The following is a 72089-nucleotide window of genomic DNA, read 5'->3' on the forward strand; positions in this document are numbered from 1 at the left end:
ACCCCAAAGAAGATCAACTCTTCTTCCTCTTCTTTTCTTAGCTTTTGCGTTCCTCTAGAGCTTCCAAAAGATGATTCTAGTATATGCCTAGGTGAAGAAAACGCGAAGGACCTTACCTCAGCCAGCTCTAGCTATCCTTAAAGCCAAATTCCCCTTTTGCCCCTTAAACCTATCCTTAACCCTTAAGTAATACCAAGGGCAATTTAGTCATTTACCAAATCCCGTTAAGTCCTTGAGTATTTCTATAAATCCCCATTTAATCCCAACATATCTCAGACATTACTAAATTGCTACCCGTTACTCAATAATTCCTGAGCACATAAAATATTCCCAAAATTACCCTAAGCTCCTCCCGAGCCAAGTATTTGACCCCGTTTTGACTTCTTAGCTAAACTGCTCCCTAGGTCTGTCTCGGATCGTGCATCTCAAATATATTACCACTCACACGTGGTGTCAATCATAATATACACAAATATTACATTTATGCCCTTAACAGTCTAAAATTACAAACATGCCCCTAATAACCAAATGGGGCCCACATGCATGTTTAATTCACCTAAACATGCATTTCTAATCACATACTCATCAAATTCACACATTAACATAATAAACCACTTATTGCCCTCCAGGCATGCTAATCAAGGCCCTAAGCCTTATTAGCAAATTTGGGACGCTACAACTATCCCTTCCTTACAGAAATTTCGTCCTCGAAATTACCTGAAAAACTTGGGATACCGCTCCCGCATATCTGATTCAAGTTCCCACGTCGCCTCCTTAATCTTGCTGTTCCTCCACAGCACTTTCACCAAGGCGATGGTCTTGCTCCTCAAGACTTTATCCTTCCAGTCGAGAATCTGAACTGGATTATCCTCATATGATAAATCCTAGTCTAGCTCCAAGTTCTCATAACTCAGAACTTGCATCGAATCAGATACATACTTCCGGAGCATAGACACGTGAAAAACATCATGAACCCTATTGCGGATTTTCCTAAGTGTGTGCAAGTGTACACAATCGTTGAACAAGTAATATAATGAAAGTAATTTTTATCGTCTCCTCAAGGATTGCCAAACAAAATTGTAAAAATCATCATCAACCAATTTGGGGTACAATTAACTATCCCCCCCTTTTTTTTATGACTTAATCAATTGAACTAAAGAACAAAAAAAAAAAAAAAACTAAACAAGAGAATTAAAATAGGCTTTCAACAATAAAGCTAGAAAATGACAAATTGTGATTACTATGATGATAAAAGTTAGGCATATCAAATCCCCCTAATTTGTAGTTTTGCCCCTGATGTTGCAACAAAGTTCATAGCAAAGTTCTCTTGTAACTAGGATTTCCAATTTAATTCACATGCCATTTTTCCAAATGCTCATGTTAAAGTTCCATCAATTAGATTCACATATTCCTATGCTAAATTTAATTTTCAAGAACATAATTCCAAGCACCAATCCTTCAAGTTTGCAAGGTGAATACAATATTCCTAAGTTATTCACTAATCAATAACAAAAGTATAAACATGCATCAATCAAGCATTTCCACTAATTTTTACCCTTCCGAAATTAAAACTAGCTTGTCTCTCACCTAAGTTGATCATTCTCAAGCAAGAGATTTGCACAATAAAAATAGCTCAAATGAACAAGATAAATTTTCATAAAACAGTCAACACCTTGGGGGCAATTGCAAATTAGGGTTCATCAATATCCCTAACACAAACAATTTAAGTCATAGTAAAAATACCCAAGTCACCACAATAAACATTCAACATTATCTCAAGAGTTCAAGGAAGAAAGAAAAAGAAAATAAAATTATATGAAAGTAGAGTTTAGAAAAACAAGCCAAATTGATAGAGATATTCTATTCTTTGTCTTCTAACTCTTATTCTTCTTCTTCTAGCTTCCTTCTCCTTCCTCTTCTCTTCTTGATGATTTCAGCTCAAAAAATGCAGAAAAGTCTCTTCAATGGAGCATGGGCGGCTGGTTCTCTTTTCTTTTTTTCTTGGAGAAGAAGATGATGTCTTTTTTTGGGCTCACAAAGGGTATAAAACCTCCCCTTCTCTCTCTACACGTGGGGGACCACATCCTTTGCCTTTTCATAATTTTGCAGCTCCTTTCCACCTCATCTAAGTACATGCCAAGTGTGCAGACTTTATGTTGCTGGCTGCCCACACTTTGCTGCAGCAAAGTTGACTGATGTTGCAACAATTGCCAGAATTTCAGCTCCAATATGATTTCCTTACACATGCTTCACTAAGCTTTCCAAGCACCCTCTCGCTATGCCTTCAAAATAGATACCACATTTTTTTAGAACATAATTCCATTATTTTCCACAAGAGTTATCATTAATTAAAACAAATTACACAAACAAAGTTAAGAGACAAAATGACTAAAACCACATAATAATAGCACAAACACTCTATTTCACTTAAATTTTTAAGTCCAAAAGCTCAATTAATAACATGAACTGTGGCACCACTATCTAACCACCAAGAATCAATAGGAACATCAACTAGATTAGATTCAAAACAAACACAAGCTAAAGGAGTACCTGATTGTTTTTTCTTATTTTCTAGCCAAATCTTAAATTTGTGACAATCAGTTCTTCTATGGCCCATTTTATAACAGAAGAAACACTTAACATTAACATACTTTGATTGAGCATTCTCCTTTTTCTGTCCATTGTTATGCTCCTTTTTATTATCTGTATTTTTAGAAGTGTTGTTCCTCTGATTTTTGAATCTCCCTTTTCCTTTATTTGGCTTGAGTTGAGAAACATAACGAGCTGACTCATTCTTCTCCATTTTCAGCTTGTTTTCCTCAGCCACACACTTCAAAATTAGGTCAATTATGCTCCATGTTTGATTATAAGTGTTGTAGGCTATCTTAATGAGACTAAAAGGTGTAGGAAGAGCATTGAGAGCATGATGAATAATATAGGAATCAGGTAGAGGAATCTTATGATCTTTAAGCTTTGACTGAACATTGACAATTTTCAGAATGAAGTCCCTCACTCCTTTAGTTCATCATACTTGATGGTTTGAATCTCATCCATAAGAGATCCAGTTTCAGCATTCTCACCAGTGTCATACAATTTTCCCACATTAGTTAAAAACTCTTTGGCATTAGTTGTCTCAGGCAGACCACTCAAAAGATGTTCAGGAATCGATCTTTTCATAGCTATAAGACTAGGACGATTTGACTTTTCCCATTGTGCATGGAGGGTTCTCTGGGCAGTAGTGCTCGCATCAGTAAGAGCAGAAGGTTGATCTTCACGCATGCATAGGTCCAAGTCCATGATTTCCAAACTAAAATCCACATCTCGTTTCCATTTCTTATAGTTGGACCCAGTCAGAATTTGAATTGAAGCATTGTTGTTGTTCACAGAAAAAGAAACTACAAGATAAAAGGAAAATGACAAAACTTTATTAAACTATGAGCATATTAAGAAAATATATAAATAGAGTCAAGATGGTCATTACAAACTCCCCTTTGGGGTGAGAATATAACACACATATGATCTATTTCTATGAAGTTAAATAGAAAAAATATATATAAATTAAAAATTTATTACCTTTGGGAAAATAGATTCTCAAATCATATATATTAATTCAAACTAAAAAAAAATACACATAAAAAATTATTACCTTTGGGCAAATAATTTAAACATGCATTATAACCAACACACTTCACGAGACATTAATATATATTTATATATAATTACCTCCTTTGGGTAAGTAATTATACATATCAATTATCCAAGAAAAATATTTTCTATAAACTGATGAAATTTGGCAATAAAACAATCATTGAAAGATAATATAATTAAATCACTTTGATGATAATAATTATAATATTTTCAACCAAATTCCCAAAAAAAAAAAGCTCATTAAATGAATGAATGATCAAAACAATGTGTCCCACCTTAACACATTATTTAGTTATCAAATAATTAAGTTGGTCACTTTAAAACAACAAAGAATATAGATTTTTTTTTTATGAAAATCGCATCCTATTGTAGGAGTGGAGAGTATACACAAAAAAATTGGTTGTTCCAGAGAGTGAGTATGTTCAAAGGAACAAATAAATAACCAAATAATTTTCTGTAATTTAAAGTTTTAAAAAAATATGACAAAAATATTTATTATGATTTAATAACTGCAAAAATCGTATTAATTCATCAATAATTATTTTTTGACGTCAAAAAATTAAATAAAAATAAGAAATTAAATTCTAATGAATTTGAATTTTTTTTTTGTCCAAAAACGTTGCTTGGAAGTTCCGCACTCACCCCCAATCTTTGCTGCCGAGAGTGAGCTTTGCAGCAGGAGGTTGTCTTCAACCCCCAGCTCTGTGAAACGGGTCGTGCGACCCGGTTTGTGACTCGGTCGGGTCCGAGGGGTTTCCAGCTAGAAAAAGGGTGGTTTCGAGCGATTATTTGAGGAGTTTTCATCCACGGATCATGGGCAATTGATTTATGGGGTTTATTTAGAGAAAAAACAATAAATTAAATGTAGATCTAAGAGATTATATGTGAAAAAAAAAGGTTCAAATATTAGGGTAAAATAATGGTAAATAGTCGAATATATATAAAATTAAAGCAAGACATATCTTCCACAAACAATAATAAATACATACAATAAGTGAATTTGGAAAAATAACCATTAAATTGAGATATATCAATTTTTCAATTTCGAAATTTATGAAAAAAAACCCTAAATTTCAAATACAACATTCTTCATCAATATGTAACGAAATTAATCATATAATATATGAACAAAAAGGTAATTACGAGATAAACAAAAGCCCTAATATTTTAGGATTTAACAATAAAATTTTTAACATAAAATAATAAAGAAAATTATTTAGGGTTCAACAATGATTAATCTCAATTTAGGTTAAGCAAAAAATTATAGGTCCTAAATCGTATACAATTGGCAATCTGATACCACATGTTAGATATTCATAGAACATCTCATCAATAATTTTGCATATAATTTAGAACACTATAAACAATTAAAGAATACAGAAAACATACCTGATTCAGCCATGGAGAAAACATAAATTGTTAGTGCAATACTAACCAACTAAGCATTCCTCCTTAGGACCTCTATTTTTGAAGCAGATTATCAGACTACAGAATAGCGATGAGACTATTCATATATATAGAGTTAGGGAGGTGACTTAGCTTATATTAACCTAGTTGGACGGAGCCTCCTCATCAAATGCTTCAGTTAACTAGAAAGTCCACACTTCTGCCTCAACTAAACTACTATAGATACTAAGCCCATAAACAAGAGATCACTAAAATTAAATGGGCTAGATCAGCAAAGAACTATTTATCAACCCATATTTTATAGTACATTAAAATAAATAATGTAAGCCCAAATAAAAGTCTAACAAAAGACTCAATAGGCTATAAGTCTCTAAATCCTGTACTTTTTTCAAGGGATAAGTTGAAAATTAGCCAGTTTAATGAATACTTAACTAAAATTACCCTCTAAATATATTTAGTTTAATTCTACCCAATTTTATCCCAAACTTCCAAAAATACCCTTCACCACATGGTTCTCTTCTAAAAACAATATCACCGATTACCATTCCTTCTAACCTTCTACACCACCATCCATCAACAGGTATTTATATGTTCGTTACCTTTGCTGGCTTGTTAATGAAATTACAGATTTTTCACTCTCTAAACTATTATTTCGCTCTAAAAGTTCTGTGCTTTTTTTTCTTCTTTTTCTAGATTTTTTCTCTTGTTTCTTCTTTCTCTTCTCTCTTGAATCTATAAGTATTGCTATATAAATTTGAGCTTCTGTAACTGACTGTTGATATATTGCGCAGTTAAAGTTTGATATTTGGGAATTTGGGTTCTCAGGATGGTGAAGCTAACAATGATTGCTCGGGTTACTGACGGTCTTGCACTAGCAGAGGGACTCAATGATGGCCGTGATATTAGAGATGTTGAATTTTACAAACAGCAAGTCAAAGCTTTGTTTAAGAACCTCTCAAGAGGCGAAAATGAGCCGTCAAGGATGTCACTTGAAACTGGGCCTTACATCTTCCAGTATCCTTGTGTGTTGTGTCTCTGTTGTCCCCTCTATTTGCTCGTTCATTATTTCATTAATTATTTGTTACATTGAAGTTTTCGCGAATTTATTTATTATCATACAGAATTTTCAATTAAGACACTCAAATAGTGGTGACTCTTTTGCTTACTGTCGGACTAATTTAGAGACCTCTGCCTTTTCTGAGCCTACAGATGATCAAAGCTATTCAAATGAGCCTTCTCCTTCATGTTGGCACGCCTTGAAGTCCTTAAAGTCTGGCGCCGGAGTTAATAACCATTCTGTTCTGTTGGAACTTATAATATATTATAGTATGAATTATTAAAAAAATAGAAAAGGTGCTTTAATGACTCCCTAGAGGAAGAGTCCCACATTGGTTTAGAATACTCTCTTGTAAGGGTATATAGAGTGTGGACTTTAGCCTTGGGGTTGTGCCCCAAGGGGTACCCACTTTTGTGGGAGAGGGAGGAGTCACACAAAGGCTCACCTGACCACCACACACGCGCGCGCGCCGCCGCTGTCCGACCGACCTGAGCTGAGCTGGCTGGTTGGTGTGGTGTGCACCTTATTATTTTTTCTAAAAAAATTATTTATTAAATATTTTTTTATTTAATAAAAACGTGGTTAATAAGTGGTAAACTGAAGACTTAATATCTTCAGATTTTTTAGGATTCCAACTGCCATGCCTCTCCCACGTTTTAAAAACGTCTTTATTCCCGTTAATTAAGATCAGATTTTTTCTTTAAAAAGAGCGATTACTTTTCAGAACGATCATCTCTTTTTCAGAAAAAATAACTCTCTTTACGATATTAAAAATCCGAGCAGTAGTATTATTAAGGGTGTAGTATACGACGGATTTCTATAGTGCAGTGGAGGTCCGATCACAGTTTAGACTGGGCTGTTTTATCCTGGGGACGACGGGGCTGATAGTCTGCTTGCACGAATTCTGGGCAGTGCCGCGAACGTCTTAAAGAGAGCGACCTAGTCCGCGACTCAACCCAGACAATCATTCGGTAATTTCGTTCCTTTTTTATTTCTGCAGCAACTAAGCACAACAATTTTAAGACGTTTAGTTTCTGCCATGACTACCGATGATAACTCTGGCGTTGTTGACATAAACAAACCATTTCGTTTTGAGGGTAACCACTTTAAAAGATGGAAACAGAAGATGTTATTTTTCCTTACAATCAAAAAGGTTAACACAGCTCTCACTACTGATAAGCCTACTGTATCTGAAAAGGAAGACAACGATGAAAAAGAGAAACAAACTAAGGCTTTAGATGCTTGGGTCGAAAATGATTTTTTATGCAAAAATTTCATTCTCAATGGTTTATCTGATGACTTGTATGACTATTATAATTCTGACCAAAATGCCAAGGAAATCTGGGACGCACTGCAAAAGAAGTATGACACTGAGGAGGCTGGAACCAAGAAGTATGCTGTCAGTCGCTACCTCAAATTTCAGATGATCGATGACAAGTCAGTGGAAGCCCAATCTCATGAACTTCAGAAAATCGCTCATGAAATAATTTCTGAAGGTATGTCTTTAGATGAACAATTTCAAGTTGCTGTGATTATTGACAAACTGCCCCCTGCGTGGAAAGATTTTAAAAATTTTCTCAGGCACAAAACTAAAGAATTTTCACTAGAAAGTCTGATCACTCGCCTTCGTATTGAGGAGGAAGCTCGTAAACAGGACCAGAAAGAAGAAGTGCTTGTTGTATCCAGCAACAACAACACTAACAAAAGGTCCACTGCGGTTCTGAAACCCAATGGGAAAAATTTCAAAAATCAGAATCGAAAGCAGAACTCAAATCGCAACAATCAACCTCGGAACAATACTCAGAATTGGAACCATCAAAGGAACCAAAACAGACAGCAGCAAAACCCCCCTAATAATAAGAATGAACCTGCTCCATTTCTGTGCTTTGTTTGCAACAGACCAGGTCATATTGCACGCAAGTGCAGGAACAGGCCAAGCTCTGCTCCGCAGGCTAACCTGACAACTGAAGAGCCTTTCACGGCTATGATATCTGAGATCAACCTTGTTGGTGGATCAGAAGGGTGGTGGGTAGACACTGGTGCTTCTCGCCATGTTTGCTATGATCGGAATATGTTTAAGACATATACTGCTGCTACTGAGGACAAGAAAGTGTTGCTGGGAGATTCGCACACTACGATTGTTGCTGGTATTGGTGATGTGGAATTAAAGTTTACCTCTGGAAGAACTGTGATTCTTAAGGAAGTCATGCACACTCCAGAGATGAGAAAGAATCTGGTCTCGGGCTACCTTCTCAACAAGGCGGGGTTTACACAGACTATAGGGGCTGATTTGTTTACTTTAACTAAGAATGGGATATTTGTAGGGAAAGGGTATGCAACTGAGGGAATGTTTAAATTGAATGTTAATGTCAATAAAGTGAATGCTTCTGCTTATATGTTGTGTAGTTTTAATACTTGGCATGCTAGACTCTGTCACGTTAACAAGCGAATAATCAATAATATGAGTAGTTTAGGCTTAATTCCTAAATTATCTTTAAATGATTTTGAAAAATGTGACTATTGTAGCCAAGCTAAGATCACAAAAACACCCCATAAATCTGTGACTAGAGAAACTGAGCCTCTAGATTTAATTCATTCTGATATATGTGAACTTGATGGGACGTTGACCAGAAATGGAAAACGTTATTTTATCACCTTTATAGATGACTGTTCTGATTTTACATATGTGTACTTGATGAAAAATAAAAGTGATGCTCTTGATATGTTTAAATCTTTTGTGACTGAAATTGAAAATCAATTTAATAGAAAGATAAAGAGATTTCGTAGTGATAGAGGCACTGAATATGATTTGAGCATGTTTGTTGATTTTTATAACTCACATGGAATTATACATGAAAGAACTGCACCATACTCACCTGAAATGAATGGCAAAGCCGAAAGGAAGAATAGAACATTTACTGAATCAATTGTTGCTATTTTGCTTACTTCTGGTGCTGCATCTTATTGGTGGGGAGAAATATTATTGACTGTTTGCTATGTGCTTAATAGAGTTCCAAAATCAAAAAGCAAAATTTCTCCTTATGAGATCTTGAAAAATAAACAACCAAACATCTCTTATTTTAAAACTTGGGGTTGTTTGGCATATGTTAGAATTCCTGATCCTAAAAGGATAAAACTGGCTAGTAGAGCATATGAATGTGTGTTTATTGGCTATGCTGTTAATAGTAAAGCATATCGATTTTTTGATTTGAAAGACCATGTTATTTTGGAATCAAATGACGCTGATTTTTATGAACATAGATTTCCATTTAAATTGAGAAATAGTGGGGGTGCATCATCTAGTAACATGCCTGTGATTAGGGACATTGAGCATCATGAGGAGAATGAAACTGAATCTAGAAGAAGTAAAAGAGCTAGAGTCTCTAAAGACTTTGGTTCTGATTTTTGTGCATATACTTTAGAGGAGGATCCTTCGAACCTCCAAGAAGCTATGACCTCATTAGATGTTGACTTGTGGCAAGAAGCCATTAATGATGAAATGGACTCTCTTGAGTCTAACAAAACCTGGCATTTAGTTGATTTACCTCCAGGATGTAAGACAATAGGTTGCAAATGGATTCTGAAAAAGAAATTGAAACCTGATGGTACTGTTGATAAGTACAAGGCACGTCTTGTTGCCAAAGGTTTTAGACAGAGAGAAAATGTAGATTTCTTTGACACATACTCACCTGTCACAAGGATAACATCTATTCGTGTGCTTATTGCTCTAGCTTCTTTACATGATCTTGTTGTGCACCAAATGGATGTTAAAACTGCTTTTTTAAATGGTGAATTAGAAGAAGAGATTTACATGGACCAACCTGAGGGATTTGTGATCCATGGTCAAGAACATAAAGTGTGCAAATTAGATAAATCTTTGTATGGTTTGAAACAGGCACCTAAGCAATGGCATGAAAAGTTTGACAATCTAGTTATCTCACATGGTTTTAAAGTGAATGAAAGTGACAAATGCATTTATTATAAATCTGAGAATGACATTTGCACCATCATATGTTTATATGTAGATGACTTGCTTATTTTTGGTTCGAACTTACATGTCATAAATGATGTAAAATCTGTGCTATGTGAAAACTTTGACATGAAAGATCTAGGAGAAGCGAATGTGATCCTTGGTATAAAGATCACTAGGTCTGAAAAGGGAATTTCTTTGGATCAATCTCATTACATTGAGAAGATTTTAAAGAAATACAATTACTTTAACTGTAAACCTGCGTGTACACCCTATGATCCCAGTGTAAAGCTATTTAAGAACACTGGTGATGGTGTAAGACAAACAGAGTATGCGAGCATCATTGGCAGTCTTAGGTATGCCACTGATTGTACTAGACCCGACATTGCCTATGTTGTGGGACTATTGTGCAGGTTTACTAGTAGACCTAGTGTTGAGCATTGGCATGCTATAGAAAGGGTCATGAGGTACCTTAAGAGAACTATGAACCTTGGATTGCATTATCAAAAGTTTCCCGCTGTCCTTGAAGGATATAGCGATGCTGACTGGAACACCTTGTCAGATGACTCCAAGGCAACCAGCGGCTATATTTTTAGCATAGCTGGTGGAGCTGTTTCATGGAAGTCTAAGAAACAGACTATTCTGGCTCAATCTACAATGGAGTCAGAAATGATAGCACTAGCTACTATTAGTGAAGAAGCAGGATGGTTGAGAGGCCTGCTAGCTGAGATCCCTTTATGGGAAAAACCGATACCAGCTGTGTTGATCCATTGTGATAGTACCACGGCTATTGCAAAAATTCAGAACCGTTATTACAACGGTAAAAGACGTCAAATACGACGTAAGCACAGTACTGTTAGAGAGTTCCTCTCTACTGGAGCTGTGAGAGTGGATCATATACGCACTGATGAAAATTTAGCTGATCCTTTGACGAAAGGATTAGCTAGAGAGAAAGTCCTTAAAACATCAAAAGGAATGGGACTATTGCCCTTAGAATGATGAATCACACATGATGGTAACGCGACCTATAGACTGGAGATCCCAAGAAATAGGTTCAATGGGTAATAACAAGTTATGATGTGATATGAGACAGATCATGCTATTACTTAAAGTTAACTTGAAGCATGAATTCCTGAAGCGACATAAGGATGAGTTAATCGAAACTCTTAATGAGATCTATACTCTATGTGGAGTGGAGTACCGAGCTACAGGAGTACTCTTGATAGACTCACCTACGTGAATGTGGAAGTGGGGCTGCTTCCTATGAAATTTTAGGGCAAATTTCTAGAGCGTTCACTATACTGGGATAGACGTGCATGGCCATTAAAGCACGGGCTTTTGGATTACACCCTGGAAAGATTGTGCGTGGTGCAATGTTAGAGATAGAGTTCAAGACTACGTGTCACTCTAGTATATTCTAAATTGCATTCACTATGCAAAGGTTCAAGTCGAAAGATACCTTTGTTTATGTTCAATCTTATTGTTCTTAGGCTACTGCTCGATGAAAAATATTTTTTAAATAATTCAAGTGGGGGATTGTTGGAACTTATAATATATTATAGTATGAATTATTAAAAAAATAGAAAAGGTGCTTTAATGACTCCCTAGAGGAAGAGTCCCACATTGGTTTAGAATACTCTCTTGTAAGGGTATATAGAGTGTGGACTTCAGCCTTGGGGTTGTGCCCCAAGGGGTACCCACTTTTGTGGGAGAGGGAGGAGTCACACAAAGGCTCACTTGACCACCACACACGCGCGCGCGCCGCCGCCGCCGTCTGTCCGACCGAGCCAAGCTGAGCTGGCTGGTTGGTTGGTTGGTGTGGTGTGCACCTTATTATTTTTTCTAAAAAAATTATTTATTAAATATTTTTTTATTTAATAAAAACGTGGTTAATAAGTGGTAAACTGAAGACTTAATATCTTCAGATTTTTTAGGATTCCAACTGCCATGCCTCTCCCACGTTTTAAAAACGTCTTTATTCCCGTTAATTAAGATCGAATTTTTTCTTTAAAAAGAGCGATTACTTTTCAGAACGATCATCTCTTTTTCAGAAAAAATAACTCTCTTTACGATATTAAAAATCCGAGCAGTAGTATTATTAAGGGTGTAGTATACGACGGATTTCTACAGTGCAGTGGAGGTCCGATCACAGTTTAGACTGGGCTGTTTTATCCTGGGGACGACGGGGCTGATAATCTGCTTGCACGAATTCTGGGCAGTGCCGCGAACGTCTTAAAGAGAGCGACCTAGTCCGCGACTCAACCCAGACAATCATTCGGTAATTTCGTTCCTTTTTTATTTCTGCAGCAACTTAGCACAACATGTTCTTACCAGACTAGGCATGAAGCAACACAAGTCTCTAGTTGGTGATCACAAACTCAATGATCAAGAAGTGTTGGATTCAGGTGTGTTTTGATAGCCTTTTCAAGTTATTTTTTATACTAACTAGTTTTGTCTTAAAGACATAGGAATATACTGACTTGAGTGAATGGAATTTATGGCAGAACTTGAGTTGATGAAAGAAAGATTTGCAAAACTTTTGCTCGGTGAAGACATGTCCAGTAGTGGGAAAGGAGTTTGTACTGCAATTACTATCTCAAATTCCATAACCAATCTCTATGGTAAATTAAATCTTCTATTGAGATTAAGAAAATATGACTATTTTCTCTTTCTTGTTTCAATCTCACATCTCTTTTTATATTCAGCTACTGTTTTTGGACAAAATTTGAGACTAGAGCCTCTAAATTCTGAGAAGAGAGCTAAGTGGAAGAGAGAAATGGACTGCCTTCTATCTGTATGTGATTACATAGTAGAATTCATCCCCGCCACATCACAAAATTTGAGAGATGGAACAGCCTTAGAGGTATATACATACATGAATGATTCATGGGCTGAAATTAAATTCATTTGGTTCTGCTCTACTCTTGCTTTTTATGAACCTTTTTCATATATATTTGTTTCCCTTTTATTCTCTCAAATAATGACAAGTAGACCAAGAGCTGATATTTATATAAACCTGCCAGCTTTGAGAAAGCTTGCCACAATGCTTATTGTAAGGATCTCTATCAAAGGGTCCAAGTGATATTTTGCACCATCTTTTACTGAAATACAATAGCTCGGTTTCCTATCAGAGTCTAATATATACATGAATTCTTTGGTAGGAAATATTGGACAGTTTCCAAGACAGAGAATTTCGGTATGCAGAACAAAGAATTTCAATTCTTTCTTTATTTTTTTTCAAGTGAATCTGTTTTAGTCTAATGCTACATTTTGATGTTACAGATAATAGTGTTGAGTACATGCCATTCCTTCTTTCACTTGTCTTTTTCTTGAATGGTGGAGTTTGGACTGTCTATGCTGTACTTGCAAAAGACACATTTGTTGGAGTAAGTTACATTCTAATATCATATATCTTCTCCTATAGAAACAAATTTTTTCCTCATTTTTTTGGTTATTAAGTCAAAATATTGGTCAACTAATTGGATAAATGAAATGGATATATTATCTATTGCGTGCAGATACCAAATGGGACTGGATTATTCCTTGGAAGTCTTCAGCAGGTTCTCTATGCAATATAATGGAAGCCAAAGTTTAAATTTTAAGCCATTTGGTTTAAAATTATAAAGATTTTGAATTACAATCATACATTAAATTATATATATTAAAGGAGAGTATGTTTATGATTTAAGCCTAAATGATTAAAACTTAAAAATTGTGGATAAAATTTTGATATCATTTACGATTAGTGGTTCATATTTTTAGCCATTTAAGACTTGCAGTTTAAAATTTAAGACAAGTGGTTTAAATTTCAAACCTAGGAGTTTAAAGATACTTTATTTATAATTTAAGCTTAAATTGATAAAAATTTATAAATTGGGGTTTAAATTTGATGTCATTTAAGCCTAATGGTTCAAATATATAAATAGTGGTATAAATTTTAAGCCATTTGGTTTAAAATTATAAAGATTTTGTATCAAATTAACACATTACATTATATAGATTAAAAGAGAGTATGCATATGATTTAAGCCTAAAGGATTAAAATTTAAACCTTGTGGTAAAATTTTTGATGTCATTTAAGTTTAGTGGTTCATATTTTAAGTCATTTAAGGCTTGCGGTTTAAATTTTAAGGCAAGTGGTTTAAATTTTAAGCCTTGTGGTTTACATTTAAAGCTTAGTGGTTTAAATTTCAAACCAAGGGGTTTAAAGATACTTGATTTATAATTTAAGCTTAAATGGATACAAATTTATAAATTGTGGTTTTAATTTGACGTCATTTAAGCCTTGTGGTTCAAATTTATAAATATTGATTTAAATTTTAAGTCATTTGGTTTAAAATTATAAAGATTTTGTATTAGATTCACACATTACATTATATAGATTAAAAGCGAGTATGTTTATGATTTAAGCCTAAATGATTAAAACTTAAACCTTGTGGATTAAATTTTGATACCATTTAAGTTTAGTGGTTCATATTTTAAGCCATTTAAGGCTTGCAGTTTAAATTTTAAGGCAAGTTGTTTAAATTTTAAGTCTTGTGGTTTAAATTTAAAGCTTAGTGGTTTAAAGATACTTGATTTATAATTTAAGCTTAAATGGATAAAAATTTATAAATTGTGGTTTAAATTTGATGCCATTTAAGCCTTGTGGTTCAAATTTATAAATAGTGATTTAAATTTTAAGCCATTAGGTTTAAAATTATAAAGATTTTGTATTAGATTCACACATTACATTATATAGATTAAAAGAGAGTATGTTTATGATTTAAGCATAAATGATTAAAACTTAAACCTTGTGGATTAAATTTTGATGTCATTTAAGTTTAGTGGTTCACATTTAAGTCATTTAAGGTTTGCAGTTTAAATTTTAAGGCAAGTTGTTTAAATTTTAAGCATTGTGGTTTAAATTTAAACCAAATTTAAAGCTTGGTGGTTTAAATTTCAAACCTAGGGGTTTAAAGATACTTGATTTATAATTTAAGCTTAAATGGAAATTTTTTTATAAATTGTGGATTAAATTTGATGCCATTTAAGCCTTGTGGTTCAAATTTATAAATAGTGATTTAAATTTTAAGTCATTTAGTTTAAAATTATAAATATTTTGTATTAGATTCACACATACCATTATATATATTAAAAGAGAGTATGCCTATGATTTAAGTCCAAAGGATTAAAACTTAAACCTTGTAGATTAAATTTTGATACCATTTAAGTTTAGTGGTTCATATTTTAAGCCATTTAAGGCTTGCGGTTTAATTTTTAAGGAAAGTGGTTTAAATTTTAAGCCTTGTGGTTTAAATTTAAAGCTTAGTAGTTTAAATTTCAAACCTAGGGGTTTAAAGATACTTGATTTATAATTTAAGCTTAAATGGATAAAAATTTATAAATTGTGGTTTAAATTTGATGCAATTTAAGCCTTGTGGTTCAAATATATAAATAGTGATTTAAATTTTAAACCATTTGGTTTAAATTTATAAAGATTTTGTATTAGATTTACACAAAACATTATATATATATATTAAAAGATAGTATGCATTTGATTTAAGCCTAAAGGATTAAAACTTAAACCTTGTGGATTAAATTTTAATGCCATTTAAGTTTAGTGGTTCATATTTTAAGCTATTTAAGGCTTGTGGTTTAAATTTTAAGCCTTGTGGTTTAAATATAAAGCTTAGTGGTTTAAATTTTAATCCTAGGGGTTTAAAGATACTTGATTTATAATTTACGCTTAAATGGATAAAAATTTGTAAATTGTGGTTTAAATTTGATGTCATTTAAGCCTTGTGGTATTTATAAATAGTGGTTTAATTTTTAGCCATTTGGTATAAAATTATAAAGATTTTGTATTAGATACACACATAACATTATATAGATTAAAAAAGAGTATGTTTATGATCTAAGCCTAAAGGATTAAAACTTAAATCTTGTGGATTAAATTTTGATGTCATTTAAGTTTAGTGGTTCATATTTTAAGCCATTTAAGGCTTGCGGTTTAAATTTTAAGGCAAGTGGTTTACAGTTTATGCCTTGTGGTTTAAATTTAAAGCATAGTGGTTTAAATTTCAAACCTCGGGGTTTAAATATACTTGATTTATAATTTAAGCTTAAATGGATAAACATTTATAAATTGTGGTTTAAATTCGATGTCATTTAAGCCTTGTGGTTCATAATTAGAAATAGTGATTTAAATTTTAAATTATTTGGTTTAAAATTAAAAATATTTTGTATTAGATTCTCACATAACATTATATAGATTAAAAGAGAGTATGTTTATGATTTAAGCCTAAAGGATTGAAACTTAAACCTTGTGGATTAAATTTTGATGCCATTTAAGTTTAGTGGTTCATATTTTAAGTCATTTAAGGCTTGCGGTTTAATTTGTAAGGCAAGTGGTTTAAATTTTAAGCCTTGTAGTTTAAATTTAAAGCTTAGTAGTTTAAATTTCAAACCTAGGGGTTTAAATATACTTGATTTATAATTTAAGCTTAAATGGATAAAAATTTATAAATTGTGGTTTAAATTTGATGCCATTTAAGCCTTGTGGTTCAAATTGATAAATAGTGATTTAAATTTTAAACCATTTGGTTTAAAATTATAAAGATTTTGTATTAGATTCACACATAACATTATATATATTAAAAGAGAGTATGCATATGATTTAAGCCTAAAGGATTAAAACTTAAACCTTGTGGATTAAATTTTAATGCTATTTAAGTTTAGTGGTTCATATTTTAAGCCATTTAAGGCTTGCGGTTTAAATTTTAAGGCTAATGGTTTAAATTTTAAGCCTTATGGTTTAAATTTAAAGCTTAGTGGTTTAAATTTTAATCCTAGGGGTTTAAAGATACTTGATTTATAATTTACGCTTAAATGGATAAAAATTTGTAAATTGTGGTTTAAATTTGATGTCATTTAAGCCTTGTGGTATTTATAAATAGTGGATTAATTTTTAGCCATTTGGTGTAAAATTATAAATATTTTGTATTAGATTCACACATAACATTATATAGATTAAAAGAGAGTATGATTATGATCTAAGCCTAAAGGATTAAAACTTAAATCTTGTGGATTAAATTTTGATGTCATTTAAGTTTAGTGGTTCATATTTTAAGTCATTTAAGGTTTGCGGTTTAAATTTTAAGGCAAGTGGCTTAGTGTTTTAAATTTCAAACCTAGGGGTTTAAAGATACTTGATTTATAATTTAAGCTTTAATGGATGAAAATTTATAAATTGTGGTTTAAATTTGATGCCATTTAAGCCTTGTGATTCAAAATTATAAATAGTCATTTAAATTTTAAGTTATTTGGTTTAAAATTATAAATATTTTGTATTAGATTCACATATAACATTATATAGATTAAAAGAGAGTATGTTTATGATCTAAGCCTAAAGGATTAAAACTTAAATCTTGTGGAATAAATTTTAATGTCATTTAAGTTTAGTGGTTCATATTTTAAGCTATTTAAGGCTTGCAGTTTAAATTTTAAGCCTTGTAGTTTAAATTTAAAGCTTAGTGGTTTAAATTTCAAACCTAGGGGTTTAAAGATACTTGATTTATAACTTAAGCTTAAATGGATAAAAATTTATAGATTGTGGTTTAAATTTGATGTCATTTAAGCCTTGTGATTCAAATTGATAAATAGGGATTTAAATTTTAAGTTATTTGGTTTAAAGTTATAAATATTTTGTATTAGATTAACACATAACATTATATAGATTAGAATATAGTATGTTTATGATTTAAGTCTAAATGATTAAATCTTAAACCATGTGGATTAAATTTTGATGCCATTTAAGTTTAGTGGTTCATATTTTAGGCCATTTAAGGCTTGCGGTTTAAATTTTAAGGCAATTGGTTTAAATTTTAAGCTTAGTGGTTTAAATTTCAGACCTAGGGGTTTAAAGAAACTTGATTTATAATTTAAGCTTAAATGGATAAAAAATTATAATTTGTGTTTTAAATTTGATGTCAATTAAGCCTTGTGGCTCAAATTTATAAATAATGGTTTAAATTTTAAGCCATTTGGTTTAAAATTATAAAGATTTTGTATTAGATTCACACATTACATTATATAGAATAAAAGAGAGTATGTTTATGATTTAAGCCTCTTATACCTTGTGGATTAAATTTTGATGCCATTTAAGTTTAGTGGTTCATATTTTAAGCCATTTAAGGCTTGTGGTTTAAATTTTAAGGAAAGTGATTTAAATTTTAAGCCTTGTGGTTTAAATTTAAAGCTTAGTGGTTTAAATTTCAAACCTAGGGGTTTAAAGATACTTGATTTATAATTTAAGCTTAAATGGATAAAAAATTATAAATTGTAGTTTAAATTTGATGCCATTTAAGCCTTGTGGTTCAAATTTATAAATAGTGATTTAAAATTTAAGTTATTTGGTTTAAAATTATAAAAATTTTGTATTAGATTCACACATAACATTATATAGATTAAAAGAGAGTATGTTTATGATTTTGGCCTAAATGATTAAAACTTAAACCTTGCGGATTAAATTTTGATGCTATTTAAGTTTAGTGGTTCATATTTTAAGCCATTTAAGGCTTGCGGATTAAATTTTAAGGCAAGTGGTTTAAATTTTAAGCCTTGTTGTTTAAATTTAAAGCTTAGTGGTTTAAATTTCAAACCTAGGGGTTTAAAGATACTTGATTTATAATTTAAGCTTAAATGCATAAAAATTTATAGATTGTGGTTTAAATTTGATGCCATTTAAGCCTTGTGGTTCAAATTTATAAATAGTGATTTAAATTTTAAGTTATTTGGTTTAAATTTATAAATATTTTGTATTAGATTCACACATAACATTATATAGATTAAAATAGAGTATGTTTATGATTTAAGCCTAAATGATTAAATCTTAAACCTTGTGGATTAAATTTTGATACCATTTAAGTTTAGTGGTTCATATTTTAAGCCATTTAAGGCTTGCAGTTTAAATTTTAAGGCAAGTTGTTTAAATTTTAAGTCTTGTAGTTTAAATTTAAAGCTTAGTGGTTTAAAGATACTTGATTTATAATTTAAGCTTAAATGGATAAAAATTTATAAATTGTGGTTTAAATTTGATGCCATTTAAGCCTTGTGGTTCAAATTTATAAATAGTGATTTAAATTTTAAGCCATTAGGTTTTAAATTATAAAGATTTTGTATTAGATTCACACATTACATTATATAGATTAAAAGAGAGTATGTTTATGATTTAAGCATAAATGATTAAAACTTAAACCTTGTGGATTAAATTTTGATGTCATTTAAGTTTAGTGGTTCACATTTAAGTCATTTAAGGTTTGCAGTTTAAATTTTAAGGCAAGTTGTTTAAATTTTAGACCTATGGGTTTAAAGATACTTGATTTATTATTTAAGCTTAAATGGATAAAAATTTATAATTTGTGGTTTAAATTTGATGTCAATTAAGCCTTGTGGTTCAAATTTATAAATAATGGTTTAAATTTTAAGTCATTTGGTTTAAAATTATAAAGATTTTTTATTAGATTCACACATTACATTATATAGAATAAAAGAGAGTATGTTTATGATTTAAGCCTAAAGGATTAAATCTTAAACTTTGTGGAATAAATTTTGATGCCATTTAAGTTTAGTGGTTTATATTTAAGCCATTTAAGGCTTGCGGTTTAAATTTTAAGCCATGTGGTTTAAATTTTAAGCTTAGTGGTTTAAATTTCAAACCTAGGGGTTTAAAGATACTTGATTTATAATTTAAGCTTAAATGGATAAAAATTTATAAATCATGGTTTAAATTTGATGTCATTTAAGCCTTGTGCTTCAAAATTTGATGCATTTTGGTTTATAATTATAAAGATTTTGGATTAGACTCACACATTACATTATATAGATTAAAGAGAGTATGTTTATGATTTTAGCCTAAAGGATTAAAACTTAGAGTTTGTGGTTTAAATTTTGATGTCATTTAAGTTTAGTGGTTCATAATTTAAGTCATTTAAGGCTTGCGGTTTAAATTTTAAGGCAAGTGATTTAAATTTTAAGTCTTGTTGTTTAAATTTAAAGCTTAGTGGTTTAAATTTAAAACATTGTGGTTTAAATGATCTTGATTTATATTTAAAGCTTAATGGATAAAAAATTATAAATTGTGGTTTGAATTTGATGCAATTTAGGCTTGTGGTTCAAAATTTGATGCCATTTGGTTTAAAATTATAAAGATTTTTTATTAGACTCACACATTACATTATATAGATTAAATAGAGTATCTTTATGATTTATGCGTAAATGATTAAAACTTAAACCTTGTGGATTAAGTTTTGATGCTATTTAAGTTTAGTGGTTCATAGTTTAAGTCATTTATGGCTTGCGGTTTAAATTTTAAGGCAAATGGTTTAAATTTTAAGCCTTGTGGTTTAAATTTAAAGCTTAGTGGTATAAATTTATAACTTATTGGTTTAAATTTAAAATATTGTGGTTTAAATGGGTTTGATTTATATTTATAGCTTAATGGATAAAAATTTATAAATTGTGGTTTAAATTTGATGCCATTTAGCCTTGTGATTCAAAATTTGATGCCATTTGGTTTAAATTTATAAAGATTTTGGATTAGACTCACTCATTACATTATATAGATTAAAGAGAATATGTTTATGATTTAAGCCTAAAGGTTTAAAACTTAAATCTTGTGGATTAAATTTTGATGTCATTTAAGTTTAGTGGTTCATAATTTAAGTCATTTAAGGCTTGCAGTTTAAATTTTAAGGCAAGTGGTTTACATTTTAAGCCTTGTGGTTTAAATTTAAAGATTAGTGGTTTAAATTTAAAACATTGTGGTTTAAAGAGACTTGGATTTTAAATAAAACTTAATGGGTAAAAAATTATAAATTGTGATTTAAATTTGATTCCATTTTTCCTTGTGGTTCAAAATTTGATGCCATTTAGCATTGTGGTTCAAAATTTGATGCATTTTGGTTTAAAAGTATAAAGATTTTGGATATAACTCACACATTACATTACATAGATTAAAGGGAGTATGTTTATGATTTAAGCCTAAATGATTAAAACTTAGACCTTGTGTTTTTAATTTTGATGCCATTGGTTAATCTGTTTATATGAAATAATTTGTCATTGGTTATCAGACATGACCATAAGTTTGCCAGGACGCTTTTGCGCTCTTGAAATTGATTGTGTAGGGTCCGGATGGATCCGGAACCCTAATTCCCTGCATGCTCTTGTTTTATAGTTGAACTTACTAAGTGTTTTCGCTTACCTAGTTTTTTCCTGTTGTAGGTAAGAACAAGGGCAAGGTAGACCAGTGAGCGCTGGAGTCTACCTTGCGTATGTACATGTGGACTGACATTTTGGGAAGCCGTTTATTTTTTGAAATGTTATGTTATTTTCATAAACTAGGCTCAGTCTACCTTGCGTATGTACATGTGGACTGACATTTTGGGAAGCCGTTTATTTTTTGAAATGTTATGTTAATTTCATAAACTAGGCTCACTCTACTCTTTATAAAATATGTTTGTATTAAATGTTAAGTATGTCCATACGACTTTTAATTATTTTTTTTATATGCGGGTTTTTGAGACATTTGGTTAAATGAAAACATTTATATTTCCGTATTATCGAGTCTTAAAAATATGGGTCATTACATATATCATGTGTATGCCTCACATAATCAAACCAAAACAAATAATTCCATATTTAAAATCAAATTACTATATTTAAATTATAACCTTGAAATCATCATAAGAAAGCATGCCAAATTTGTTTGGCATGCCAAATATGTGATATGTATAAACATCACACATAAACGATCTTTGAAATGGAGGGAACTATTAAATACATCATGTCATATTTGTTTGTCATAGAATTAATTCTATACACTTGGCTGCTGCAAGATTTAGTATAGAACTGCTAATTGCCTTATCATCACTATTTTCTTTTTTGACTGAAATCTTTTGTAACAAATTTTATTTTTGTTTGCAGTAGGGGAAGAATGGTCTTGTACAAGATGTTGTTTGTATAGGAAATGATGGCCATCAAAGAGAAGGTATTTTATTCACACCAATGCCTTTTCCAAAAAATAAAAAGAACAATTCTTTTAAAAAATTACAGCGTATTAAGCATCCTAAATGATTTGATTCAAAAGATGTTTTTGAACAAGGATCTATTCGAGAAAAGAGAGTTCAGAAACCAAAGTCTGTGAAGAATGTTGTGAAAAACAATTCCAAAGGAGCTGATTCAAGAGGTAATGCTGAACCTAGCAGTTCAATCTTAATTAAGACAGAGAAACATGAAAGTGAGCTAGACTCTGCTCTTAAAAGCAAAGGTCAGATGCAAAATTCTTTGAAGAATCCAAAAGAAGATCACCCCAGAAGAACTGAGTCAAGAGATACTGCTAAAGGAAAATTTTCCTTTCCAGACAAGGCAGACAAAACTGGAAGTGATCCAGACAATGCTCCCAAAAAGAGAGGCTAGAAGTTAAATTCTTTGATGGATGTAGAGGATGCCCCACTGGAAAGAGAAAATTCAATAAATACTTTAACGGAAGAGAAGACAGAAACTGATTCTTTAATGAAATCTACTATGGTAGAAAAATTTGAAAGTGAGCCATATTCTGCTACTAAAAAGCGTGGACGGAAACCAAATTCATTAATGAAATCAAAGGAAGACTATAATAATTCTTGGATGTCTAGTGGAAAGAAACTTTTAAGGTCATCTCGTCTTAGAAACACTGATGATCAGAAGAGTATCGAAAGTTTACCTTCTAAAAATTCAGTTTCAAAGGAAAGAACTTCAACAACAACTGATAATGTGAAAGAGCTGGCACCTAAACTTGATGAGAACATAAGAGAAAATATAGGCTCCTATCAAAGGGGTCGTGGAAAGAGAAAAATGAGTACATTGAATCAGGAAGCTGATACCAAGTCCCTGTTAGATATTAAATCAGAATTAGACGGTTCACAGGTCGAAGAGAAGCTTCCAGAATCTGTAAATCTCAAATTGAAAAAGGTTCTTGAGGATATTGGCTGTTAAAAAGAGAAAGATCAGGGGAACTCAACAAAGCTTGGGCTTGCTGCAAAGGAAAATAAAGAGAGTGTTGTTACTTCAGAACATGTGTTTGCAAACAAGGAAACTGAAGGTCCTCGCCAGCCCAAGGAAAACCTACAAAAGCAGTCTATTGTGAAGTCTGAGGCTGCTGATGTCAATGATAACCTGTCAGCTCTAAGGACTACTAAGAAAAGAAAAAAGGCTGGGAATTCTTCAAATAACAATAATAATGAAGAATCTAGTCTTAAGGTACCACCATATTTTTTTTACCATATTACTAGTACAAATAAATTTTTAATTCGATGGTCACTTTAACTTTTTCTTACTTGCTGATTCTACATGTCCAGCAATCCAAAGGTAAGGACTATACAATTACAATTAAAAAGAAGAAACATATATCAATTTATAATTAAAATTGACAAATGTAAGGACCCAATGTTAACTCAGATTAAAAGGACATTAATATAAAAAAAAAATTAGAAAGAGCTCAGCCTCAAATACTTAACAATCTTACTAATACTAGTAAACATCTGCATTGTTAAGCTAATCTGATGCACATATCTCAAAACTCCAATCAATCATATCTTACTTCAAAGTAGTTACTTTTACAGCAATTTAACTAGGACCCTTTCTCCATTTTTTTTTTCAATAATGAAAAAAATCAATTAGTTTAGATCACTAGATCAGTGAACTAGTTTAAACCACAAGTTTAATGCTTAGTTTTTCTATAAGGAAAGTATAAATTAGCTAATTTCAAATATATAAAAGATATATAGTCAATATCATTGTTCTGCATTTTCCTAGTATTCCATGAATGAATAATTAATAAACTAGTGATAGATCATTAACAAATGATACCAAGCATATTTAATACAAAATTAAACACATATATAAATCAATATACAACCTCTCCTCTACGGGCCTTAGAGTATGTAGAAGGTATTATTCATTAAACTATAAGGGTCTCATTTGCATACCAGATTTTATAACCAATTTGGTCTGTCTGTTGAGATTAAGAAGATTATATGTAGATCTAGGAGAGTCTGATTTCTCTCTTTCTCTCTAATATGGGTGATAACTAAACATTTTCTTATAACATATTATACATAACTTTGGTCTAACGAATTTGCTTTCATTGATTTATTAAAGTCATGGAGATATGAAAGTGGAAACAACAGATGTAAGTAAGGATAAAAGACATCAAAATTCTTTGGAGTTGATGTGGCAAACACCCTGTGACCAATAAATAAATCAATTTTGAAGAAAAAAATTACCCTGTGACCAATATACTTAGCTCTGCGAAGGCACTCCCGGTAGAGCTACAAGCAATAAAGATGGAATTCATTCTTATGCATTTTCAAGCAAAACTATTTCAATTTAAATGACTATCAAAAGCTACAACTAATTTGAAAATTGTACAACCATTTAAAGTTTTGTAAAAAAAAAAAAGTACTTTCATCAAAATAAAACAAACAATGAGAACACTATATAAGAAAATAAACAATTCGATGTTTAATGAGGACTTTCATCAAACAAATGGAGTGCAAAAATATTAAACAAAATTCTTTAACATACCTTACTATAAGAAAGAAAGCTTCTAAAATAGCTATATTGGAAATCAGAGGTCAACTCCATCCTTAGGGAAGAAAAAGAAATCGGAGGTCTGCTTCAATAGGAGGTCGGTTCCATCGATTGAGCCGCTGTCACAATCGCGGTTGTCGAATAATAGCCGGCGCCGGAGAGACGGGAAGCAGGAAGGTGGTGATGGGGAAGCTCGCCGCAGATAGGGGAAGCTCGAAGGTGCTGATGGGGAAGCTCGCCATAGACAGGGGAAGCTCAAAGGTCGAAATAGAGAGAAGGTGAGGGGAATCGTGAGAAGAATGGGAAAATACTCGGAATAACTCTAAAAGGGTATTATGGGAATACTGATTCAAAAAGTGGGTACAAATATAAAAAAATTAAAACGTGGTTAAAAATAGATATCATTTTCTAAAATTGGGTACCCAATCTAATTTCTACTTTTTTCAAATATAAAAATAAACCCAATAGAACATCAAACTCCATGGCTACTTTTGTATAAGAACTCAATAAAAAGAAAAAAAATATATGCACTTAATCTTATATTACACCGAAACAAATAAGACAGGTGTAGAAATTTGGATAAAAATGAACCTTACCCATACAGACTAAAAGTACACCCATATAGCGAAATTCTCCATTAATTATATTAGGGATATTCACCCAATTCAACTGCACAATATTTTGAAATCAATTCGACCCAATCGTTTATAGTGTAGATTAGATTAGTTATTTTAGATCAATTATTTTTTTAATGATAAATTATTTATTAATTTTGATGATTTATCTCTAAAATTCATATATATATATTTATCAACAAAATCAACAAATCACTTAATAGTTAAATTTGATTCAACAAATTTACACATAAGACATAAGCTACAACTACACCAAGCTCTCATAAATAAAAATCAATTCATAAATCGTAAACAACATTTTATTTTTGATTTAAAATGTTCTCTTTAAAAATTAATTATTTAACATATTATTTTTTCTAATTTAATTTATAATATTATATATATATTTTAAATATATATATATATATAAATATAAATAAGTGTGAATTGAATCAATTATTTTTATATTGAAAGTGTATTAAATCCACACAAGTATAGATTTTATATTTTTCAATTCATTTCAATACATAAGTGCATATATTCATACTTTACGGATTTGATTGAATTGGATCAGATAAATTTTGAATCATCCTAATTATAATACTGTCAAATATAATACCAAAAGTTGTTATGTCAAATTTCAACTTCCTAATTCAGTCACTTAGTGTTATCACACGAGAAGATGGTCGGTCTCAAAGTAGTGATTTCTAAAAGAGTTGAAATTTGAATCGCTAGTAATGCTCGGGTCCAACAAGCACAATAAGAGATCGGGCCCGTAATGCATGGACAATGCTCTGGTATCATTACATGGGACACTACTAGGAATTGTGTCTCATGCAAGATTTTTAGTTATGGAAAGAATCATTAAAGAGATGATTAACTACCATTAATGCACCATCTCGAGATATCTTATGGAAAATTGGGTTGACCACTCCAAAATATGAAAATTGTTGATATTTTCCCTTATTTATCTTATTAATTGGTTATTCGAATGTGAAGTGTATTTATTATGTAACAAATCAGGCAACTACCCTTAATTTTAATGATTTAAATTATAACAAGTCTCCTATAAATAAGGGAGTCAATGTATCATGTACACAGAGCATATCAAAACTTTACCAATTTGTACTCTCAAAAAGCTTACAAAAAGTTCAGTCGTCATAGTACAAACACACATAAGTATAGGTTTTATTGTCCTTACGATGGTTGTCAAAGACCATATCTTTGCACTTCACAACCCTATCCGAGTATATGCTTAGTGCAATGCCTCATAGAACAATAAAGTAATGTATCCATACGAGCTCCGGTCCTTAGCAGCTCAAATAAAAAATCAGCTGTTCATTTATGTTACCTGTTGTGGACCTTCAATGTTTCACCTTTAATAGATCTGGGAAAGACGGTTTTGGTTTGGGAAGTGACGTTGAGGTTGGGCACGTGCAGGTTGTAATAAAGAAAGCAAAGGGAAATCGGAGGAGTTAGAGCAGGGCTAAAAGCGCCATAGCCCTTTGCTTCTGAGAGCTTTCCTTTCAATAATATTGACTTGTGAATGTAGGATTCATTAACACCTGAATCATGCTAAAATCCTTGTGTCATTTGCACAAAAGTATTTTTTTGAAAAAAAACCTCAACTTGTATTAATAATAGAAAATTAGTACAAGTAATCATTAGGATTCCCTAATGGGAAAAAGGAAATCAAAACAAAAAACAAACAAAACATTAGAAAAAGTATTGCCAATCTCTACACAAATTGGAGAAAGGCATATCCTTAAACTCCATTACATTAATAACCAAATGGCCACCAAATGCCTAACTTTTTCCCAATTGGACTCTACAATCTTCAACATCATCAAATATCCTTTCGTTTCATTCTAGCCAAATAGCCCACCAACATAGCTGCCACTTACATTTTCTACAATTATTTTTTTGCTTTATATCTTGTAACAAAGTGCATAAATAGCCTAGTACTAGATTTTGGCATACACCACTGAAAACCAAACTCATTTAGAAATATGTACCATAGTTTCATTGTTAAAGCAATGTGTAAAAAGATGAGCAAATTTTTTCCTATTCTTCTTGCACATCACGCACCAGCCTAAAGAGAGCAAAATATAAGGTTTCCTTCTTAGTAAAACTTTATGAACATTTAGACGATCTAAGCACATCATCCACACAAAGAAATGAACCTTAGAAGGCATAGGGCTTTTCCAAACCTTGTTCATCCAAGTGAGCAAACTGTTAACATTATTACCTGCCAACATATTGAATGTTTAAAAGAGAACACTTAAGAAGAATCTCCCAACCAATTCCTTATTGTATCCTCTAACATGGGGCAAAGAATCTGATTTCGCAACCTATGAATTAACTCAATAAGTTCATAATTAGGGGTTCTCATTTTGGCCTAGCTTTCTTTGGGTCAATGCGCTAACTACTTGGTGTTTGTTTCATATGTCCGAGGAGCTTTATAAACTCTATCAACAAGGTTTATACGCATTTGACTCCGAACTACTGGCGATGGCGCGAGAAAACGAACAGTGCGCCGAGAAGAGAAAGCAAGTGGTCAACGAGAGACGAGCACTCGTGGTACGAGAGGATGCACCATCAGCCACTAAACCTCTTTGAGTTGGGCTCACGAAAAAGGAGGTCAACATGGGCCTCGTGCTTTCAGACACTCCTTATACTATCGAGGAGTTCGAAGCTACAGTTATCCCTAGTAAGCTGAGGCACCGAGGAGTGCTGGAGAAACTTACAACTCATTATGGGGTGGACACCCATAATATGTTGGTGCGCCTTACTCAGGACGATGAGAGGGCTCATGAGAGCGTCCATGACCTTGAGGCCTGGAGCGCTTCTCATCTTCAAGTTAGTGCAGCGTTGGCTCTACACAAGTACTATGTCGACTACTTGAAGTTCGTCGGCATAGCCCCTTTCCAGCTCATCCTAAACGTATATCGGGTGTTGGTGGGACTATACATTCTGTAAAAGATGCAGAACTGGCTCGTGCCATCCCCCGCGGAGATACTGTATCTCTATAGTTTCTGCCAGGTTTCGAAGAAGGACGGTCGGGACAATTATTATATTTTGATGAAGTATAAACAACCAGGGATGAGATACAAAGCCCCGTGCGGTAATGACAACCACGCTCGCGAATACAAAGACCAGTTCTATTTTGCTAGTGGTTTTCCGACGAGGACCAACCCCACCCTTCTCATGGATTTCACCAGGGTCGGTAAGTGTCTTGTCCTCGTGCCTTTGATTTGTACCCTTTCTCAGCGTTTATTAAGATTTTCACTCCTTTCAGGTCCTTACAATGACACTTCCTTCGTTGACTCCTTCAATGCGAGGTTTAAGGCAATGAGTGAGCTTCCTGACGAAGATATAAGCCCCATGTTTCTCGTCACCGACGCTCACTTAAGGAAGTATGGGTTACTACAACTGAGGAAAAGGGTCATCCTTATTCTTCTCACTGGCTTCCACGACTCGAAGGCATCACGCACGGAGGCGCTAAGGCACTCGAACTACGTGGCAGCCCAAGCTAAGATGGAATATACAAGATATCTTCGCAAATAGTGCATGGAGACTGCCCTTTCCATCTGGGCGGTTGAGGAGGTGAGAGAAGACCAGGAGCTCGAGGTAGAGCTCGAGGCAAGGATCAGGTCATCCACCATGCCTCAAGGTAAAACCCCCATCATTGTCTATCGTGCTAATTGCTTAAGGGAGGGAGATAGCCCCGACCATCTTCTCTTCTCGCCCTCGCTTCATGAGTGTGGACAAGTCTCGGGGCGACACTAGACCGATAAGGAGTACCAAGATTACCAGGACCTCATCGACGTATTCTTGGACAATCCGAAGAGAAAAAAGCATCCTCAAGGTCAAGTGCATTTGGATGTCTCGACGTCCATGCATGCGACTTGGTTTTGTCAATATGAGACAAACCTAACACAAGAGATGGATCGACTCATGCGTGAGTTTTCCCATTTTGTCCTTCATCCCGAGGAAATCGTATGTGGTGGGGCTCTTGAGGAGTTTTACTCTTTTGTGCCTTTATAAGAACTAGTTATTTTTCTTGAATTTTTTCTTCATTTCGATCATTGATTGTAACGCCCTGGATAGCCAAGACCGCTACACTGTGTATTTATAAAGGTGAAGGACTTACTAATCAAGTCATTTAGTTAAAACATGATACTAAAACCACTAATGAACTAGGGTTAAAAGGTTTTGGTCTCAAAAGTGTACATTTTATATAACAAAACATTTTACACATGGGATCCTAAAAAGGAACAGCGTTCGAAAGTCAGTTTACAAAATTTCCAACGTCTAAACAACTATTAGCCATTCTAAGGCAAAATAGACATTTCTGGTTCCCCTGTTCCTATCTTCCCCTCAACCGTGGCGGCTGAGCAACTGGTCATGTACATTCAGCTCACAGAGCTCTCCAAGTCAGGGCTGATCAAGTTTTCCCTTGCCTTTAACTGCACCACGTAGCACCCGTGAGCCAAGGCCCAGCAAGAAAACATAATATGCATCACAAACAACAATAACAGATGAATAATCCTTTAAGCATGATCAAACACTTAACATTCATATTAATCACATAACATGTATTCAGAGTCAAAGATGTAACTAAGCATTAATAACAATCAAGTTACATGATAATCAGGGCCGACAACTTAGGCAGCACCCCCTATTTACCCCACTGACTCCGACCCGCTTAAACCGAGCTCAGTGCATAATAAGCTGTCCTCGGCTACCAGTGGCCGAGCCGCGCCCTGTGCGCTAGTGTAACCTTGGCACTCTTAGGTCGTTGGTTTACTATTTATATGACATAATACCATCTTTTCAAAGCATACATATTAGGGAACCCTTAGTCCCATTGCAAATACACAACCGAGTGCAGTTTTCTTACCTTTATTTTCCACGTTCACTGACTACGAGCGATGACTCTCGAACACGATCCGCTTCCCGAGCCCTAGCTTAACACCTAGTCATAACCAAGGTAATGAATTCCATTAATATTCAAATTAAGGTTTCTGGGTACACTGCTAGCTTCTGGGACGTCGAATTCCACCAAACACGGAGGTGGAATCCAACAGAAATCCAGCTTAAAAACCCCTCAGAATCCCATTTTGATTTCTAAAACCCAATAGCTCAAAAACACAAAATCCAGTCATGCAAACTCAGATTTAACCTCTAAATTATGAATTGAAGCTTACCTTCTTTGATGAACCACCTCCTTAACAATTTCTGAGCCAAAACCCAAGCTTCTCTCCTTAAATATTCAAACAATAAACACCCTTAATATTCAGTCAAAACTCTGAATTCTAATCCTCAAACATAAAACTCAATTCTTACCTTGGCCTTGGTTGAGTGTTCCTTGGTTAGAGCTGAGCTAATTCCTTAAACTTCAGTTCAAATCCTCTGAATTCCAGCTAAAATTTCTAAGTTCTGTGTTTTTCCTTTGAGAGAGAGAAAGAGAGGAAGAGGGAAGTGTCGATCTAATTTGTTCTACTATTTTCTAAAGCCTGTTAAGTCTATCCTTAAGTGATTAAGCTAATCCCCAGGCTCGGGGTACCGGAAACGTCCCCGAGGGCAAAATGGTAAATTTCCCCAAAATTCCCGCCTAAGCTTCCTAACCTCAAATATATCTCCATATATTTATTTCCATAACTCGATAACCCAAATAATCATCTAATACCCAAATTACCCTTTGACTTACCCCAAGTCAAATATTAAGCCCCGTTGTGACTTTCCCGCTAATTGGCTCCCTAGGACCACCTCAAATCCCACGCTACAGAACTACCCACATAATAATGTGGTTCTCACAGATATAACATTTAACCACATTTACATTCATATAATCGTACAAGCATGCTTATCATATAATCATGCATTAAATCAATAAATTCACACATAAACCAATTATGCCCTCCCGGCACACTAATCAAGGCCCTTAAGCCATATTAGTGATTTTGGGTCGTTACAACTATCCCCTCCTACTGAGAATTTCGTCCTCCAAATTTACCTGAATAGCTCGGGATACTGATCCCGCATCGCTAGCTCTAACTCCCATGTCGCTTCTTCGACCTTAATATTTCTCCACAACACCTTAACTAATAGAATCGTTTTGTTCCGTAGAACTTTGTCCTTCCGATCCAAAATCTGAATCAGTCGCTCTTCATAGGACAAATCTGTCTGTAACTCTAAGTCCTCATACTTCAGCACATGCATCGTAACTGAAACATACTTCCGCAACATGGAGACATGGAATACATCATGAACTCCTGACAGCGACGGTGGCAAGGACAACCTGTAGGCCACCTATCCAATCCTTTCTAGGATCTCAAAAGGTCCAACAAACCGAGGGCTCAGCTTGCCCTTTACTCCAAACCTCCTCACCCCTCTCAGTGGTGAAACTCACAGAAACACGTGGTCTCCAACCTGGAACTCAACATCCCTACGCTTAGGATCAGCATAGCTTTTCTATCTACTCTGTGAGGCAAGCATTCTGGCTCGAATCTTCTCAATAGCTTCATTAGTCTTCTGAACCATATCTGGGCCCAAATACTTCCTCTCACCCATCTCATCCCAATGAATGGGTGATCTACACTTCCTCCCATATAACATTTCATAAGAAGCCCTTCCAATCGTGGATTGATAACTATTTTTATACGAGAACTCAATCAACGGAAGATACTAACTCCAAGATCCCTCGAAATCAATCACACACGCCCTAAGCATGTCCTCCAACACCTGAATCGTTCTCTCAGACTGTCCATCAGTCTGAGGATGAAAAGCTATGCTAAACTTCAACTGGGTCCCCATAGCTCTCTGCAGAGCTCCCCAAAACTTAGAGGTAAAGATAGGGTCTCGATCAGATACAATAGACTTTGGAACCCCATGGAGACGAACTATCTCCCTCACATACAACTCTGCATACTATTCCACCGTATAAGTCAATTTCACTGGCAGAAAATGAGCTGACTTGGTGTATCTGTCCACTATCACCCACACCGAATCACAAAGTCCCACTGTCCTGGGTAGTCCTCCCATTTCCACTCTGGGATGCTCAGAGGCTGAAGCAATCCTGCTGGTCGCTGATGCTCAGCCTTTACCTGCTGACATGTCAAACATCTGGCCACATACTCTACCACATCCTTCTTCATCCCAGGCCACCAATATAATGTCCATACATCTTGATACATCTTCGTGGTACCTGGATGAAGCGAATATGGCGTAGTGTGAGATTCATCCAGTATCTCTTGTCTGATTCCCTCATCTGCCGGAACACAAATCCGCCCCTGATATCGAAGCATACCAGCCTCAGAAACAGAATAATCCTTAGCTACCCCTGCTAAGACGTTCCGCCTAACCTCCTGAAGCTGCGCATCTACTAATTGCCCCTCCTTGATCCTCTCTAGCAAGGTCGACTGCAAGGTAATATTAGCTAACTGGCCCACCACCAATTCTATCTTTGCTTTGGCCATCTCATCAGCTAACTCTCTTGAGATCTGGGTGGAACTGTACAACTATCCTGGGCCCCTCCTACTCAACGCATCTGCCACTACATTGGCCTTCCCTGGGTGGTAAAGGATATCGCAATCATAATCCTTAACCAGCTCCAACCAACGCCTCTGTCTCATATTCAGATCCTTCTGAGTGAAGAAATATTTCAAACTCTTGTGGTCAGTGTATATCTCGCAGTTCTCCCCATACAAATAATGCCGCCAAACCTTCAGTGCGAAAACCACTGCCGCCAGCTCCAAATCATGAGTAGGATACCGCTGTTCATACTCCTTCAGCTGCCACGATGCATAAGCTATAACTTTCTCATTCTGCATCAGCACGCAGCCTAAATCCATCCTCGATGCATCACAGTAAACTACAAACTTTCCTTCCTCCGAAGGAAGACTCAACACAGGTGCAGAAATAAGCCGTTGCTTCAGCTCTTGGAAACTGTTCTCACACTTCTCTGACCAAACAAACTTCTGATTCTTTCTTGTCAATTCTGTCATCAGTGAAGAAATCTTTGAAAATCCCTCCACAAACCGCCTGTAATAACCTGCCAACCCAAGGAAACTCTGCACCTCCGAGGCGTTCCTTGGCCTCGGCCAATCTCTCATCGCTTCCACCTTGGACGGATCCACCTTAATCCCCTCTGCGCCAACTACATGTCTAAGAAAAGTCACCTCAGACAACCAAAACTCACACTTTTTAAACTTGGCATATAACTGATGCTCCCTTAATCTTTGTAAAACTTGTTGAAGATGCTGCTCATGCTCTGCCTCTGAACTGGAGTATACTAGAATGTCGTCGATGAAGACAATGGCGAATTGATCCAAGAAGTCCTTGAACACCCTGTTCATCAAATCAATAAAAGCTGCCGGGGCATTGGTCAAACCAAAAGACATGCCAAGAACTCATAGTGCCCATATCGCGTCAGGAAGGCCGTCTTTGGTATATCCTCATCTTTGATCCTCAGCTGGTGATAACCAGACCGTAGATCAATTTTTGAGAACACTATCTTTCCCTGCTGATCGAACAAGTCATCAATCCTTGGTAGAGGGTACTTATTCTTGATAGTCAACTTGTTCAATTCTCTGTAGTCTATACACATTCTCAGAGTCCCGTCCTTCTTCTTAACAAACAACACTGGAGCGCCCCATGGATTGTAACTAGGTCTGATGAATCCCAAATCCAGAAGCTCCTGCAACTGTATCTTTAGTTCATTCAACTCTGCTGGTGCCATTCTATACGGTGTCCTTGATACTGGCTCTGTCCCCGGTGCTAACTCAATAACAAACTGAATCTCCCTGCGTGGCGGAAATCCCGGTAGCTCCTCAAGGAATACGTCCAAAAACTCACAAACCACCCTGGTCTCTCCCGGCCCTGCTGGCAACACCTTGGTAGTGTCCACCACACTAGCCAGAAAACCTATACATCCACCCTATAACAAGTCTCTGGCCCTCAATGCAGAAATCATGGGTACGCGGGGTCCACACATCGCACCCACAAAGACAAAGGGATCCTCGCTCTCAGGCTTAAAAGTCACCATCTTCTTCCTGCAGTCAATAGTAGCCCCATATCTGACCAACCAGTCCATCCCTAAGATCATATCAAAATCCTCCATGTCTAACTCAATCAGATCTACCGAAAGTTCCCTACTATCAACCATCACTAGCATTGCTCTAATCCATCACCTAGAAACTACCAATTCTCCTGTAGGCAATAAAGTCCCAAACCATGCAATCCGATATTCACTAGGTCTACACAATCTATCAATCACTTTACTAGAAATAAAGGAATTTGTAGCACCATAATCAATTAATACAGTAAAAGGAGAGCTAGCGCTAGAAAGCTGACTTGTCACTACCGAGGGACTAGCCTCGGTCTCTTCCTGTGTCAAAGTGAATACTTGAGCTGGAGTCAAGCTATCCACCTTTCCTGCTTCATTTTTCTTCACTGTTGGGTAGTCTTTCTTGAGATGCCCCACTGTTCTGCACACAAAACAAGCTTTGGCCCGACATTCGCCCAGGAGACGCCTTCTACACCTTGGGCACTCTGGATAGGTCTGCCACACCTCGCCGCCACCTTGACGGCCACCCTGACCCCTCCTATCAGAACCAGCAGCGGTCGAAGTGTCAGGAGTCTTTCTCTTGAAGTCACTGGGGCCTCCGCCCCTACCTGTCCCTGAATAAGGAGGCACCACTCTGCGGCCCTCGGGCCTCACCGCACTTTCCCTCCAAATCTTATTCTCTGCTTCCTCAGCGGTAAGAGCCTTCTCAATGGCCTGGGCATGAGTTGTTTCTCCAGGTACCATTGTAATCCTAACATCCCGGGCTATCATAGCATTAAGCCCCCTGATAAATCTATCTTGCCTAGCAGCATCAGTAGGCACAAGATCTAGTGCAAACTTTGCAAGTCTGTCAAATTTTAGGGCATACTCTGTAACAGTCATATTGCCCTGCACCAAACCCACAAACTCATTAACTTTTGCTGCCCTCACGACAACATTATAATATTTTTGGCTGAACAAGTCCTTAAATCTTTCCCAACTCAAAGCAGTAACATCCCTGGTCTGCGATGCCACTTCCCACCAGATGTGGGCATCCTCTCTCAACATATATGTGGCACAATCCACTCTATCATGCCCCTCTATCCTCATAAAATCCAGAATAGTAGTAATCATAGTCAGCCATTGCTCGGCCTTCAATGGATCTGGTCCACCCTCAAAGATTGGGGGTTCTGCTTTCTGAACCACTCATATTACGGCTCCCACCTGTTCCCAATCTCTCTTGACTGTACAACTGGTACCATTGCAGGTGGTACAATAGGGGTAGCACTCCCTGATGGAGCCTGCTGTCGCAGTAGATGAATCTGTTCATCTTGGCTATGTAATCGAGCTTGCATATCTGCCATGAGTTGCTGCCAGTTCTCGGGGACTGGAGGAGGAATTGGCCCTGGTCATCACCCCCGGTCCCAAACATAGTGCCGGCTAGTCACATAAATTTTCTTGGACGCATAGTTATCCAAGTCAATCTGCAATCAACGACTCGACAATCAGACCATGATGATAGGGTAGAAGCTTCTCCAATATCTACCATTGGAATATAATCAATCACAAACAATCAAAATATGGGCATTTATCCACATGCACCAGCTGCTAGTAAGCATGCCCCAACATTACCACACCACAGCTAAGATAAAAGCATTCACCAATATACAATATGCAGTTAATCATCCAAATATTCATTTACATGCATGGCGATGCTAATAAGTGTGCCTTAATATTTTCATACAGCAGTCAAGGGCCATGCCCTATCAGTATCTCATGCTTCCTATTAATCCAACAAATAACAACATTCATAACTCATTCCAGACATACAAGCATATATACACATATTCACGTTACCAAACCCTGAATCGAGCTTGTCTCTAGCAGCGAATGTACATGTCCAACTGGTCTTCAGGAACCCTTAAACCTAGGACGCTCTGATACCAAGTTGTAATGCCTTAGATAGCCAAGACTGCTACACTGTGTATTTATAAAGGTGCAGGACTTGCTAATCAAGTCATTTAGTTAAAACATGATACTAAAACCACTAATGAACTAGGGTTAAAAGGTTTTGGTCTCAAAAGTGTACATTTTATATAACAAAACATTTTACACATGGGATCCCAAAAAGGAACAGCGTTCGAAAGTCACTTTACAAAATTTCCAAAGTTTAAACAACTATTAGCCAGTCTAAGGCAAAACAGACATTTCTGGTTCCCCTGTTCCTGTCTTCCCCTAAACCGTGGTGGCTGAGTAGCTGGTCATGTACATTAAGCTCACAGAGCTCTCCAAGTCAGGGCTGATCAAGTTTGCCCTTGCCTTTACCTGCACCATGTAGTACACGTGAGCCAAGGCCCAGCAAGAAAACATAATATGCATCACAAACAACAATAACAGATGAATAATCCTTTAAGCATGATCAAACACTTAACACTCATATTAATCACATAACATGTATTCAGAGTCAAAGATGCAACTAAACATTAATAACAATCAAGTTACATGATAATCAGGGCCGACAACTTAGGCCGCACCCCCTGTTTACCCCACTGACTCTGGCCCGCTTAAACCGAGCTTAGTGCATAATAAGTTGTCCTCGGCTACCAGTGGCCGAGCCGCGCCCTGTGCGCTAGTGTAACCTTGGCACTCTTAGGCCGTTGGTTTACTGTTTATTTGGAATAATACCATCTTTTCAAAGCACACATATTAGGGAACCCTTAGTCCCATTGCAAATACACAACCGGGTGCAGTTTTCTTACCTTTAATTTCCACGTTCACTGACTACGAGCGACGACTCTCGAACACGATTCGCTTCCCGAGCCCTAGCTTAACACCTAGTCACAACCAAGGTAATGGATTCCATTAATATTCAAATTAAGGTTTCTGGGTACACTGCTCATTTCCTGGACGTCGAATTCCACCAAGCACGGTGGTGGAATCGATTCCGAGCACCCTAGGTTAGGTTCCCGCGCTTAAAATTCCCAAAAGATCAAGAATGCACCTAAGGGCTGCGGCCCCTGAAACCTAGCCGCGGCCTGCCCCTGAAATAGAAACCAATCCCCTCTGAAGGCAGACACGCGCCGCGACCCTGCCCTGTGGCGCCTTGACCCTCCACTTCGGCAGAGCCTCCCTGGCTCCTTTGCTTCGTAGGGCCGCAACGCTCTAGAACAGAGCCACGGCCCAACCCTTCGTACCCAAAAAATCCACCATTTCTAACATCCTAACCTTATTCAAAACCACCCCAAAGCACCCTAATACCAAACCCATTAATCACAAGACTTTTAGCATGATCCTAACAACATAATCCAATAGAAATCCAGCTTAAAAACCCCTCAGAATCCCATTTTGATTTCTAAAACCCAACAGCTCAAAAACAGAAAAACCAGTCATGCAAACTCAGATTTAACCTCTAAATTACGAATTGAAGCTTACCTTCTTTGATGAACCACCTCCTTAACAATTTATGAGCCAAAACCCAAGCTTCTCACCTCCAATTCAGTCCTTAAATATTCAAACCATAAACACCCTTAATATTCAGTCAAAACTCTGAATTCAAATCCTCAAACATAAAACTCAATTCTTACCTTGGCCTTGGTTGAGTGTTCCTTGGTTAGAGCTGAGCTAATTCCTTAAACTTCAGTTCAAATCCTCTGAATTCCAGCTAAAATTTCTAAGTTCTGTGTTTTTCCTTTGAGAGAGAGAAAGATAGGAAGAGGGAAGTGTCGATCTAATTTGTTCTACTATTTTCTAAAGCCTCTTAAGTCTATCCTTAAGTGATTAAGCTAATCCCCAGGCTCGGGGTACCGGAAACGTCCCCGAGGGCAAAATGGTAAATTTCCCCAAAATTCCCACCTAAGCTTCCTAACATCAAATATATCTCCATATATTTATTTCCATAACCCGATAACCCAAATAATCATCTAATACCCAAATTACCCCTTGACTTACCCCAAGTCAAATATTAAGCCCCGTTGTGACTTTCCCGCTAACTGGCTCCCTAGGATCGCCTCAAATCGCACGTTGCAGAACTACCCACATAATAATGTGGTTCTCAGAGATATAACATTTAACCACATTTACATTCATATAATCATACAAGCATGCTTATCATATAATCATGCATTAAATCAATAAATTCACACATAAACCAATTATGCCCTCCAGGCACACTAATAAAGGCCCTTAAGCCATATTAGTGATTTTGGGTCGTTACATTGACCCTTCTTGTTTCCTTTGTGCAGACAACGTGGGTTTGGCGGACAAGATTCTGGCCAAGCACCAAAGGGTGACGAGGCCCTCTGAATCCAAAACGTCGACAAAATCATTTGCTAGGCCGACGCCCCTAGTGGTTGTCTTCCCAGCCGGGGTGACCCCAATAGCTATCCTTCCTGCTGTGGTGGTTCCAGCAGCTCCTGCAGCTGCCCCCCCAGTCCTCACTTCGAGGACTGGGGTCCCCGGCAAGGTCATTACCTCTCCGTTTCTCCCCATCAAGATAGGGGAGAGACCAGGAAGGGTAAGGAAATCCCTTCTAAGTTTCCCAGCGAGCCTTCCGCTAAGGCACCTCGACTCATCATCTTCCTCGAACACTTCGAGGGGGCTGATCTTGAGCAACACTAGAAGGTGGTGGAGTTTTACAACTCTAGGCTAGATGAGGGGACTGTGGACTTCAAAATCCTTGTTGAATTCTTCAAAGATGACCGTCCGTAGGGTCCAGCCGATCCTTCCAATCGTGAGGAGTTAGAGCCCTTACTCACGGGCAGGGTTGGAGAGAAGGTCGCTCTGCTTGTCATGGAGTTACTCCAGGGGATGGTAGGGTCCCTATGTGAAATTCCCTACCGTAGCTTCGCCCAATGTGGTAGTGACAATGAAGTGTCCCTAGTCGCTGCCAACTGCCACTCTGCTTTGAGGGTGAGTCTCCGATATATCATTTTCATCAAGTTTTCAATTTATGTGCTTGTGTATTTGTACTGATTACTTATTTTGATACATATTGCATCATTCAGTCAGCGGTTAGGAGACATCATGTTGATGTGCTCCTTTGAGCTGCGGGAAGCTTGAGATGAATTGGCCTAGCTCAAGGAGTCGTCGGTTTCTCTGGAGGCACATTCAAAGCTCCGGAAAGAGGTCGAGGACACAAAGGCCCATGTCCGAGACCTGGAAAACCAGCTGGCCACCGAGCAGTCAAAGGTGTCGACTCTCTAGGATACTTCTTCAAAACTGCTTGAGGAAGCTGCGGCCCAGACTCGGGTCGTAGAAGGGGAATTGGACGCCCGCACCATGGAACTAGCTGCTAGGACCAGGGAGCTGGCCGTGAGGACCAAGAAGCTGACTACTCAGACCAAGGAGCTGGCCAACGCCAAAAGAAAATTTGTCGTTCAGTCCAAGGAGTTGGCCCAGGCGAAGAAGGATGTTGAAGCCTTCTGTTTCCGAGTAGCCGAGGTAGAGAAAGAGCTCGACACCATATATGTTGCGTGGCAGAGCAACAAGGATATTGACCTGTTGTTCACCGAAGAGCCCAACATGCGGGCCATGCTCGAGGTGCGTCTGGAAGCAGAGTCCTACTACCTTAGAGCCGTTACTTAGTGAGTTTAAAACAGAAATCGTGCTTTTGACTGACTCTACGTGGTTTCTAAAACCAAAAGTGTGTATAAACCAGAGTTTAAGGCTGTACTCTTTGAAAATGTTTAGTTTCATTGAAAATAGTAAGTATCAAACATCTGGGATCCCAAAATAAGGTTTACAAAATATTTACAACTCAAAAATAGATTTACACCAGGTTAACTATCAAAAGAATGAGTTAATACAGCCATATACAAAATGCCCCCAACCAAAGCAGTCGGGCAGGCCGAACATGTACGCGCCGCCCCCACGCTCTCCATACTCATGGCTGGTTGACTGACTCCTTGCTTTTACCTGCCACACAGAGCACCCGTGAGCCGAAGCCCAGCAAGAAAACCCAAATAGTACATAACATATGCAAATAATATAGCTGACATAATCCACTGGTAAATAGGAAAACTATCAGACTAAACAAGCACGACCATGCCGCCCCAGAGGCCTTACCAAAGCCTGGGGTCTCGGTCCTCACCGTAAGGATAACTCATGTATCCCTTGGGTCCCACCCTGGCTATAGCATCCCATGTGCTGAGTGTTATTTCCGGCCCCAAGGCCGAACCTAGCCTTTGCCGCTCTCGGCCTTAGCCGTTCATTTCATTATAATTGCATGGATAATACAATTCGAAATAATCATTCAAACATATAATTATTCATCTAAGGTCATACATTTACAAGTAAAACATTCTAGGGCCATGCCCTGCAATAACACTGTGGGCCCATGCCCTAATCCCGGGTGTTACAGTTTTCTTACCTTTAAATTCGATGGCCTTGATCAACCTGACTCCTTGAGCACGATCCTACTCGAGCCCTAGCGCTTACCTAAGCAAAATCCATAAGTCAAAGTCATTACCAAACCTCGAGTCCAAAACCTAGCCTCGGGACCAATCCCGAGCCCCCGGGAAGTCCTAGATCCCCAAAACAAAGTGGCGGAATCGAGCCCCGAACCCTAGGTCAAAATCCCTTCACAAAAGCCCAAAAATCCCCTTTGTGAACAGTGCAGTGCTACAACGCTCTAAAGAGGGCGCTGTAGCGCTACAAGCAGAACCACCCCATCAGAAACAGGGGCTAGCGCTACAGCGCCCCCTGACTAGCGCTGTAGCGCTAGTTGCAGCTAGACCAAACCCGAAAATCGCATCTTGCGATTTCCTTCTACCATTTCAACCCCAAACTTGCCCAAACCTTTTACAAACCCAAAAACAAACATATACACACCTCACACTCATCCCAAGCATCCCAAGAACGCAAACCCCAAGCTCAAGCAACCCAAAACTCAAAATCTAACACAATGAACCCAAAAACCAGAAATTCATTCAAACAACAAGGATAAAGTCTTAGAAATCATACCGTGGGTGGAATTTCGACCTTGAGTTGAACCCTAGACCTCCTTAGCTTGCACCTTCACAACCTTGACCTGATTTCCCCAAAAATCCCATCCATTTAGCTCAAAAACACAGTTCAAACCAGTCATGCCCTAAAACAGAAATCCCCAAGAACTTACCTCAAATTTCTGATGTGATCTTGCTAATCCCTTGCCAATCCTCAAGTCTAGCTTAGGATCCTTGATGCTCAGCCTACCCTAGCTCTCCACTGAGCTTGACTCCAAGAAAAATGAAGGAAATTAGTTGGGAGAGCCACAAACCGATTCTTTGGACAAAACCCTTCAGCTTTTCTCTCTTTTCCTTTCTCTTCCTTCTTTCTTCTTTTCAGCCTATAATTCTTTTTCTACAAAATCCACTAAGTATAAAGCCCTCCTTAACTCATCTCTTCCAAGCCTAAAGACCAAAATGCCCTCCCTTAATAATTCTAAACCTTTTTTCCCTTAAAGGGGCATTTTAGTCATATTACCCAAATTCCCACTAATTCCTCAAGTGTTCCTAATAATTCCCGCTCGCTACCCAATACCTGATTAATCATCAAATATACATTCCTCATCATCAAGAATAACCTCAGTGTATTTTCCAAATTCTCATTTAAACTCCCTAGGCTTAACCCAAGCCGGGTATAGATTCCCGCTTTGACTTTTCCGCTAACCCGCTCATTCTAGGATCGTCTCGAGTCATAGATCACAGATACCAACACAGTCATGCCCAACATGGCCAAGTTACAAATATGGTCAATCAGGTCTACATGCATACTAATTCACATAGTCATGCATCTCAAATAATCAAATAGTCATATATCGTGCATTAAATCATAATCATGCATTAAATTCATTAAAGTCACACACAGAATCCCATTATGCCCTCCAGGCACACTACTCAAGGCCCTTAAGCCTTAATAGCGAATTTGGGTCGTTACACAGAGGAAGCTAAAATCGCTAAGGCAAGGGAAGCCACTACTGCGGGTTGCGCTCTTGAGGCCGACCCCATGGTCAAGCTGTTGGCTGAGGTCCCTTTTGGTCAAGGTTCTCCATAATTTGTAAATTTTTTCTTTTTACTTTGTAAGTAGGCTTACGTGCCACAATTTTGTTGGGGGAAAAACCTGTAATGCTCGAGCTCCCGAGCAGTAATGTAATGATAACCTGCACTATATTTAAACTCCTTTGACTCTTTTAGTTCATCGTAACATTGCATTCAAACGAACAAGAACACCAAGTCCTACTTTACTTGGTTTGGTTCTATAAATTCAACGTAACCTAGCTGTCACAAGAATGAGCACTCAAAATGTTTTAAATACTTGATTTGGTTCTATAAATTCAATGTAACATGACTGCCACGAGAACAAGAACTCAAGCCATTTTAAATATTTGATTTGGTTTTGTAAATTCAACGTAACATGGCTGCCATGAGAACAACAACTAAATCCGTTTTAAATATTTGATTTGGTTCTGTAAATTCAATGTAACACGATTGCAATGAGAACAAGAACTCAAACCATTTTAAATATTTGATTTGGTTCTGTAAATTCAATGTAACATGACTGCCACGAGAACAAGAACTCAAACCATTTTAAATCTTTGATTTGGTTCTATAAATTCAACGTAACATGACTGCCACGAAATCAAGAACTCAAACCGTTCTGTAGGTGATTCCACTGTTAAGTGTTTCTTGTAGGCTCGTAGTCCTAGAAGTAACTTTAACGCAAAATTTAACATTAATTTAACACAACTCAACGTCCTCGAGTTCCTACGACTCAGGATGAAGCCGACCTATTGTGCTTGAACCTTTAGACATTTGATGTTATGCCAGGTTCGATGTTCTTGGATTAACTTGTTGTCCTGCCGTGTCCCCGTAATCCAAAGACTTAGGCTTTTAGGAGTTCTTGCACATCAAACCACCTGCCCCCCACGTATGAAATACCCAGAAGGTTAGTTAGGGCTTCCCCCGAGTGTATATCTTGGGGCTTTCGTTCTCCTTTCAAGATCATCTCACAACTCCTCGGGCTCGATGTCCTCGGGAGGTGATGTTAATCCATACTAGCGCTACTAGGGGTTACGTTTAGGGTCTATTCTTCCAAGTATTAAGCTCGGACCCCGACAACGTGTTGAGACTATGACTCGGTTAGAGCTCCTTGGGTGCGATGTCCACGGGAGGTGACCTTGAGTCCACTTGCATTGTTCAGGGTTTTAGTGTTAGGGTCCCACAAAGTATTGACTTGAAAGTCTGGCGACTTCAGTCTGTGCCCGAGTACAAGCGACTGGAGCGTCCGTTCACAACTTGAGGATTAGGATTTGGTTACTACTTCTCGGGTGCACACTATCCTCAGGAGGTAATATGAATCTCTAAGTTCATGTTACATGGCTTTTTACGCTGGGTTTACTCCATGTTTAAGTTGTTTATGGTTTTGACCTTAGGGGTACTACACTCGTCGACTAGTTTAGTTCCCCGGTCTAACCTTTCACTACTGGTTTGTCTTAGCACTTAATTCAGTCACTTGGTGCTTGTTGGAACACAATGAGCTTGATCAGAGCTCCTCGAGCTCAAAGTCCTTGGGAGGTGACATAGCCCGCATTCTCTAGACCGAGTGTACTGGACTCAGCTTCCTTTTCAGATCTCGAGATCAAGGGACTTGGTCAGAGCTCCTCGAGTTCGATGACCACGAGAGATAACAAAAGTTGTTTAGGGTTTACTCCAGGTTTATTCTTGGTTTACTTAAGGTTTATGTAGTTTAGGGTTTTGACCTTAGGGGTACTACACTTGTCGACTATTTTAGTTCCCCGGTCTAACCTTTCATTGTTGGTTTGTCTTAGCACTTAAGTCATTAACTTGGTGCTTGTTGGAACACAATGGGATTGATAAGAGCTCCTCAGGCTCAAAGTCCTTGGGAGGTGACATAGCCCGCGTGCTCTAGATCGAGTATATTGGACTTAGCCTCCTTCTCACATCTCGAGCTCAAGGGACTTGGTACAAGCTTCTCGGGCTCGATGTCCATGGGAGATAACAAAAGTCTATTCTCACGCTACTAGGGTTTACAGGTTTTTACGTAGTTTCTTAAGACCTTACGATCTTGGGGTATTGATGCTAGGCCTACTCTTCTTTTCAATATTAGTTTCCTAGGTCATTCTCCACAAGACGTGATCGATGTGTAGTGTTGTGCTGTGAGGCTAATCCTACTCTATTCCCTCGAGTGATTAGAGACTAGTATGTGGTCACTTTTTTAGGCTAGTAAGCGGGTGCTCTAACGAGTATTCATGATAAAAGAAACTAAGACATTAAAGCAAAAAAAAATTGAAAATTTTCTATCGTGTTTTTTTCACACGGTTTCCATTAATTGTGCCTGGAGGCTACAAAATAATTATGAAAATTTTCATTAATTGCTATCATTGCTAATACTAGCAAAGGTGCTTGACATTCCAGGCGTGGGGTATCAATTCCCTGCTGAGTCAAGCCATCTTGTATGTCCCTGGACACACGATGCTCTCGACTTGATACAGGTCTTCCCAATTAGGTCCCAGCGTTCCTGCACTCGGGTGGCTAAGAAACCCCTTCGCAATACCAAGTCCCCGACCCCAAATTTCTGATCTTTCACCTTAGAGTTGAAATATCTGGCCACCTTCTGCTAGTAGGATACTACTCGAAGCTGAGAAGCTTCACGAAGCTCCTCTACAAGGTCCAAAGCTCTCAGAGTAAAGCATGATTAGTGGTCGGGTCATATGTATCCCTTCAGTGCGTGGAGATTGCTGCCTCAACTAGGAGCATAACTTCATATCCATAGGCCATGGAGAACGATGAATGGCTGGTGGAAGTTCTGGTAGTGGTGCGATAGCTTCACAATGCCCTAGGCAACTCATCGGGCCAAGCTCCTTTTGCCTGTTCCAGTCTTTTCTTTAAAGTGGACTTGAGTGTCTTGTTAACTGCTTCCACTTGGCCGTTTGCCTGCAGATGGGCCATAGAGGAGAAGCTCTTGATAACTCCATGCCATTGACAAAATTCAGTGAATACTTCACTATCAAACTGCAACCCATTGTCAGAGACTATCTACCTCGGGAGCCCGTTATGGAAAACGATGTTTTTAATGACGAAGTCCAAGGCCTTTTTAGAGGTGATTGTTGCATGTGGCTCGGTCTCGACCCACTTTGTGAAGTAGTCAACGAACACTATGGCATATTTCACTCCTCCCTTTCCTGTAAGCAGGGATCCGATAAGGTCGATACTGCAGACAACGAAAGGCCATGGACTGGTCATCTGCGTAAGCTCATTTGGAGGTGGTCAGGGGATGTTAGCAAAGTGCTTGCACTTGTCACACTTCTTGACATAATCCATCGCATCTCCATTCATGGTGGGCCAAAAGTACCCTTGCCTCAAGATCTTTTTGGAAAGACTCTGCCCCCCAGCATGGTCCCCGCAAAAGCCCTCGTGCACCTCTCGGAGTATTAAACTGGCTTCTTTCTTGGACACACATTGAAGCAAAGGCAAAGAATAACCTCGCCATTATAGCTTACTGTCCATGATTATGCACTGAGGTGCATGATAGAGCAACTTTCGAGCTACCTTCTTATCTTGCGGCAGCTCCCCGGAGACAATATATTTTACTATTGGCTCTATCCACCCATCTTGGGCTTGTATAGCTTCCACCTCTTCAGATTCTGAGATAATCGGAGTAGCCAAGTAGTTAATGGGGACCACCTTGATCAATTCAACATCTTTGGTGATAGCCAACTTAGCCAGGACGTCAGCATTGGAATTCTGCTCTCGTGACACTTGTTGAATAGTGAATCTTATGAAGTTATGCAACATTTCTTGAGCCTTTGCCAGATACACTGCCATTTTTGTTCCTTGAGCTTGGTATTCTCCAAGTACTTTGTTTACCACGAGTTAAGAATCGCTAAAAATATCTAGGCCCTCAGCCTTGAGCTTAAGTGCCACTTGGAGCCCAACGATTAAGGCTTCGTATTCCGCTTCATTGTTAGAGGCGTTGAAACCAAAACAGAGTGCGTTCTATAGCCTGTGCCCCTCAGGGGAAACCAAAATGAGTCCAGCTCTGACACCATTTTCGTTTGAAGACCCATCCACATACAACTTTCAAGATGGTCCGACCACTGGGACACCTTCAAGCTTCTCATGATTCCCTGTGCACTCGGCGATGAAATCGGCCAATGCTTGAGCTTTTATAGCAGTCCTCTGACGAAAGGTGGTGTCGATCTGGCTTAATTCCACTGACCATTTCAAAAGTCTTCCCGATGAATCTGGCTTTTGAAGGACTTGCCTGAGGGGATGATTTGTGAGGACCTTAATTGAATGCGCCTGGAAGTAGGGTCTTAATTTTCGTGAAGCCACCATTAGGAAAAAAGTTAACTTCTCCCTCAGTGAGTACCTAGACTCTATGCCAATGAGTCTTTTGCTAACGTAATAGACGGGGTGCTGAACATGGCCTTCCTCCTGTACCAAGGCAGCACTGATAGCATTCTCCGAGACAACCATATAGAATGGGAAGGGTTCTCCGTCTACGGGCTTGGAAAAAATTGGAGGATTTGCTAAGTGCGCCTTGAGCTATTGGAATTTTTGTTCGCACTCTTCTGACCACTTGAATCCTTGACTTCCTCAGAGAACATTAAAGAAGGGGATGCACTTGTTTGTTGCTTTGGAGACAAAACGACTCAAAGCCACGATCCTTTCTGTTAGGCTTTGAACGTCTTTATGCTTATGAGGAGATGGCGTTTTGATTAGCGCCTTAATATTTTCGGGGTTTGCCTCAATTCCTCAATTTTCTGGAGGCAACTCCAAATGTGCACTTTTGGGGATTTAATTTCATTTCAAACGTTGGAGCACCGAGAAAACCTCTGCCAAGTCGCCCACATGGTTGGGAGCTGTCCTAGATTTGACCAGCATGTCATTCATGTAAACTTCCATTTTTTGCCCCAACTGACTCTTGAACATCCAGTTTACCAGTCTCTGGTAGGTGGCACCAACATTCTTCAATCTGAAAGGCATCACAATGTAATAGTAGACACCCTTATTGGTTTGAAAAAATGGTATGCTCCTGGTCTGCAACTTGCATTGATATCTGGTTATAGCCCAAGTACGTGTCCATGAATGACAATAGATCATAGCCGGAGGTGGCATCGACCATCTCGTCTTTCTTGGGGAGCGGGAAGTAGTCTTTCGGACAAGTCTTATTAAGGTTCAAAAAGTTGATGCATGTCCTCCAGGTGTCATTTGGCTTGGGCATGAGAGCAGGGTTGGATAGCCACCTGGGGTACATGGCTTCTCGAAAAAATCCGTTGGTGAGGAGCTTGTCTACCTCGGCCTTGAGAGCCTCTTTTCGAGTTTGATCAAACATCCTTTGCTTTTGCTGGATGGGAGTAAAGTTGGGATCGAACTTTAAGGCATGCTAGATGATGTTTGGATCAATGCCAGTCATGTCAGAATGCGACCATGCATGCACGTCTTGGTTTTCTTGGAGGAAGTCCACCAGTGCTTCTCGGACTTCCATCTTCAAGCTTCCCCCAACTTTTATTTTTCTATCGGGGGTGGAGGTATCAAGAACTACCTCCTCCACCTCCTCTATTGGTTCAATGGCCCTCTCCTCCTGAACCCTCAGGTCTAATTCATCAAGCTCGATTTCCTGGACCGCCTGTACTTCCAATGCTTCGGGCAGCTCAGGGACTGCTGCTTCAACCACCATAACGAGGATCTTGAGAGACACATTGTAACACTATCTCTCCTCTTTATGGTCTCCAAGGATGGTACCAATCCATGCCTCCGTGGGGAACTTCATGCACAGGTGGCAGATGGAAGTGACGGCTCCAAACTTTACCAGGGCAGACTGTCCCAAGATGGCGTTATACGTTGAGGTGAAGTTTACCACCACAAAGGTGCAGTATTTGAAGGCCTGGAAATGAACATCTCCATGTGAAATAGGGAGCTTTATCTGCCCCATCGGGATGAGGGCTTCTCCCGAGAAACCGTAAAGAGTCAAGGCACACGAGGATAAATCTATAGTGGTCAGCCTTATTTTCTTGAAGGCTGACTTAAATAGGATGTTCACCGAACTCCCATTATCCACTAGAATCTGCACCACCATTTTGTTGGAGATTTGGCTCTCAATTACCAACAGGTTGTGGTGCGAGAAGTGTACTCTCTGAGCATCGTCTTCGAAGAATGTTATGACTTGGTCAATCATCCGGGGCATTTGGGCAGGCAACTGAGCCAACGCCATCACCTCGTCGTCATGATTTAAAGATTGCACATACCTATTCTGTGAGCCTCGAGAGGTGCCTCCCCAGGTGGGGCCTTCCTGAAATGGTTCCTACTTTCCCATTCACCGGGGGAGGTCCTCGGACCACTGAATGTTGCGGGGCCATGGGAGCGACTGCTGGGAAGTGGGGAGCAACAGGCGGTATGGGTGTTCGTGCCATGGGGAGTTATGCCTGACGTGCTCCACCCTTAGCATATTGGTTGAGATGCCCCAACTTGATGAGGTTCCTTGAGTTGGCGGCACTCATTGGTGTGGTGCCCTATATCGTTATGAAAACAAGAAAACTTATCAGGATCTCGACTTTCCTTGTCCCTTCGGATAGGTTGTGGCTTCCGATAGTGAACATGCTGTTCTGTGGCCACAAAGATATTCTCTCGGGAGTCAACCAAGTCAGTATACTCGGAATACTGTGAGACATACTTCTCGCCTGAGGTAGTTCCTTGCTCGATTTGTGCGATTTCATTTCCCTTGGGCTTTCGACCCTTGCCTTTCCCCCCGCATTTACTTCCACGAAGGGTTCGACTAGGTGCAGCAGAGTGGGACAGAGTGGCAACTCTAGCACTAAATGCAGGCTAAAAAGCACTATATCTAGTGGGCGCTGCTCCATATCCTGTCGGAGCCACGCTGAAACCAAGGGTCAGCACGACACTAAAACCTGTGGGCGGGAAACTTAGGCTGGGTTGGACTCCCCCCAAACCTAGTTGGACAAAAGCGTAAGGCGGATACTGGATCCCCGTAGCCACGGGGCCAGGTGCGGTCAGAGCAATGCTCCAATCTGAGCATCCTCCCAGCTAGTATACTTTTGTGCCTAGTGAATGAAGTCGTCGAGCCGTCGGCATCCCCTCCGCTAAAGGTCATCCCACAATAGGGACCCCGTGTAGATGCCAGCCTGCAAGGCCATCAATTTTTGGCCATCGTCAACCCTCTTGGTTCTCGCGACCTTCTCCTTGAAGCGTTTGATGTGTGCCTTGAGGGTCTCAAAGGGCCCTTGTTTTATGTTGGCCAAATAATTAACCTCGAAGCTCACCTTCTGAGCTCCTATAAATTATCTTTGGAAGGAAGATGATAGTTGGTTCCATGATTGAATGGATCCCATCTAGTTCTTCTTGAACCACTCATCTGCTGGCCCATTAGAGTTATCGGGAACACATGACACTTGGCATCCTCGGAGATGGGGTGCACCAACATCAACCTGTTGAACTTAGAAAGGTGGTCGGTGGGGTCCCAGGCGCCATCATAAGGCGGGATGGCCGACATCTTGAAGCCCTGTGGAAAATGGGCCTCCACAATGTGAGGAGTGCATGAATCTCCTTCTTCATCCTCTGAGTCAGAGTTGTGAACTTACCGCCTGGCCATTCTTAGTATGATCCTTTTCAGACTCTCTAATTCCGCGCAGAGTGGGTCGCAGTCTTGGTTGACGCTCTGCGCCAGGTTATCTCTTCTTTAGGTGTTGAGATTGTCTCGTAGGTCTGACAGACCTTTCTTTGCGGGCTCACACCTATTAGTCTTATTGTACCTACGAGCATTAAGGTTGTTCCATAGGTCAGCGTGACCTCGGAACACGTTGTTATCCTTGGAACAAGCCACCTCGGTTTCACCGTCAAATTCAATATTCTCATTATTTACTAAGATAATGATGCCACATTCTCGGTTTATAGAGACGTTTCTCGGGTGGACCCCTGGACTGTTGTTCCTACTGGATTGGTGAAGTGTTGAGTGGACACCACCTCCATGCCTCACGTGGTCTGTATTGGCGTGTCGGGGCGGAATGCCCTGACTCCACGGGCGCTGACGGCCTGGAGGTGTCTTCGTGCTCCTGGGCCATTACCCTTACCAGCCTGCTTGGGAATCTGGTTGTCCTCGAGATCCTGACGAGCCCTTTTCTGCTTTGGACCAGGATTATTGTCAACTTTTCCTTTGCCACGATCCTGTGGCGGCATTGGGGTTCCAACTCTAGCTGGGTGCTCGGGGGGCACTGCAACTGGCTGATCTTGTGCCTTTTCAGTCGAGCGCTCAGGGAGCACTCTGGCTGCCTTGATAGGTGGCACTCCAACAAGGTGCGCAAGTGGCACGCTAGTTTGGTGCCCAGCTGGCACATTACCATTGGGGTCCACTCGTAGCCCTTGGGATACAAGAGTGGCCTTCATGGCAAGTACCATCTCCTGTAGGGCAACGATGTTACCTTCTTGTGCATCAATCTTTTGATGCTGGGTGGCCACCTATTCATGGAGCACCACCACTTCTGGTGCCTCCTCCGCATCCATGGGCTGAGGATACTCTTCCTCATAATACTCTTGGTCGCCACAGTTGTCTTTGCCCATAATTATCACATAATTATTTCCTTGCCCCAAAAAATTAATTCATTTAAAATTTTGTCCTTCTCTCTACAAATCTTCCTTATGACTTCCTTACCCATGACAGTGTAGGAAAAAGATGACCTGGAGACCATGGACCTATAATACGAAGCTCCAATAAACCAGATTATTAATCAAACTCTTTAATCTAATAATCTTATTTATTAATTCCATGATTACTCCACTATAAATATGGAATTTCATTATGGGTGTTTATAGAATTATATTTACTGAGTTTTCTTTGTAGTCCATCGATATAATCAATAATTGTGGTTCTATCCTCCAATTATTATTTCATTAATTAGAGGTGGTCAAAATTACTGTTTTACCCTTCTAATAACCTCATGTTCCTTAAGTACCATTAATTCACTAGCGAATAATTAATCTATAATAAAATTATAGATTTGAGCTCAATAACTATTCAGTTCCAGAATCAACCGTTAAGGGAACCAATATTCGATTCGTTAGGAAAGTATGGATTCCATTATTGTAAATCATGTTCCTAGCCATTCTTGATATTGAATCTCCAAAACAAAAGTCACTAGCCTCATTATACTAAGAAACCTTAACAAGTGAATCAAGAGATCCAATGAGCACAAACAGGAGTTCATGAATACTCAAGATTTAGACTGATCTACAAATGATCATTTATTATGATAAAAATTAAATTTTTATGGAAAACGGTAAGTTTATAAAGATCGTTGTTGACTGCCTTTTTCGCTATCCACCTAAAGATGAGAGATTAAAGAAATGCACAAATAAGAACACAACAATTTTTACATGGTTTAGGCTATAAAAAAGCCCTAGTTCACAAGTCCCTGGTATTATGAAGATTAGAAACTTATTAGGGCAAGCTCCAATGGAGTTTTCTCAGGCAGCATTTTTATTGCTCTCGGTACAAGGCTATCTCTCTCTCTCTCTCTCTCTCTCTAAATTCCAACCTTTTACAATGAGACTCCTAGCCCTATTTATAGTGGCTGGGGTCATTAATGCTAATTATCTTTAATTAATACACATTCTTCCCATTATTGGGGTATTAATACCACTTTAATGCATTGGGCTGCATTAACTAGAGACCATGGCCTAGGCGATATACGCAAGGCCCAGTGCAGAAAGTTACCTACTTTGTGCGAAACATGCCCCTGGAAAATTTAGGGCGTGCCGTACGTATCTCCATGTCAGGCGATGTAGTGGGAGTGCGAATTGTCGAGTCGTACACTTTACATCACTGTAGATGGATCACCAAAAAGGTTATCAGACGATCCTCTGATGCTGAAAACATGCACTGGTTGACACCTGGCTAGTCCTCTAGGTCCCGAGGACAAGGTCCTTGACCTGGAGGAAAACTGCTCATAAAGAGCTCGAGGACTACTTACGAGTCCTCGGGGCACAACCTCAGATAGAAACGCCCGTGCCTTGTCTTTATCAGATGGACGTGGCCTTCTTTTGAGATATCAACCCTCCAAGGACTGACCTCGGGGCGTGGCCTCACTTGAAGAGACACACATCTCTGCCACGTGTCTTGCCCACATAGGTTTCTGATTGCCACGTGTCCCTTGGTGAAAACACGGATAACAATAGTTAATTCATATCAGTCCTGTCATATATAATCTCTATTATATACAATACCTTTACCAAAATGTTGTTGAGCCCAAAAGAGGTTGTTTTAATATTTATACTCGCAAGTGCACGAATCGTTTCGGAATATAATGTTCATGTAAGTATGAGGTCGAACCCATGGGAGTTGACTAACATCAAAAGAAACTATTTCAAACAAAGCAAGAAGATTCTAACCTAGTTCTAAATATTTGATGAGATTTTGTTTTAGAAAAATAAAAGACAAGTAATAAAAAGATTTAAGATTAAATAGAAAAATGGTTTTCAAATGAGATATATAAAATAAGATTATTAAGATATTAGAATCCACAAAATGCAAGTTCAATAATATTTATAAGTATATTGATTCCTAAGTTTAGATATAGTTGAAATAAATCACACTATATTTTTTCAAAATACATTTTCTATTCAAGCACAAGTTACTTTAAAAAAGGTAGGATTTTTCTTCACTTATATAAGATATAATTTCTAAGCATTAGTTGTGTTACAACCTAATGAAACTACAAAAAATCAAAGAGATTATGTTTAGGCAAAATATGATACTTATGCTCTAAGAATTAGATGTGAACAATTTAATGAAAAACATTTAATCAAAGAATATCATATTTTTGCATAATGAAAAACTAAGTGAAATATGCTTTAACAATCAATAATAGATGAAAAATGCATATCTTTGATAGAAAAATTCATAAACAATGTTGCACAAATTGGAAATCAACATACAATAAAAAATACTATCTAGCTACATTTTGCTTCATCATCATCTTAATAATCTTAAAAAAAGATTAGAAGCTCATAACTAGATTGAAATAAAAATTACAAAATAACATACTTGACATGCTCTTCAAAAGATGAAAATGGTAGAGAGAAAATAGTGAAAAGAAGAGAGAAAAATATGGAGTGTAGAAGATGTTGAAAAGATGAAGAAGAGCCCCCCAAATGGTCTTACAAGACTCTATTTACAGGAAAAATATTGAGATTAAATTAATCAAATTAAAATAAATAAATTGATTAATTTAATTGTGTTGGGAAGTGGTAGGATAAAAAGAGTAAGTGTAAGGGTATTGGAAAGATGAAATGTTTGGTTGGATGGAAGATTAGTGAAAAACTAGGGTAAAAAATGAATTAGGAATGTTTATTTAGGTAAGAAAAAATAGGGAAGAGTGAATTGATATTTGAGTGAAAAGAAAAAAGTATTGGGAAGAAAAATATGAATTTTTTTGGCCTTTTGGTGGCTGTGTTGGCAGCTTGTGGCATATGGGGCGTTAGGCAAAAGGCTGGGTTGCTGGCTTGGGCCAAAGGAGTGGAACAGGCTCGTTGGTGGAGCTTTGGAGGCTGGTGCAACATGTGAAGGCTGGGGCAGCTTGCTGGGAAGAAACCGTGGGCCTGGAGAGAGGCTGGCGGCCCAAATGAAGGCAGCTGGTGAGGGATTCGTCATGTATGTGTTTCCTTACATATCAGCATAATTTTGTTGTGGGAAGGCAGCTGGTGAAGTGCCGTGGCTGGCAGATGAGGACAGCTGGCGGATGGAAGTTGATGCTGGGAAGGAGTGGTGGATTGCTTCGGCTGGCTACTTGCTGAAGAGGAGAGGCTTGGGCCCGTACGGCTGGGAAGTCTTCAGCTAGCTGGGGGATTCGGCCCATGGTGGCAGCATGAGGCTGGGTGGGCTGGAGCAATAGCTGGGCCGGGCAGGTGGTCTTCATTCCTTCAAAACTAACATTTTTTTTCTCTTTATTTCCTTTTTCCTTTTATTCACTCTTTCTTGGCTCTTCAAGAACCAAAAATAAAACCATTTCCTACAAAATAAATATAAATTAAGTCATGATAAAATATTTTCAATTATAAATGTAAAGAACGCCCTAAACTAATACTTATAAAACATTCGCATAACATAGTTTATAAAAGAATACCACTCATTATCAAAGTCTCAGTGGGGACTTGATTAAAACCATGCAAGCTGGCGCCATTAGTTTTAAAAGAAAACATCAATTTTTATGCAAAGTTCAAAGAAACAAAAATAAAATATCTAAGTCCCATTGATAATTTAGGAAAGTCTCTTAAAACAAAACATAATTTAAATGGCGTTCTATGATGATCGTTTTTTTCCGTCCATAGGATTACCCCACGCCATACACCCCACGATGATAGAACTCCTCACGTCACCACGCGTGCCATAAAGAAATCCTATTTGCTACCTGGAAGGAAAGTAAGGGGGTGAGCTAAAAGCCCAGTAAGGAAGTACAAATAATAAGCAAGTAAGAATACAACAAATACAAACACTAACGTTCATCTAAAACATCATGGCATATCATAACATTTTCGTAACATATCATCATAGCATATGATAATGTAATCGTAACATATCATCATATCACATTCATACAACATACATGATGAGCATGGCTCGCTAGTTGTCCATGTCACCCTAATCATATTCATACAACATACATGATGAGCATGGCTCGCTAGTTGTCCATGTCACCCTATGAGGTAAACAAGAGTCTCTGGTCCTTGAATAACCTCGGCGCGTCCGCCCTAGGAGTTACGTCTTTATCTATAGTAACTCGTTGGATGTATCTAACATCCATAAACATATCATATTCAACATATCATCACATTAGGGCATTCATAATTCATAACAATTCATTCGTACAACAGTCTTACCATTCATAGCATAAAATCATAGAATCTATCTAACTTCCTTACCTCAGGTCTAAGCTAAGAAATTTTCACAATCTTTCAACAAGCCTATATCATAATCAAAACAACATTTCTTAGGTTCATAAAATTACTATTTTTCCCTCCCAAACAACTCATGTGTGCATGGGCCATGCACACATAATAACAGTTACACATAACATGCAATTATTCTTAACTACACATAAAGCCATAAAAGAATAATGCTCATTTTACTTATTTTACTTGCATGATCTTTCTATAAAAACCACATAGTTGAATAATAAACATAATTTTGGACGTAAAAGTGGATTTGCATGTAACATGCATACGTGGGAACATTACGTAATTGCGACGTTTTAAAAACGATAATTCTACATTTCTTACTTTTAAAATTAATAGACATATAACATGCTTTATTTTTCTTAAAATTTCTAGGTTGATAAAAATTCCTCAAAACATCATTTTAAAATAATTTGATTTAGCTTAAAAATAAATTATGTGACAATTTCATTTATTAATCTCAAATTACAAAGAATTAACATAAAGCTTGGAATTAATAAAAATACCTATGTTTAATATGTTTCTTTAGAAAAATAAATTTTATCATTGGTTAATTGTGTTACATAAATGATGTGAGAAAAAATATATTTTTAAGTGTGGGAAAAATATATTTTTATTTAAATTATTTAAGACTTAGTTTTATGTAACATAAATCCATATGTGACAATTAAATAACCATTTTTAACATTTTAAAACCAAACTTTCAGCCACTATTTAATTTTTTTAAAAATCATAAATAAATAGAATCTAAATATTTTTCTCAATCAAAATAAAGAAAATCATAACTTATCGAAATATGCATTCATATCATATTAAAATACCATTTTTTAATATTACTACAACTTAGGATAATAATTTTGTTTCAAAAACTCATCAAATTTATTTTAGTGAAACACACTTCACATTTTTTTACAAAAATTCCAGCAACCATTTTTATTCTTAAAAATCACCATATTCAATTTAAAAACTCACATTTTCTAAAAAATTCAATAAAAATTATGCAGGAAATTATTTACACACAATTTCATTTCAAAGCATAATTAAATTTCACATTAAATTTCTTAAAACATCAAAACATTTGCAAATTTTATTTGAGCACTCAAAACATTAATCTCATCATGAACATCATTTTTGCACAAAAATCAGCAAGCACATTAAATCATAAAAATTTATTCCTTTCATTTTATTCACAAAATTCATGCTCATTTATGCACAACATTTCAACACAAATCCTAGCATGCTTCTAACCTCTTTATCCATTTTAATCACATCATGAGTATACAATAATTCATCATTCACCTTAGAACTTATTCACAAGTCATGAACAACAACCACCATTGATCTTGTGTTACATATATTCTCAATACATTATTATCATGCAATTATTCCAAAAATCACAATCATCATAACTTCATACAAGATCTTGCCACAATCTATCATGTTTCTAAAATTTTCATTGACATAAAACATAATAAAAATAACAATCTTGCTTTTGAATACCCCTTTAGGCCAAAACACATTCAATAAAGAAATAACCTATTCTTTTCATGTATTTTAAATATTCATCATCACCACACATATTCTTATTACACAACCATAAAGATCAAACCCAAGAACACAAACCCATGCATAAAATTATAAGAAAACACTCCATCAAGACAACATATTATCCTATTAATACAAATCACTTTCAGCCATAAACTCTCCAAAACATCAATCATCAAATACCCATAACCCAAAAGATGAGGGAAGAATTTCAATACCTCTCTTGATTGTAAAATCAAGAACACAACTAGGACCACCTCCTTGCTCAAACCCTAGAGGTTTTTCTTTTGAAAATTCAAGATGGAGAAGAAGTGGAACAACAAGTCAAAAAAAAAAAAACAACTCAATCAACATACTAAAAATTTAGAAGAAAGAAAAACATAAGCAAAATCAAGACCATATCCTAAGATTGATCCTTTCTCCTTCTCCTTCTTCTTCTTCTTCCATTCTTTCTTCCTCTCCTTCTCTCTCTATCACGCCACACACACTCTCTCTCTCTATCTCTCTCTCTAGGTCACGGCAGCCACAAGAATGCCCTCCTCTTCCTTTCCTTTCCCCTTTATTTCCATTCTCTTATAATGACCAAATAAAAGAAAAAAGGTAAGTTTCCTTTCTTCATTTTATTTTCTTTTAATTCCTTTTATTTTTCTTTTATTATAAAAGATTGGAGTCAAATGGTGGTTTCCCAAAATGTCTATCCTCATCCAATTTAACTTTATTTACCTTAGAAAAATAATGGAAAAATATCACTCAATTTCCCACTACACACCACACGTCCACTTACTTGCCATTTCCTTTATTTTTATTTATTTTTCTATCATCTAAATAAAATCAATCAATTATATATAATATATGGTAATTTAAAATGTGTAGAAAAATCACACATGTGCACCCTATTACCATATACTAGCACACACTAAAACACTAGGGTGCATCACTATCTACCATGCACCTTAGTACATTCAACCAAAACTCACATAATTACCTCAATTGTCACACTTATTTAAAATGTAACACTAATAGTAAAATAGACATGTTACACAATTATTCACTTATTAAATTAATTATCCAAACAAACAATTAACAAGTTTAAATTCAAAAGATTATACCAAACAATTCTAACAATTAAATAAAATAACAAACAATCAAATAAAACAAACAACAACTAAATAAAATAAACAACATTTAAATAAAACAATTCATCACACTTAATATTTAAATACAATAAATCACAAAATTTAAATAATCTAAATTTTTTTTTTTGGTGCACTATAATAAATAATTCATATAAATTCTTTGAAAATATTAATTATAACTTAATTTAACATTTAAGTTCAACAATACCCATTTATTTATTTATATAAAAATATATATAAAATTTTACAACAAAATAATTATAACAATACATAAAAATCTATAAAAATTAAAATGAAGCTAATAAATTCAAAAAGTAATTAAAACTTAATAATTTAATTAAAAGCTTAAGAACTAAATCATTTTTAGCTTAAAAAAATGTGGTAAAATAACTCTAATTTCTAGAGTTATCAAATGTCTATACATTAGTAATCCGAATCTAGATTACTTGCATTCCGTTTGTTTAGTACACCGTGCTAGTAACCATTCATTAAAGATTCATTACTTTAATATGTTACTGACTATTTTATTCATTTTATATAATCTTAATTATCTTGTACTAATACAAGATCATATCCTCATAAATGAATATGAAATTTTCTTGATATTCTTATAAATTATTCAAAAATAAATATAAAATTCAAATATAATAAAATTGTACTTTTATTTAAATCAATAAAATGTCTTTACATGCTTTTTGGGCATAAATCCCAAAAAAAAATTCATCAATTTTTTATTATCTCTACAATAGAAACTGGTGTCCTAAAAATAGGAAAATAATATATGTGAAGTGATGAAAGAACAAACTGTATGAAAACCGTTCCACCTTGCATGTCTTTTGAATACCTTCACTACAAATGGCTCCCTAAACTCAACTTATTTGGAGATCCCCTAAAGACATTCCCAAATACTTTATAGGCTATAACCCAACTTCACATCTTGCTAAATCAGCTACTCCAACTAACAAACTTTCCTCATCTTTTAAACCCTGAAATTGACTTTTACTCCAATTAATTCTTAGACTTGAGATAGCATAAAATGACTTCAAAATCCTTCGCAAATGGGATATATTTTGGTCATCTGTAAATTGTAAATAAGTGATTTCAAGCTTCTCTTTCACAACCCTAAAGCCTTGAACAACACTCAACTCCTTGGCCCTATCCACCATCCTCCTTAGGATGTGAAAAATCTGTAAAAAAAAAAAATGATCAAACCGACCAATCCAATTACAACCAACCGCCAAAAATTAGATATCCAATTATAGTTGGATCAGATTGGATCCAACTTTTGAAGATCCAAATTAGATCGACTGGTTGTTGGATGTCATATGTGAAAATCCAATTCAACCGACCGATCCAATCCAATCCAATTACATTTATATATAATTGTAAAATATATATCTTTTTGAACTAATTAGTATTTCTTTTTATAATATTTTGAATCATTTGGATGAGTAATTAGTATTTTTACGATTGATATATATTTATATATATGAAAATTGGGTTTAAAAGTTTAATTAATTTTTTTTAATTCAGCCTAAATAAAGGCTCCAAAACATTAGATGGATCCAACCCGGCCCAATAGATTGGCTGGGGATGCATCCAATGGATATACTCGATCCAATCTAATGGATAATTGGATTGGTTTAGTTGAGTCAAGATAATTGGGTTGGATCGGTTATAAAAATCCAACATAAAATTAATAATTGGACTAGATTAGATAGGCCTCAAAACATTAAAGGTGAATCGATAAACACCCATAATCCTCCCAACCACATCCATTGCTAAAGTGAAAAGAAAAGGTGATAGAGGATCCCCTTGTCTAATCCCTTTAGTGCCTCTAAACTTCCCTCTCGACCTACCATTAAGAAAAATAAAATAAGATGTTGTACTGACTCCACTTTCTCCATATTTCCCTAAAACTATCTCTTTAGAACAAAATCTAAAAAGTTCTACTCCACAAGATTGTAAGCCTTCTCAAAGTCGATCTCAAACACCACCCCTTTCCTTTTCCTTTAACTATACTCTCCCACCACTTCATTTGCAATAAAAAATATATTCAAAATCTGTCAGCCAACTAAAGCTCATTGATTTTTTATTTAATTGTTCAATCCAATACCTATTTCAACCTTAAAGATAACACTTTGGAGATGACTTTGTATAGATTAGTAATCAAACTAATATGATGGACACGAAACGGGTATGTTTTAAATATTTATAACTCGCAAGCGCACTAATCGTATATGGAATATAGAGTTCGTGTAAGCACGAGATCGAACCCAAAGGAGTTGTCTAAAATTGAAAAGAAAACTATTTTAAACCAAAAGTAATAAATTCTAACCTAGTTCCAAAGATTGATGAGAATTTGTAACAATAAAAATAAAATAAAAGATAATAATAAAGAAATTAAAGAAAATATATATAACATAAATTAATAATAGAAATGAAGATGGTAAAATAAGATTATTAAGGATTAGAATCCACAAAATATTCAATAATATTTATAAGTACATTGATTCCCAAGTTTTAGTGATAGTTACAATAAATCAAACTATCATTTTCTAAATAGATTTATAATTTTAAGCACAAATTATTTCTAAAAAGATATGATTTTTCTTCACTATTCAAAATTATAATTTCAAAGCATTTAGTGTAAATCAATCTAATGAAATAACAAATAAATCAATGAACATTATTTATAAGGCAAAACATAATATTTTTGTTCTAAGCATGGATGTGTACAATTTAATGACACATCTTACACAAATAATATTATGTTTTTGCAATAATGAAGAACAAAGTGTAAATATGTGCTAACAATCCAAAATACATGATATTTAAGATGAAAGAAGATATTTTGAAGAAGAAAATTCCATAAACTTTGTTGCACAAAATGGGAAATCAATATACAAAATAAACACTATCTAGTTACATATTGTTTCATCATCACCTTAATAATCTTAAAAAGATTAGAAACACATAACTAGAATAGCAAATACAAACTAAAAATTACAAACATAAATAGGAAAATTTGGAGGAGAAACCCCCAAATATTTCCTCTAAAAATACATAGAAAATAACCAAAAATAAGAAGAAGATGAAGAGAATGGAGAGGTTTTGAAATGTGTAGAGTTTTTGGTATGGTTACCTCTCCCCAAAATGGACACCCTAAATGGTCTTCAAAACTCCATATTTATAGCCGAAAAATGAGTTAAAAATAATTAAATTGATTAAATTAAATTTGAAATGATGAATAATATGACATATAGGGGTAAATTTAAAGGGGTGATGGTGAGTTTGGGTAAAATGTGTAGGGTAAAAAGTTGGTATTTTGGAGAAAATGAGACAAGGGAACATTGATATTTTTTTGTTGGGCTCAAGAGAAAAGATGAGCTGGGCCGAATTGGCTTGGGTGTGTTGGGGGTTTGCTGGCAGGAGCTTGGGGGTCGGTTGCTGCTTTGCTGAGCGGTTGGCAGGGACTTGGGTGAGAGAAGCTTTATTGATGCTAGCAGGTGGGGATTCGGCTGCTTGGAGAACATGGGATCGTGGGCTGAAGCTGGGAGTCAGGTGGCGGGCTGGGCTCGGGCCTGGGCTGGCTGAAGCTTCAGCTGGTTGGAGTGCTCCAGGAGATGGGCCGAATGGGTGCACGGCTGGGAAGTCTTGAGGTAGCTAGGATAGCTTGCTAGAGGCAGGGTGATGTGGGGAGCTGCTGAAGGCCGAAGGAGTTGGAGGCGGGCCAGGTTGAAGGCTGGCGGCCCAGTTGGCTTTGGGCTTTTCCCTTATTTTCCTTGAAATTACCACATTTTCCTTCATTTTTCTTTCTTTTCAAGAGTACAAATGATTCTCTACAAAATAAACATAAATTAAATTAAAACTAAATATTTTCAATAATAAAATATACAACAAAAGTTCCATGAAAATATTAATTAAAATTTAATTTACTTAAACATTTAAGCTCAAAATTGCATCTTTTTACTCATAACTTAACAATATTAATTTTAAATGATTAACTACAACATTTTACAACAAAATAACTATAAAAACACACAAAAATATATAAAATCAAAATAAGCCTAATAAATTCAAAATTACTTAAAAACTTAATAAATTACTTAAAAACTCAAGAATTAAGCAACAATTAGCACATAAAAAGTGGTAAAATAACTCTATTTTGTAGAGTCATCACATGTTAGGGTTTTATGCCCTAATTAAAACCCAAATTCTTTGCAATCTCATTTTATTATCAATAAAAGAATAGAAATCATTTTTTAACTTGGTTAATCACTTTGCTCACATGTTTTATTTTCATTATTATTTGTTTAATATAAACTTCTATTAAATCCCGAGCATATAGCTAATCTTATTTATAGTGACGTAATCACAGTGGAATATAAATATGATTATATGTTCGAAATAAGTTAGTCCTAAGATTAGTCAGTGCACCGGATTTACACTGACTTGCCAATCTACGATATGAACTACTTACACATTATAGTGTTATGTTCTTTCCAGAATATTAGCAAAGTAGATAAGATCGGATGTATTTGTTACATCGGACTGGACCGATATTGACAGTTGATAAGATAAGTAAACATACAGTTATTATCTATTCTAGTCATATCATATAGTTGACCAAGGTCAATTCAATCTCAATTCTGAGTGGTTAGTATTCTAACTGATTGTATCATTTGAGTTCTTTGACTTGTTCGTTACCAGCTTACCCTACGGACTAGCCCATACTTACATCTTGGGAACTCGGTAGTATAATTGAGTGGGAGTATTAATCATAGATATGAATATCTATAGCTTCTGATGAAGAAGTGAAACGATGGTTTCCTTTTAGTTTGGTTCAAGGTGTTAAATGATAGAGATCTCATTTCAGTAATTAAATTAGTTTACTGAAATATCATTTACAAGAAACTAAGTGTTTTAAGGATAAAATACAATGAGGGGTAAAATGGTATTTTAGTCCTATCTCATTGTAGACCCTCTATAGAGGATTGAGTGACAATTATGGTTGTAACAATGGATAATTAATAGCGTATCTATATTTGTTATAGAGCGTTCTATGAATTCAAGAGTGCAATTCCAAGTCTATAGTGGAGTCACGAGGAATTAATAAGTTAGTAAATTTATTTGTTAGATTGATGATAACTTATTGGAGTTTGATTTCATAGGCCTATGGTCCCCATTGTACCTTGGATAAAATCATCTAGATAGTCTCAATTAATTGATTTAATCATCAATTAGAATTATCAAAGTTGACCAGGTCAATTTTGGATAGTTTCACAGAGTTGTGTAATTTTGAGAAGAAAAGAGAAATTATGGCAGATTTATTAATTAAGATAAATTGGTATCTAAATTAATAAATAAGTTTAAATCAAGGTTCAAATTATAAATAATTAATTTGATAAATGATTTAAATAATTATTTAATTAATTAAATCAATAGAAAATAATACATGCCTTGATTTTAAGTCCAATGGGCTTATAATCAAATGGGAAATTTCACGGGCCTATAGCCCATGATAATTTCGACCTAGGGCTTCAAAATGGCTATTATTTTATTGATTTTTTAATTAAATTAAATGGCCTAATTGAGTCTATAAAATGAGTGCTTAGAGAGAAGTCAAAACAATAAGTTTGATAAGTCACAAATCAGATTCTCTGATAGTTTTAGATTCTCTCTAAACACAAGTCATTTTCTAAGCCACTTTGTTATTTTCTCTTCTTCTCTCTATATCTATCTCATGTGTTGAGAATTGCCCACACTAGTTTAGGTGGTTCTAAGGATACATTGGAAGATTGTGAAGAAAATAGAAGATCGTTCAGTTTCTTGATAATACTTTGCGACAGAAAGGATACAAGAGTTAGAGAAACTGAAGGAAGGACTCTTAATTCTGTTGCGTATACTGTAATTATTATATCATTTGTTTCACTTTGAATTCAATTTTAGAAACATATTTTAGCCTATCTCGTATTAATTTGTTTAATATTAGATATACATGAAAATAAATAAAGATCCTGTATAAGTTTTTCCAACATCACACCCCCAAACTTAATATTTTGCTAGTTCTCGAGCAAAAGGAAAATTAAAAACACACTTTTTTTTTTTAAATTGATGATATCAAATGTTTAACTCAAAAATTAAATAATGGAAATAGTTCAAAGAAAATCACAAATAAAAGTAAAGCTTGTGTAATTAATTTGAAAAGTTAAAATTGTTTTCAAAATAAACATTTAACAAAAACATCAAATCATGTGAACATTAGACAAGCTTATGCAAACAAAAATAAATTAAATCTCAAGAGTTGATCAAGAAAATTCTAGGATTTTTCAAAAAAAACTTTTATTTTTTTAGAGATTTAAAGAATTTAATGTTTAAATAAACTTTGTACAAATATCACAATAATTCAAATAGAATCGAAAAGTGTCATATAATGAGAAAAAAAAAATCTAAAATTAAACAAAACTAACTCAAAAATTAAAAACAAAACTTAAGAATTATTTATATTTTTCTAAGAACTAAGAGCAATTTTAATTATGATTCTTAACATTAGAAAATGAAAATCACCAATATTTTTTTCAAACAAAACAAAGAATTATTTTTTTGAATTTTACAACAAATGAAAAACATGCATAAACACAAAGAAAAACACATAAATACAAAGAAAAATACATACACATTACCCCCAAACTTAAATAAAACATTGTCCTCAATGTTTAATAAAATGGAAAAAAATTAAGAAATACTCCCTTTGATGAATGCTTCATTGATTTGACTCTTTTGTTCTCTTCTCTTATTTTCTTTTTGGGCAAGAAGTTTCCTTCAAGCTTTTTGAAAAACATGAAACAAAAACAAACAACAACAAGTGAAATATAAAATGAAACATTAAAAGTATGGGTTGCCTCCCACAAAGCGCTTTAGTTTATAGTCTTTAGCTCGACTATAATTTTTTTTTTCTTTCAACCTACACCCAATCGATGGTGTAGAATTCCATTAGTAGGGTGAGTTATGACTTTGATGCAAATGCCATAAATAATAATTAATAACATCACACTTACAAGAAAATTAGAAATATGCAATTTTAATGGAATATCAATAAAATAAGAAAATTGCATATCTATATTAGACTCCTTTTCATTTTGAGTAAATATAAAAATTGGTTCAATTATGGGATCTTGAAATGTAATTATATCTTTTTCATTTTCCTCATGAGCCTTGAAAATTATTTCATCCAACTCTTTGGTTTTATTAGGGGGTTGGATGCATATTACAAGTTCTTCAACAACTTCATTCTCCTTTTCATTTTCAATTTGACTATTTGGATTGGGAATCAGTTGGTTGGGATAAACTTGTTTTTCCGACTCTATAACAGTTGCAAGTTGTCCTACTATTGTTTCAATTTTTGAGATTAACTGAGACTGGGCTAGTAAGATTTGGTAGGTTGATTGCATGAATTGTTGTAGGGTATCCTCTAAAGATGGGCTTGTTTCTTGTTGAATGGGATATGATAGGTCGAATTGGTCATGACTTTGATTATGCATGTTAAATTCATGCCCTATTGGAGACTGGGTATGGCTCAATGAAAAATTTGGATTATAGGTAGGCGTAAAATGGATATCAAAAGATTCATGCATCATATCATTAGTTTCCCCATAATTTAAATTTGATTGCTCATAATAGTTGTACTCAGAATTTCAACTATAATTAAAATGATCCATTTCAAGAGATATATATATATATTTTAAAGAAAAACAATTATAACATAAATTAAGAAGAGTACTAAACACAAAAAAAAAAAATGAAAAAAAAAAAATTTATAACTCGCAAGCGCACGAATCGTATATGGAATATAGTGTTCGTGTAAGCACGATATCGAACCCAAATGAGTTGTCTAAAATTGAAAAGAAAACTACTTTAAACCAAAAGTAATAAATTCTAACCTAGTTCCAAAGATTGATGAGAATTTGTAACAATAAAAATAAAATAAAAGATAATAATAAAGAAATTAAAGACAATATATATAACATAAATTAATAATAGAAATGAAGATGGTAAAATAAGATTATCAAGGATTAGAATCTACAAAATATAAGTTCAATAATATTTATAAGTACATTGATCCCCAAGTTTTAGTGATAATTACAATAAATCAAACTATCATTTTCTAAATAGATTTATAATTTTAAGCACAAATTATTTATAAAAAGATAGGATTTTTCTTCACTTTTCAAAATTCTAATTTCAAAGCATTTAGTGTAAATCAATCTAATGAAATAACAAATAAATCAATGAACATTATTTATAAGGCAAAACATAATATTTTTGTTCTAAGCATGGATGTGTACAATTTAATGACACATCTTACACAAATAAAATTATGTTTTTGCAATAATGAAGAACAAAGTGTAAATATGTGCTAACAATCCAAAATACATGATATTTAAGATGAAAGAAGATATTTTGAAGAAGAAAATTCCATAAACTTTGTTGCACAAAATGGGAAATCAATATACAAAATAAATACTATCTAGTTACATTTTGTTTCATCATCACCTTAATAATCTTAAAAAGATTAGAAACACATAACTAGAATAGTAAATACAAACTAAAAATTACAAACATAAAAAGGAAAATTTGGAGGAGAAACCTCCAAATATTTCCTCTAAACATACATAGAAAATAACCAAAAAGAAGAAGAAGATGATGAAGAGAATGGAGAGGTTTTGAAATGTGTAGAGTTTTTTGGTATGGTAATCTCTCCCCAAAATAGACACCCTAAATAGTCTTCAAAACTCCATATTTATAGCAAAAAAATGAGTTTAAAATAATTAAATTGATTAAATTAAATTTGAAATGATGAATAATATGACATATAGGGGTAAATTTATAGGGGTGATGATGAGTTTAGGTAAAATGTGTAGGGTAAAAAGTTGGTATTTTGGAGAAAATGAGACAAGGGAACATTGATATTTTTTTGTTGGGCTCAAGAGAAAAGATGAGCTGGGCCGAATTGGCTTGGGTGTGTTGGGGGTTTGCTGGCAGGAGCTTGGGGGTCAGTTGCTGCTGTAACGCCCTGGATAGCCAAGACCGTTACACTATGTGTTTATAAAGTGCCAGACTTGCTAATCCCAAGTCATTTAAATAAAATCGTGTTATTGAAACCATAAAGGAACTAGGGTTAAAAGCGTTTTGGTCTCAAAAGCCACATTTCCATTAAAAAGTATTATCTGTTACATGGGATCCCAAAAATATTAAGTTCAAAGACTGTTTACAAAAGACTCAGGGTTTATATACAACAACCGGCCATGCTAAGGCAAAACTAGTAGTTAGGTGATCCCTGTCCTGGTCCACTCCTCGACCGTGGCGGTCGAACCGCCGGCTATGTACATTCCACCTCGGAGCTCTCCACCTCAGGCTTGGTCCAGCTTGCCCTTGCCTTTACCTGCACCACGTAGCACCCGTGAGCCAAGGCCCTGCAAGAAAACACAACAACAACAGAGCATGAACAATTAGCAGGCAAGTCAATATCTCACATTGCACCACATAAACTCAAATACATCATCAGTCAGTATAGACAAGTATTCCACATACTAGGCATTTCAGTTCATAACATTCACAATTCACAAACGATAACCAGGGCTAGCGCTCTCAGGCTGCTCCCTCCGTTATCCTGTTATTCTTGGCTACCAATGGCCAGTTCGCGCCCTGTGCGCTAATATCAAGTACACCACTCTTAGGCCGCTTTTACATGTCCCTTGGCGTGATACCAACATTGACACGACAAAATTCTTGGGAGCACTTAGTCCCATCACCAACAATTGTCTGGGTGCAATTTTCTTACCTTTCAATTCACTGGTTTCCGATGCCACGAAGCCGCGAGCACGATCCTCTACCCCGAGCCTCTCCAAAGTCCTAATCACAACACAAATGAAACATCCTTTGTCACTAATCAATCCAAAGCTACCTCCCCAGAACCAATCCCACACTCTCGGAACCCCCAAATCCCTAAAACAATGCACCGAAGACATCCCCCGAACCCCCGGAGCAAAGGCTCAAAATTGCAAATTCTAACATCCTGAAATTGGCCTAGCGCCGCGGCGCTGCCCTATAAGGCCGCGGCGCCCAGCAAGTCAGAGAGCACACACACCGCCCAGAAACAGCCTTGCGCCGCGGCGCTCCTTCGCGAGCCCAGAATTCTGGGTTTTTCCCCTGCGTTTTCCCGAACCCAAATCACTCCAAATCACCCCAAACTTATACCTAAGCCTCAAAATCAACTCAAAACCCCAAATAAACCTTTCAACAACCTACAAACATCATAATCTAACTCAATCACACAACAATTCTCAGAATTCGCACTCAAGTTTCAGATTTCAACACTTAAACCAAAAGTGGAGAAAAGTACAAACCAAACCTCTAAATCCTTAAATCATAACAGCTACGAGATTGCAAACATGTTTAATACCCTTACCTCAATCAGAAATTCAACTTGAGCTTCCTCCAATCCAAGCTTTAAATTGAGTTTCCCCTTGACAAACCAGCTGAGTTTTCATGCAAAACAAGCCACAAACTTGCTTCAATTCATGCTTATCCTCTAAAAACCAGACTTGAGACTTAAACAAATCATAGATAGACCCTTACCTCTGAGTAATCTTGGCCTAGGTTTAGCTTAATTGCCTTGAATCATCAGAATTCTCTTCTTAGGTCACCCAACTTCAGCTTCCCTCTTCTTCTCCTTTCTTCTAGATTTTCCTCTAATTTTCAACATAAATCAATCTTCCTAAGTGTTATACGTGACTAACTTTTCCTCAGCTGAAGCTCATCTATTCACTGCCAAAAGACCACTTTAGCCTTCCTCAAATATCCCTTTCTAACTAAACCTCAAGGGCACACTTGTCTTTTTACTTACTTTACAATTCTACCACTTTCCAGCAAAACCTGTTACTCTCTATGGTTACTAACAGTTACGCAGGTTACCAAATCACCAGTTACCACTATCTAGCTTTCTAGGACCGTCTCGGCATGTGCATCACATTGATACCCCCACACCCACGTGGTACGATTCACATATCATAATTATCACATAACACAATACACATAGTCATATAACATGCTTAAAATCATAATCATGCATCTTAATCATAAAAATCACACATAATCTCCATTATGCCCTCCAGGCACACTAATCAAGGCCCTTAAGCCTAATTAGTGAATTTGGGTCGTTACAACTATCCCCTCCTAATGAGAATTTCGTCCTCGAAATTTACCTGAACATCTCGGGATACTGATCCCGCATCACTGACTCAAGCTCCCAGGTCGCGTCCTCGACCTTACTATTCCTCCACAACACTTTAACCAGAGGAATTGTCTTATTCCGCAACACCTTATCTTTTCGGTCCAAGATTTGAACTGGTTGCTCTTCATAAGCCAAATCTTCCTGTAACTCCAGATCCTCATGCCTCAACACATGAGTCACATCTGAGACATACTTCCGAAGCATGGAGACATGAAACACGTCATGAACTCCAGACAACGATGGCGGCAAAGCTAATCTGTAAGCCACCTGACCAATCTTTTCCAGGATCTCAAATGGTCCAATGAATCTAGGGCTTAGCTTGCCCTTCTTACCAAACCTCCTCACCCCCTCGCAGAGCTGAAACTCGAAGGAAGACGTGGTCCCCAACCTGAAACTCTACGTCCCTACGCTTAGGATCAGCGTAGCTCTTTTGCCTACTCTTAGACGCGAGCATCCTAGCCCGGAGCTTCTCTATGGCCTCACTTGTCTTCTGTACCATATCTGGCCCCAAATATCTCCTCTCACCCATCTCATCCCAATGGATGGGTGATCTACACTTCCTCCCATACAACATCTCATAGGGAGCCACTCCAATCGTTGACTGATAACTATTGTTGTACGAGAATTCAATTAACGGAAGGTACTTACTCCATGAACCCTCAAAGTCAATCACACAAGCTCTGAGCATATCCTCCAACACCTGGATCGTCCTCTCAGACTGTCCATCAGTCTGAGGATGAAAGGCTGTACTAAACTTCAACTGAGTTCCCAAAGCTTTCTGTAAACTACCCCAAAACTTGGAAGTGAAAATAGGATCTCGGTCTGACACTATAGACTTAGGAACCCCATGGAGACGTACGATCTCCCTCACATACAGCTCTGCATACTGATCCACAGTATATGTCGATCTCACTGGAAGAAAATGGGCTGACTTGGAGTATCTATCCACTATCACCCACACCGAGTCATGAAGTCCCACTGTCCTGGGTAAACCTCCCACAAAATCCATGGTAATGTCCTCCCATTTCCATTCAGGAATACCCAATGGCTGAAGCAACCCTGCTGGTCGCTGATGCTCAGCCTTCACCTGCTGACAGGTACAACATCTGGCAATGTACTCAACCACATCCCTCTTCATCCCAGGCCACCAATACAAAGTCCGTAGATCCTGATACATCTTCGTGGTACCCGGATGAAGTGAGTACAGCGTCGTATGAGACTCATCTAGTATCTCTCGTCTGACCCCCTCATCAGCTGGAACACAAATCCGTCCCTAATACCGAAGTAAACCAACCTCAGAAATAGAATAGTCCTTAGCTATTCCCACTAAGACATCCTCTCTAACCCTCTGTAACTGAGCATCTACCAACTGCCCTTCTCTGATCCGCTCTAGCAGGGTCGACTGTAGAGTAATATTAGCCAACCGGCCCACCACCAATTCTATCCCTGCTCTAACCATCTCATCAGCTAACTCTCTCGAGATCTGAACAGAACTATACAACTGACCAGGACCTCTGTGGATCAATGCATCAGCCACCACGTTGGGCTTTCCTGGATGATAAAGAATATCACAATCATAGTCCTTTACCAGCTCCAGCCAACACCTTTGTCTCATATTCAGGTCCTTCTGTGTAAAGAAATACTTCAGGCTCTTATGATCAGTGTACACCTCGCACTTCTCCCCATAAAGATAATGCCGCCAAATCTTCAGTGCAAAAACCACTGCTGCCAGCTCTAAGTCATGAGTAGGATACCGCTGCTCATACTCCTTCAACTGTCGTGACGCATAAGCTATGACCTTTTCATTCTGCATCAACACACAACCTAAGCCCAATCTCGATGCATCGCAATAAACAACAAACTTCTCTTCCCCCGAAGACAGACTCAACATTGGCGCTGTAATAAATCGTCGCTTCAATTCCTAAAAACTGTCTTCACACTTGTTTGACCAGATAAACTTCAAATTCTTTCTTGTCAATTCTGTCATCGGTGCTGCTATCTTCGAGAAGCCCTCAACAAATCGCCTATAGTACCCTGCTAATCCCAGAAAACTCCACACCTCCGAGGCGTTCCTTGGCCTCGGCCAATCTCTAACTGCCTCTATCTTAGACGGATCCACCTTAATCCCATCCGCACCAACAATGTGTCCAAGGAATGTCACTTCAGGTAACCAGAACTCACACTTTTTAAACTTAGCATACAACTGATGCTCCCTCAACCTCTGAAGAACCTGCCGGAGATGAAACTCGTGCTCTGTCTCTGAACTAGAATACACCAAGATGTCGTCGATGAAGACTATCACAAACTGATCTAGAAAATCCTTGAACACCCTGTTCATTAAGTCCATAAAGGCTGCTGGGGCATTGGTCAAACCAAAAGACATGACCAAGAACTCATAATGCCCATACCGTGTCCGGAAGGCCGTCTTAGGTATGTCCTCATCCTTGATCCTCAGCTGGTGATAACCAGATCGAAGATCAATCTTTGAGAACACCGTCTTACCCTGCAGCTGATCGAACAAGTCATCAATCCTTGGTAGGGGATACTTATTCTTAATTGTTAACTTGTTCAATTCTCGATAGTCAATACACATCCTCAGAGTCCCGTCTTTCTTCTTAGCGAACAGAACTGGAGTACCCCATGGCGAATAGCTAGGTCTGATAAACCCCAAATCCAGAAGCTCCTGCAGCTGTATCTTTAACTCTTTCAATTCCGTCGGTGCCATCCTATATGGTGCCCTCGATACTGGCTCTGTCCCTGGGGCTAACTCAATAACAAACTCAATCTCTCTACGC

This window comes from Humulus lupulus, chromosome 1, assembly GCF_963169125.1.
Source record: "Humulus lupulus chromosome 1, drHumLupu1.1, whole genome shotgun sequence".
Lineage (NCBI taxonomy): Eukaryota > Viridiplantae > Streptophyta > Magnoliopsida > Rosales > Cannabaceae > Humulus > Humulus lupulus.